The sequence below is a fragment of the Nicotiana tomentosiformis genome, unplaced genomic scaffold (assembly GCF_000390325.3).
Source record: "Nicotiana tomentosiformis unplaced genomic scaffold, ASM39032v3 Un00008, whole genome shotgun sequence".
NCBI lineage: Eukaryota > Viridiplantae > Streptophyta > Magnoliopsida > Solanales > Solanaceae > Nicotiana > Nicotiana tomentosiformis.
This window is the reverse complement of record NW_027174567.1, coordinates 666,601-731,114: the sequence shown is the minus strand read 5'-3', so window position 1 is coordinate 731,114 and position 64,514 is coordinate 666,601. Positions and strand designations below refer to the sequence as shown.

The window sequence follows — 64,514 nt, the reverse complement described above, 5'->3', positions numbered from 1 at the left end:
GCTGCACGTTCATCTCCATTAGCTATATCATTATTCCGCTGTCATTGACTTTGTAAAGGATTATCATGTGCCTAACCCAAACCAGTCATTTATTAATGAGGCCCTGCGCGCTTTCTGCCCTTTCTTCCAATTCTTGATTTATGCACGATTACACATAACTTCCTGCATTAATACCGCCTTCCTTCCTGGATTTGCCTTACTTTTTATCATGTATGTGTACATCAATATCTATGATGAGATTGCACAAATCCAGCCTCTGCAATGGATTCTTTGACCACTATTAATTACTGCTAATAAATATTTTCGCCTCCTTAACAAATATTTCAGATAGACCTGAATAGTATCAATCTACGTAATTATAAGGTTTACTAAACGTATTTTCACATTTGCAAATAAAAATCTTGTCTCAAGGAAAAAATAAATCTTTTTGAATGATTTTAATTAGTTTTATGACCACATAGCATTGTCAAAATATGTCTAGCTGACTTAAAATATTTGAGTATATTACATATACATTGCACATTAATCATTTGTCGAATCATGCCTAATAATGATTGCTCCGAATGATTTTCTTCACAAATAAACGATTATTTCAGTTAAAAAATACTAACTTTGGTAATTGGGAAAAAGTCGGTTCCCTAAAACCCATATTTCAAAATATTCTTGACCTATGGAATACTAATCTTGATGACTCCGACTTCAAACTACGTTGCTAGACTTCTCAGGAAGTTTAGAAGAATATGGAGAATCAAGTAAAAGGGAACCCATATATTATAATGAATTAGAAAAAGAAAGAGTCAGGTAATTCAATAAGAAATGAAGCCGGAAACAGTTCAAGCGAATAATAGGGGCTAATCACATGCCAAACGAAATTATGATGCCACATAGGTCATAAGCCTTTTAATTTTTCATTAAGAGTGGCCAGTCCACTAGCAAATTGTGTTTTGTTTATTTTAATTTTCACCAAGGCTTAAGAGTGTCCAGTTACTTAATTAGCAAGTGGACTTGTAATATTAATAAGAATACAGCAGCAGTATTGGTTTCGTATAGTTGAAACAATTAGAACGTGGAAAGCCAGCGTAACAAAAGCATTGGAGCTGAGATGAATTGAAGGATGTGACAGTTAAGATGCAACTCTAGAATTTACGCTATTAAATACTAATTAATATCCTTCATTCTCTATATAATAATAACTCTCCTGATCACTTGATTAATGGGGATAGGACAAAAGTGAAAAGGAGAAGAGGTGTAATGTAACTTGTACGGAAGAGAGTATCCTATATATCCGTAGCTGGGTTCTCTAACTAGTAACCAACCCTATATTTGAAAATAACTAAAAACAAGGTGGTTAGGCACCAAAGACCGATCGAGAGACTCTTTTAATTAATTAATTAATTTATACGTTAATTACTTAATGGGGGATTGGTTGCTAATAATGATGAAGGTACCGTACCTATAGGCAACAGGTCATCCGCATTATAGGGGCTAGCTAGTAGAATAATTCACCCAATAATTAATTGTAATTGATTAATACATGACTAGGCTTGCTCCTCCACCTCCTATATATAGTAGTATGTGTTTTACCTGATCATCCAGCTAGCAAATTAAGCTATGGATCCATCAAACAAAGCTGTCCCCGCAGGCAGCTCTTCTAATAAGATCAGACAAATAGTTAGGCTTCAGCAGCTCCTCAAGAAATGGAAGAAGATAGCAGCTGCCTCCCCCTCCTCCACCCACCTCCATAACAACCTCCTCAGTAGTACTAGTATAAACAACAGCAGCAGCACCAAAAGCATCAATAAGTTCCTCAAGAAAACCCTTTCATTCTCGGAAAAGGACAGATCACCTGCAGAGGGATGCGGCATTAATAGCTCCGATGCAGCAGTCCCCAAAGGGTGCCTTGCAGTATCCGTTGGCAAGGAGGACGACAAAGAAGAGGTCAAGAGATTCGTCATCCCAATGGACTACTTGGGCCACCCATCATTTCAAATCCTCTTAAGAGAAGCCGAAGAAGAGTTTGGTTTCCAACAACAGGGACTCCTCAAGATTCCTTGTGAAGTCCCCGTCTTCGAGAAGATTTTGAAAAACATGAACTCTAACAACAAGAGACAACAACAACCAGCACCAGCTCATGATCATGATGCCTTTTTCCAACTACAGCAGCGTCATCATTCTTCTGATTTATCCACCATTAATAACGTCGGCGATGATAATAATATCATTCACAACGTTGGCTGCTGCTCTCCAGACAATCACCAACACCACCAGGGAATCATGCCTCCTCAATTGTGCAGTTGACCGCCTAGCGTACGTAATTCCATGCAATATTATATTGCGCATGCAATTAACGATCGATCTATAGCTAATGATCATCATTGTACTGCTTTTTCCTATTCATTTTTTCCTTTGCCGGCCCATGCATGGCAATTCATCTATTTTACTACAGAAGAAGAGAAAGCGAAAGAGTGTTTAGTCCAATAAGTGTTATTCCTCCACCATCTTAATTCATCTCAAGTTACGTCTCATGCATGTTGTAGATTTCTTGCCAATCAAACATGTTTTCTTTAATTTGTTTAATAAAGCATCACTACATCGTGCAAGCTCGGAGCATTTCTTTTCTTCTTTGTCTGTTCTCTCAAGTTATTCATACTAATTTCATCAGTTAACAGGCCCGACCCATTCATATTAGAAGCAGGAAATTAGCACCAGGATTCATCTTACTAAGAGGGAGACAGATTGACATCCTATTCTAGTTTTGGGGCATAATAGAAACTTCCAAATTTAATTTGAGAGGGAGAGAGATTGACGTCATAGACAAACCGCTCTTTTGCTTTCTTCTTTCATTTTGTTTATTTCACTTTCCCGGCATCCAGGCTCAACTTTTGCCACCATTACATCACGAGGCCCTTCGGGTCTTTGAATAGTGGCCACATTAGCAAAATAATTCCATCATAAAGTTTCACATATAATTCACTTGCTATATAAGAAAAAATTAAATCCACCCATCAATCATGCAGTATTTGGTTCGCAATAAGCTTAATAATAATACCACCATAATTTATGTAAAAATCAATGTATTACATTGTTGGAAAGGCTATTGGGTCGGGTCTAGTCATATGGGGTACTAATTAGCCTATTAGCTTTTCCTCCTCCTACATACTACGTATAACTCATAAATACACCATTATACGTGTAGAGAAAGGAGATTTTGCTACCGTTTTTTGGGAAACAAAGGACGACTAGGGATAGTACTTCCTTGCATCACAACAGGATATCTAGGCTTTGGATAAAGGGAGTTCATCGCTTCATGGTATTTGCAAATCCGATTCCCTAAAGAGAAGCCCGTGTAAAATATGATTACATGTATTAACAATACATAAATATAAGTATGTAAAGACAATTTTTTTAAAATAAGTGTACCCTACATAATGTTCACTGTATTATTATTACCACTTGACAATCTCTACATGATGTTCAGCTGCATAACTACCAACATTATAAATTATTGCACAAACGATCCCTCATTACACTTTAGGTCTCCCACATAACTAGTAAATGAACTAAAACAACGCACTTATTTGGAGAACCCAATACTTTCGTTGACTCAGTAAAACTGCAATTTCTGACGAGAAATAATCTCTAACGAGTTAACTACGATTGCAGATGCGAATACAGCGAGCCACAATTAGGCTATAGGGAAAGGGTAAGGCATTGAGGAGGGCAAGATGCGAGGAAGAGCACAAAGTCCAACTCCTTGGTTGTTAATGAGGCACACAGCAATCACGTACTTTAATCCACATAAATGCGTGCTAAGAGAGTATATATTTCGTCAAATTATGGATATGATCCGATCACATCAACTATCCATTCCCAAAATCATCAGATAGCGCTCAATAAAAGAATTAAATTGCATTATTTTGGTTTCAAGCTACCAATGGCAGTTCCCAAATGGCTCTGCAATTGAAACAGAATAGTAGAATATGTATAATAAAGTAGTTAAAGGAAATTATGAATAGTTATCTGTCCACGCCCAGATAACGTCGAGGCTTATAGGTTAACCATACTGCACACTAGTCATTGACCAGCTTATTCTTGATCGATGATACGGGCATGCCGAGCCAAACAGGTAATGCTTTCTATTATTGCTTTCCCTTAATTCAATCTGATTGGGTAGATGGCTCTGTTTCCTTCATTGGATCCCCGCAGGATTTTGGCTGGTGGACACCAAATTAGCCCAGTTAGTACTGCGTCAATATCGTGAACGTATCATCTAAGGTGCTGCTGAGTGCTGACCTCGCGTATTTCATTTTAAAAAAAAAACCAACACAGTAATAATAAGAAGAAATGGAAAAGAGGTAGTCCCAACCTCAGTGTACACAGAATGTCAAAACAGCGCTTTTCGACCATCGTCCACATTATTCAAACAGAAATGTCCTATGTGTACACAAGTAGTACATCTTGAATATACAATTCCAGTAGCGTACCCAGCAATTAGAACTGAAGCAGATGCGAAAACTGCCATACAGTTACTACTTCTCAGTTGCCGAAGAATCTCACAATTCACAAATTCTTGGCCTACTAACCTTTCTCTGGTGTTGGACAATTCAAGCTACTGTTCGAGCCATCTCAAATAGTCCAACAGCCAGGATATCAGAGGTCAATTCAACGGTAATCACTTTGAATACTTATCAACAAGCGCCTTCGCATTCTCTGGTGCAAAGAATCTTGCCTGTCACATCATCCCCCATGTTAGAAGATAAATGATAATCTAAGTGTTAACATGAAATCCTTAAATTTTTCAAAAGCAAATTGCAGGTGCATAAATTTGGATTAAGAGATAAAATTTAACAAGTTTTCATTCTGTCATTAAAACCAATCAGGCAAGCATGCCGATATCACAGAATGATCAAATAGCTTGCAGCATTTTTGAAGGTCCCACGCAGGTGCAGACACATTTTGGAGCATTCGAGCAACATAGGTAGAAACATAGAGGACCTATCATGACACTGCTGTTCAGGAACCTAGAAATGTCTTGTCAATGACTAAATTGTGTATGGGAAAAAGAGCATAGCTAAACTAATACAAAGCAAAGACCGGTCATGGATAAGCCAAAATACGAAGCATATGGTTTTCAGAGATGGGAAGGGGAGCCTTGGCGTAACTGGTAAAGTTGTTGCCATGTGACCAGGAGGTCATGGGTTCGAGCCGTGGAAACAGCCTCTTGCAGAACAGAAATGCAGGGTAAGACTGCGTACAATAGACCCTTATGGTCCGGCCCTTCCCTGGCCCCCGCGCATAGCGGGAGCTTAGTGCACCGGGATGCCCTTTTATGGTTTTCAGAGATGGCAACAAGATCCTAACGACATGTATTTTTCCTGATTACATAGTTAGTCCCTTTGCAAGCTAACTATGCAAGTTTATCCTTACCAGAGATTCCATAATTCACCCTCCCAAGATACAAGCCAGTCATTCTGCTCAAATATAAGACTGTATATTCACCTTAGCGTCCAAACTGAGCTGCATGCTTTACTACAAGGCCTATGCCTAGCACAAAGCTAATCTTATTAATGATTGCAGGTTCTTGATCAGGTAGCTGGATAATCCATCACTCATACATTCAGGGAGCAGAATGGGATGGCAGACCGACTGGCTAAACATGGATGTAGCATGGAGTATTCAGACACAATCAACTTTTTTTTATGCTCCATCGCCTTTTGTTTCAGATATGCTACAAGCTGATCAGTCAGGAGTAACTTATCTTAGATATGTAGTAACTACTAGTAGTTGTAATAGTAGATTAGTAGAAGTAGTATCCCTTTAAACTCCCCTTTTTGTAACGACCCTTCTGGGGGTCAGATCCCATTTCCTCATAGTTTTGCTAGTTTTGACAATCAATGTATGCTGTACACCCTCCTAGTCCTAGTAATATAAACGGACTAACCAAAAAAAGAAGAAGCATATCCATGTTTTTCAGTAACCATATTCATTACCTTTTATTCTTGAGCTTGACAGGGCTGCTACTGCCAGCCAAAAATTTGTAGTTCCACATCAAGAGAGGTATTCTATGCCGGTATACTTCAAAATACTGAAAATAATTATTCTGTTCCTTTTGGCATACAAGCATCTATTCCCAGTCTGTAAACTACCTAGAGAGTAAGTGCTGAAAAGTTTCATGGGAAGTGGACTCAAGCTTGAGAAAGCTGAGGCAAAAGTTGGATAGGATTATCGGAGTGCAACAAAGCAGCAGTACTCAAACATATTAAACTACTAGTGGAGAGGAAGCCTGTGCAGACCACAGGCCCAAGCACAATTTAAAAAGATAGTTCCTCTATTCCATTTTTATGTGTCACTATTACTATTTGGAGAATCAAAGAAAAATTTTAAATCACCATTTCTCAATATTTTTTTAATATTTTGACTATTAACTATCATGACCTATATTACTACCCCAGTAGCAGTTTATGTGACTCAAAAGATTGTCTAATCAAGCTTATAAAAAATGAGCAAAATGAAGAATACTTATTTTCATGTACTCCTTGTTATTTGTTAAAAGCAAAGGTATAAAAGAAAAAGTAGTTCAAGCAGAATCTATCTGCTCAAATCTGGCAATCAGACAAATCTTGAGGAACTCCTTTCTTTTCAGTATATGATCTCCATTCTCCAGAACTCTGAATCTGGGTTCTTTCCCATCAGCTACTCTTTCACATTTTTAGACTCTAGAGAGAAGTAGGACTCCTCTCCCTACAATTCATTATTTTGCCTTCAAGTTATCTGGGGTATTTAAATATGAAAAGAAAGTTTCATCAATGTCAAGTTTTATTAGAGTAAAGAGCGCATCCTTATGTTGCCTATGAGAAGGCAAAACAAGAATGCTTCCCAATAAGAAAGGTAAACCATTTGTCATATCTGGGACAGTAATAATTGTACCATAACTAATGACCAATAATAACTTAGTATTTTGTTCATAGAAATTATAGAAAATAATTGCAAGGGAAAGGGAGAGTTAACACAAGGCCCCAGTTGGCTTTAACTACCTAATAATCTCAAGCCAAGGACCTCATGCCAAAGGAGAAGCATAGCACGTTGATCATCGTCTCTTAAAAAGACGAAGATGGAAGGAAGCGTTTATCTTGGTGTCAGCTTATGGGAAGGGTGTCTGAGACTATTCATATAGCTATTCATATACTCACTTGTATAAACATTCTCTCAGCATCACCAACATTTCCGTTCTCTTTCAAAATAATACCCTGCACAAATCGAGATGATCAATATCTTAAACCTATAAATATATCACAAAAATTTTAAAAATAATTATCACGTCATTATGAAACATTTTCATGCTGTAAGATATTATGCTATTTATCGATTACTATTCCTTTACACTAATTTGAAATTTGCTGAAAACTAGCAATTTATTCCTTAAATGCTACGCTTCACACTGTCCTTTGCATCTTATCTCTACTATCTCCACATTAAAATAAGCTTTGCAGATTAGGAACTCTAGTATTTCTTTTAATTAAACTTAACGTCAATTACACAATATTACTAAAGTGTGTCAATAACAATCATACTGTGAAAGTTTGGGAGAGGGTGGTGGAAGGAAGGTTGAGGAGGGCGATGTCTATTTCTGACCACCAATTCGGGTTCATGCCGGGTCGTTCGACTACGGAGGCTATCCACTTTATCAGGAGGTTGGTGGAACAGTACAAGGATAGGAAGGACTTGCACATGGTGTTTATTGACATTGAGAAAGCATATGACAAGGTTCCCAGGGAGGTGCTTTGGAGATGCCCGGAGGTGAAAGGTGTACCAGTAGCTTACATTAGGGGTGATAAAGAACATGTATGATGGAGCTAAGACTCGGGTTAGGACTGTGGGTGGTGACTCAGAGCATTTCCCGGTTGTTATGGGGTTGCACCAAGGATCTGCGCTCAGCCCGTTCTTATTTGCTCTAGTGATGGATGCACTCACACACCATATTCAAGGGGAGGTGCCTTGGTATATGTTGTTCGCTGATGATATAGCTCTGATTGATTGATGAGACGCGAGGCGACGTTAACGAGAGGCTGGAGGTTTGGAGACAGTCTCTTGAGTCTAAGGGTTTCAAGTTGAGTAGGACTAAGACAGAATATCTGGAGTGCAAGTTCAGTAATGGACGGGGGAAGCTGATTTGGACGTGAGGCTTGACTCACAAGTCATCTCCAAGAGAGGAAGTTTCAAGTACCTTGGGTCAATTATCCAGGGGAGCGGGGAGATTGATGAGGATGTCACGCATCGTATTGGGGTGGGGTGGATGAAATAGAGGTTAGCTTCTGGAGCCCTGTGTGACAAGAAGGTGCCACCGAAACTTAAGGGCAAGTTTTATCGAGCGGTAGTTAGACCGACCATGTTATATGGGGCTAAGTGTTGGCCACTCAAAAATTCTCATATTCAGAAGGTGAAAGTAGCAGAGATGAGCATGCTGAGATAGATGTGTGGACACACTAGGCTGTATAAGATTAGGAATGAAGATATTCGGGAGAAGGTGGACGTGGCTCCCATAGACGACAAGATGCGGGAAGCGAGACTTAGATGGTTCGGGCACGTGCGGAGGAGAAACCAAGATGCCCCGGTTAGGAGGTGTGAGCGGTTAGCTTTGACGGATATGAGAAGAGGTAGAAGGCGACCTAAGAAGTTTTGGGGTGAGGTGATCAGGCAGGACATGGCACGACTTCAGATTTTCGAGGACCCGACTCTAGATAGGAAGGTGTGGAGAACGAGCATTAGGGTGGATGGTTAGGAGGGAGTCGAGCGCTTTTCTTCCTTCGTATCGGGGGTGGAGCTAGCCTGTTAGGGTGTTGTCTTTGGGTTATTAGCAGTGTTTAGAAAAGCGATCGCTTCGTCGCTTTAAGTGCGAAGCGACGCGACGCGACCCAGTGTCGCTTCTAGCTGCCTGAGGCGACTCGACCGAGGGAAGTGCACGCTTCAATGGAGGAAGCGACGAAGCGAGGAAAGCGATGAAGCGATCGCTTCTGTTAAAAAAGCGCAGAGGGCCCTTTTTAAAAAAAAAAAACTTTGGGTCTGTTTTTTTATTATACAAAACAGACCCTAAATCGACAAAAACTGACCATTTCTTCTTCTTTCTTCTTCGATCGACGTCGACCAAAGCTAGGGTTCAACTTCATCGACATTGCTGACTAGTCCAGGTAATTTTCTTCTTCGCCTTTCTTCTTCTCTTTTTTTTCTTTCTTCTTTCTTTCTTCTTCTTGTTCCCGTCTAGATTCTGCTTTTTTTTTCTTTCTTTTTCCTTCTTTCTTCCTTCTTCTTCTCCGTTTATCTCTGACAGTCCAGTTTGCACACTGTTGAATGTTCAGACTTCAACGTCTTCTTCTTCTTCCTTTTATCTCTAACCCGTCCAGATTCTGTTTTTCCCCCCTTTTATTCTTCTTATTTATTAATTTTAATATGTATTTTAGTTTATAAAATTAATTATTATTTATATATGTTATATTTTTCAGTTTATTTAATTTTTTTAATGTATATTTCAGTATATAAAATTAATTATTATTTATATATGTTATATTTTTCAGTTTATTTGATTTTTTAATGTATATTTCAGTATATAAAATTAATTATTATATATATGTTATATTTTCAGTTTATTTGATTAATTTTATATGTATTTCATTTTAGAAAATTATATATGTTATATTTAGTTTATTTGATGTTTTTAATGTGTATTTCGGTTTATAAAATTAATTATTATATATATTATATGTATTTTCAGTTTATTTGATTATGTATTTTCTTATATCTTAATAGGGATTTCAAAATGTCTCAAAGATCGAAAGATAAAGACCCGGCTTGGCGATATGGCGATAGAGTTAATGAGAAGAATACAAATGTTGTATGCAAGTTTTGTAACAAGATTACAACGGGTGGAATTTATCGCTTTAAATTCCATCTTATTGGTGGCGATAGAAACGTCACAAGTTGTCCGAAATGCCCACCGGAGGTGAGGGATGAAATAAAGAATTTTGTTGAGAAGAAGAAGGAGCAAAAAAATCAAATGAGTCATCAACCATTGGTGACCAATCTTGATGATGATGATGATATTGAAGAATTGTCACTTCCAACAAAACGGGGAAGAGATGCAATCTCTTCAAGCCATGGATCGACGGGTACGAGTAGGACTAAAGGTCCTATAGATTGCTATTTCCCAAAGAAGACGGAAGGAAAGAGCGGTGGAAAAGATGTACAAAAAATTGCTAAGGACATTTTGAGGGATCGTGCAGTTAGAGCTTTTGCACGATGGGTCTATGATGTTGGGCTCCCCTTCAATTGTGTCAACTACACTGACACTTTTGGAGACTTTATTGAGGCCGTTGGTCAATACGGACCTGGAATGAAGCCTCCCACTTATCATGAAATCAGAGGTCCTTATCTAAATAAGGAAGTGGAGTAGACTAATAAAATTGTGGAGGAACATAAAGTTGCGTGGAACAAGTATGACTGCTCCATTATGATGGATAAGTGGACGGCAAGAATTGGGAAAATGATTATTAATGTGTTGGTGAATTCTCCCAAGGGAAGTTTGTTTCTTGAGTCCATTGATGCTAGCGACTCATCCACTGACCACATCAAAATGTTCACCTTGTTTCAGAACACCATTGAAAAGATTGGCCCAAGCAAAGTTGTTCAAGTGGTCACTGATAATGCGAGTGAAAATGTGAAAGCGGGTGGCATGGTGGAAGGAGCGTACAAGAATGTCTATTGGACTCCATGTGCGGCTCATTGTATCAACTTAATATTCGGGGACATTTTCAAGGAAAAACCCTTCTCTACAGTTTTTGGCCACGGCGTTAGGGTACATTCTTATATTTCTCAACGGCCCTTGTTATTGAATATGATGAGAAGATTCACCAGACAAAAAAATTTGGTGAAACCGGGCAAGACAAGGTTCGCCACTGCTTTCTTGACTTTGCATAGTATCCACTTGTAAAAATCCAATTTGAGAAAGTTATTCACTTCAGAGGAATGGAGCAAGAGTAGATTTGCAAAGGAAAGTGCGGGGAAAGATGTTGCACGCATTATTCTTTCTTATTCTTTTTGGAATAATGTCCTTCATGCTCTTAAAATTGGTGGCCCTTTGATTAAAGTACTCCGTTTGGTGGATGGGGAGCAAAAACCACCAATGGGCTACCTCTATGAAGCTATGGATAGGGTCAAGGAGGCTATTCAAGCATCATTCACTGATGAGCAGAAATATGCAAAGGTCTTTCAGATCATTGATGCAAGATGGAGTGAGCAACTTCATATACCTTTGCATTCAGCTGGACTTATTCTGAACCCGTCACTCTTTTATGATCAGCATGAGAATAATTCATTGGCTAGAGAAGTGTGGACAGGATTCCATGAGGTTGTTATCAAGTTGGCCCCAGATGAAGACTTGCAAGAAAAGATAGTAGATCAACTTGCTATTTACAAGGCAGCTGAGGGACTTTTTAAGCTCCGACTTGCTATTAAACAAGGAAAGACGAAGGCGCCAGGTGACCAAGTGCTTCTATATTTTATAGCTCTAACTTTAATGTATTTTTTATACTTATTAACTCTTGAATATTTTTTTTCACTTCTATAGTTGAGTGGTGGGACCAATATGGTGTAGAGACTCCGAATTTACAGACTTTCGCCATCAGAGTTCTAAGTTTAACCTGTAGCTCATCCGGATGTGAAAGGAACTGGAGCGTTTTTGAACACGTGAGAAATAAAAAGAATTATTTCGTGTTTTGAGATAAAGTAAATTATATCTCAATTGTCCCAACTCCTACTAATTAGTTGACACATCTTGTTTGTAGATTCATACAAAGAAGAGGAATCGACTAACCTTGAAGCGCCTCCATAATCTTGTGTTCATAAAATACAATAGAGCATTGAGGCGTCGCTACAACCACCGCAATTTAATTGATCCAATTCTTTTGGACAATATTGATGAGGCTAATGAGTGGCTAACCGGAGTCCCCGAAAATTGTGAAGATGAAGAAGTATTTGAAGGCGACTCTAATTTCACTTGGGGTGATGTTGCGGTTGCTAGTGGAGTTGGGGAGAATCCTTATGGTTTAAGGGGGAATACTTCAAGTGCAAGCTCGATTAGGAAGGGAAAAAGTGTGGCTACTACAAGTTGATCCCTATCCCTAATTGATGAAGATGAAAGTAATCATGAAGAGGGGGGGAGAAGAAGATGGCGAGCAATATGAAGATAATAGAGGAATTCAAGATTTTGACAATCTTGAAGAAGAACAAGAAGAGTAGAAGAATAAAATGTTGATTCTAGTAATTTAGTAGCTTTGATTTTGCTTGTCCTATGGTTTGTGGAGGATTTGGTGGTACATAGTACCTACTTTTAAGTTTTTAAATTGAACTTTTTGATTATTTATAATTTTATATTGTGTCTTTGCAAGGTTTACATTATGTTTTTTAAGAATTGCGCTTCACTTTAATAAAGCGTGCGCTTCGCTTTTGAAGCGAGGCGAGCCCTTGTCGCTTTTTTGCGCTTCTCGCTCTTAAAAACACTGGTTATTAGTGGTGTAAGTTTGTGTCCACACTATTTTTCCATTTTTTTTCATAGTACGGTGGCTCTATTACTGGTTGTTGTTATTGCTTTTCTATCCATTTTCTGTTTCATACGATGCTAATATTATCACTCTGATTTTTGTTGTCACAGATTCTATTGTCGTTTTTCGTCTTCTTGAGCTGAGAGTCTCTCGGAAACAGTCTCTCTATCCCTCAGGGGTAGGGATAAGGTCTACGTACATTCTACCCTCCCCATACCCCACTTGTGGGATTTTACTGGGTTGTTGTTGTTGTGTCAATAACAATTGCACAAAACACAATTTTCGGATCACCCAAATGTGTAATCCACTTATCGCGCAAACTTTAAGTGAAAGAATATGGAAATAACCATCGCGGTAAAATATATAAGGACCAGATGGAAAAAACCTTTGCTAAGTAACCCCTAAAGTCATCAGGATAGGTAGAAATGAGTTGATTATATACAGACACAGCATCGCTGACACGACCCCATTCTGAGTATGATTTTCCAAGAAGCAGGTCAACCTGTAAACGAGAAGAAAAAAAATTCAACATAACCACAAGCAATGAGTGCATTCGTTCAAGCACAAGAGTGCAACATTCCTTGCCTTTGAGACTGGTGCCTTAAATAGTTAAATGAGGGAAAGATACTTTGTACAATTTCCCCCTTCCCTTTCAGCTAGTCCAAGAGTTCAGTTCGCTCAAAAGTGGCTCGCCACTAAGGAAAGTGGTTGTTTACTTGTTTATTTCACTTGCATAGTAGGCCAAATTAAATATAAAGACTAGTTTTGTGAAAACAGAAAACACAATTTTGCATTAAAAGACTAGCTCATAATGCTTTGGAGGATAATGAGTTGTACAGAAGTTAGCAACAAGAGAAAAGTTCCAAATTGTCAATGACTACTTAATTGCCTCATTTTCTTGAATAGGATTTTCAAAATTACATTTGGCACTTACAAAACGAGATGACATAAGAGAGCGTGATTGGTAAGGGTTCCAGATAAGATCCTATCAACCTCTTGCCTGTGCTATGCATAGAGGAAAAGACGAAACAACTTTGTACAAAGGCGGATCAAGGATTTATAGAACATGGGTGCACCAGTATAGAAAGAAGAACAAAAAAAGTATTTAGTAGGAATTGATCCCTCTTCTTTTGGATAAATAACTCAACATTCAACCAAGTGTACTATTGAACCACTTTGGAGCATAAGGGGCAGCAAATAATATTTGATCAATTCTAGGAATTATGTACAAAAATACCTAGTTTGGCAGAAAGATCATGGGTTCACGTGCACCATAATTTGGGCCTAAATCTGCACCGGACTTTGTATATCTTGTGGCAAGAAGTTAATACTCATTAAATGTGCACTCTGCAGTATTCGCTCATATTAACCAACAGTACCTAACACGTTTGAACAGCTTTACAGTTGAACTAAGTGAAAGAACTGTAGAAATTGTTAACAGCTTTGAACATGATATTCTGGTAGTGCTAGTCATCTAACGCTAGGAACTTCTTCTCCATTGTCATTTCCTCAAATTATTAACTAGATTTTTATTTTTATTGATCTCTACTGTTGGTTTCATTCTCTAACATCTGCTCCAATGTATCGGACAGCCGTGATAGTGGTGCGCCAATGTGTATTATTTGGATTCATGTGGTAATCTTTTTATAGATGAAGAAAGTTTTACATGCTACCAGATGAGTTAGTGGAGACATGATAAAACCTAACAACTATTTCCTCCGGGGTTCAGAGTGCAGGTGGCAACTCATCTAAGTTTCAAAGAGAACTTATATTTTAGATAAATTTACATGTTTAGAAATTCAAAGTAAGAAATATTTAATAAATGTTTGAGAATTTGTTTACTCCCCAAATAATAATTGTGCCAAACAAATTAAGACTAAGGGACTAGCAGATTTGACATGCTATGATATCAAAGCTTACTTGAATTGGGTCAACGTCTGACTTTGATTTCACTGCACTCTTCTTGGTTCCATCACTGCTACCGATAGTTTTTTCTTCATTTAGACGTTTGCGAGATGCCAAAAGCATTTGAACAGCCTAAAAATGTAACAGTCATATCAAGTCCACATATTGACATGAAAATGATAGGAATTCAGATTTAATTATGTTATTATAGCAGCAAACATAATCGATGAAGGATTCAACCTCTAGATCCGCACCCATATTGGACACCCGCACTCAAGTCCAAGCAACTTAGCTCATTACATCGAAGTCTTAGACTATGTATAATAGGGTAGGTAATTGATCCCTATGCTAATAAGATAAGTAAATATTCTATAATTAAAATAGAGAATAGCGTACGGCATATTGTAGAAAGCTTTATAAGATTTCATTATTCAAGTGATGAATCAAGACGTATATGAATTTCGACACATGTTACATGCATTCATGCATAGACATGAATCCTGCACAGATACATTTATTTTGTCGTATATTTTGAAGGATCCATGTGGAGCACCGAATATATACGTCATATCCAATTTTAACAAAGGTGCATCATGACAAATGAAGGGTCCATGTAACATGGCAGGAGTTTGAGAAGAAAACATTCATAAATATCATACCCTTGGCGAAAGGCTAAAATCTTAGGCAGTTTACATATCCAGTTTCACATAGTATCTTGAACACCAATGAGCGCAACACATTTTTACAGTGTTCACTCAACCTCAGTGCATAATATTCACTTGTCCATAATTGTTCATACTTCTAGGACTCACTTTTTTACTTATGAACAGTGGTTATGATGGTAAATATGGATACTCTTTTCTCTTCAGTTCCAACAAAGAAGACACCTTCACATTTTTATCAGATCTGACAAATTCTCAAGCTGTCAAAAATGTGGTTAACTGGGACAAAGAAACTGAGAATCATTTCCTGTCTGGTAGTGCAGGCAATGAAATAATTGAAAAAGAGGAAACAGCATATTGACCAACCAACCTCATCTGGCTTCTTTGCAGCTATCAGTGCATTTGTAAGGCCACGTAGAACTCCAAAATCAATAGTTCCGGACACCTGTAAGACCATCCTAGCAGGTTATTCAAGCTTGTGAAAGTGCTGAGAAAACTTGGTCCAAAAAAGAAGAGGTGAATAATGTCTAATTAAAATTGTGTCTAGTGCGATTCTGATATGGTCAACTAACATGACAAAACTTATATATATATATATATAAATCACAGAGCTTTCAGGGTAGGTAGATGTTTAGATTCCTAGGTAAAGTACTTTCAAGTTAGCATTCATCCATGTAAAGGGAGCTACAAGAAAAGGAAGAACATGAGGTTTCAAAGGAGGTACACCGTACACACCATAAACAATGATAAACTATTTAAAGTAACTGTTAAATAGTTGTGTAAATAAGTATAATCCACATGAAATAAGAGTAGAGTATGTATTGTGTATAGTTATAAATAGGGCTCATTGTATTATAGTTAAAACATCAATCAATAATATAATTTTCTTATTACCAGGAAGGATAAGATTAAGAATGAAGTTATTAGGGACAAGGTGGGCATGGCTCCCGTGGAAGACAAGTTGCGGGAATCGAGGTTGAGATGGTTTGGGTATATGAAGAGGAGAGACATTGATGCCCCGGTTAGGAGGTGTGAGAGGTTGACCATGACAGGTTAGAGGAGCGGTAGAGGGAGGTCTAAGAAGTATTGGGGAGAGGTGATTAGGCAGTACATGGCATTACTTCAGCTTATCGAGGACATGACCCTCGATAAGAAGGTGTGGAGGTCGAAAATTAGGGTTGTGGGTTGACATGTAGTCGACAGTTTCCCCTAATCTTACCAGTAGTATTAGTACTAGTCTTATATTTTCCTATTCCTAGTTCCTTGTTATTACACGGTGTGTCATTCTTACCAGTAGTATTGGCACAATTCTTGTATTTTCGTATTCCTAGATCTTTGTTATTACATGATGTGTCATCTGCTTCCGTTGTCCTATTACCTTGTTGGTGCTATTGTTTGTTTATTGCTTCAGGGTATATCAGAAACAGCCTCTCTACTTTCATAGGATAGGGGATTTCACTGGGTTTGTTGTTGTTGTATTTCGCACAGTAACGAAGTATACTAGAATAGGCATATTATCCAGCATATAAGCTACTGACCATGCAAGACATCCTAAAAGCAGTAGCACTTCCTTCATAATCCTTCAGTTCATATTTGACTTCTCCAAGCAAGCGGTAGACATCAGGGTCACTCGGTTTCTTCTGCATTTGCAAACAGGTTATTTCGTGATATCCATATGGACTCGAAAAATCTCTTCATAAACAAAATAATACATCAGCCAAAAGAAAACCTTAATCAAATCCTCAAGAAGGGAAGAGGCTCGATTGTACTCCCCCAGTTGTGCTAAGGTCACAGCAGCTCCCTGCAAACCATTTAAAGAAACTTACACAGTTGTTCGTTCTCAAAAAAAGAATCTTACACAGTTGCAGAGTGAAATTTTAGAAAGAGGTCGTTTGGACTGATGACATCAAAAGAGAATTTGTCAAGCAAGAATTCTTACATAACATTATAAAGGAAAATCCTTATAATTGACAGGGCACAATGAGCATTTCTATCTTTCATCTCCTAAGAAACACAAAAGAGCAATTTTTTTTCTGAGGACTTTCTATCCAAAGCAATACCCACAACTTTTACAATTATCAGCCTTGTAGTCTGAAATTCACTGTTACTACCTCCATCAGCCCCCCCCCCCCCCCCCCAAGAGAATTTCCCCTTTTGACTTCCACAAGACAGCTAATAGTTAAACTTCTGGACCTTAGGAAACCAATTTGACATAACCCATATAATCCACAATTTGATACTCAAACTTATAAGGGATTCCTATATTGTGAACCTCAAGCGCTGGCACTCAATTATGAATGCACCTTTTCAGCAAACAATTGTTGAGGCCTTAATAAATCATGACCCAATCCACTTGATTGTTGTTGGAATATAGGAAAGAGGAGAGTGAGACATTAAACCCATGTTTTTCCGGAATAAGAACCTGTAGAAATTTGATACCTCCTTTCACCTAAATATCACCCAAATGTCATCATTTTTGGTAAGGGTGACTGGGACAAGACATCAGTGTGGATTGAAACTATGATGCACAGGGATGTTGAGGACAAGGGGCATCATAAGGTTTCATGCTAGGCGAGGAATTAGACGGTTAGGGCCAGTATAGTAGTTGCACACCAGCAAAAAGTCATCAAAATTATAATATGAATATCAACTAACCCTGGGACTTTAGTGTTGCCGAACTGGGAAATTGTCTGCTCGATTCAAGCTGAATGACTCATTATAAAAGAAATGGGTTGATGTCCATCAACTAACATGGCAAAAACAATTGGAGGCAAAGAACCACATAGTCTAAGGGTTCCAAAGTCTCTAGTAAAAGCTAAGAGACTTGCTTTTCATATCGTAACTCCCACAAAGTTAATAGAGCAGCGGAAACGATGGGTGAGCAATGTTTAACTTGCAAAACGGTTTCATCTCCATAAGCAATAAGTTAACGTCTCCACCCAGAGCACAAGTATATGCCACTCAAGGAGTCTAAACTAAGAAGGTATGCTATATCTTGATGAGTGAAATGAGAAATTCTGAAACTGTAAGCATAGGATTACAAACAAAAACATCTTAAATTACATCATATACGATAACTCACTTCAAGGGAGATTGAATCCTCTGGTGAGGAAGCCAGTGTTGCCTCAATTTGCTGAAGCGTCTTCTGCAAAAGCATTAAATCTGATGATATTTCAACAATATATAGGGAAATAGATAAGGAAAATATCATCTAAATAACAGAGCACACATATAGGCGTCCATGAAATTATATAAAATTGAGTGAATTTAACATATTACTAACAGTTTTTTTTCCTAAAGAGCTTCTATATGTAGAAATTGCTAGAATAGCACATTTTTATATCCTAAAAATTCATTTAACTCCATTTGGACCTGTTTCGTACTTTCATCCAATACTTAGTATTCAAGAAAAACGCACACAACAGAGAAAACAAAAAACAGTGTATTGAAGAATGTGCATATAGAGACAAGTTGGGCCTACTGACTAGCAATGAATACTACAGACGAAAGCCCATTAGATAAAGAGATGACAGGGATTGGCAATAGGTGCCTTCACCGATATTGCCTATTCTTTCTGCAGCAATTTTCAACTGAACTCAAAAGTATGTCTTTCCTTTCTTATAGTTGCACACTAGAAAAAAACTAATTTCAATGTGACAGCAAACATTTTACCAGGAGGTTAGCTCTCTCATCTTCAGCAATTCTCTTATCAGTGCTGGAAATCTCCTCAGTGGGACTAACACTGCACCAATGGCTTCATTAGGATTACGTTAAGAAAAAAACTGAAAAGAAATAAGCAACAAGCAAATCATGAAACTTTGTAACCTCTGGATTGAGTAGAAAAGAAAACCAGGATGCAAATGATGAGATCTATTTGATAACTAATAGCCAGCATAGTTGGAAGCACCACAATCTACCTTCCAGAAGGAAGAAAGTCACCAAGTGCAAATACGAGTCCAAATACAATAACAGCTGCTCCAACTCCAATCTATTAAATTCCGCATGAATCTATTAGTGGCCATATGAAGAAAGAACTCAGATTGGATCAACACGGAGATGTGTCAGCTCCATTATAGCACTACCTTGGTACCCAGTCCAATTGTAGTACTTTCGGACTCGATCGGAGCATCATAGTCAATTGCTCCGTATGCTTTCTCTTCCTCTGCTTTTTTCTGCTTTAGTGCCAACCTACCAGTTAGTGGAAATGTCAGTCAATGAAACACATTTTAATCAATGAAGAAGAAAAGAGAAAAAAGGATAATGTCATCAACAAATTAGTGACATAGTCCACAAACATGGGGGAAAAAAATCTAAATGAAGGAATTAGACATCAATATTTGACACAGCATAGATTTAGCATAGCCAACAATGTAGAAGCAGCTTACTTTATAAGAACAAAGAATATCCCAAAGTAGCCTAGAACATAAACGCAGAAGTTGAAATCGCACATCAATTAGCCCTGGAATCTGAGGTCTAAATACTTGATCGCGGCACTTGTAACAAGTGATCATTCAGTCAGTCTCTTGCTTGGAATGCAAAGCGGTGGTGATGCCTCCAGTAAGCATGGTCAAGTAGTTCGGAAATTATTTTTGTACTAGGTCATTGTACAAATGATTGCCACTACCAGTACCAGGTGATTAATTGGTCAACACTGCTAAAAGAATCTCTCCTAGTCTATGATTACTTCCTCCTTTTTGGGGGGTGGGTGGAGGGTAGGTGCACAGAGACTCTCTATTTGAATCTCATTTGTGACTATCCATACAAGATGATAAAATGAAGAATAGGTACGAGGGCTACTGGCATGTCTGTGACATCAATGAGTACACCACGTTCAGCGATGAAACATCATCTCTTTTAGCAGCTTTCGTGCATCATCAAATTTTGGACTCCAATACAATATGAGCGGAAAACTGGCTTGATAAGAAAATTTAGAATGGCAAGTTACTGCATTCATACATCTAAAATTCTTATAAGGAAGATAGCTACTGCAGATAAGCAGTGGGGTAGAAACCATTCTAAATAGTAGTAGCACCTTTTTACTGCTTGCAACCGTTCCTCAAACTGAGGATCTGATGCCACACTTTTTGCCTTTCCGACATCATTCATAGAGCTCAAACGAGGTGCTTCTGCACGAAAATGAGCCTCATATGATATATGCAACAAGATCTGTTACTCAGACCTCACTTTAAACAAGAGATAACAAAAGAAATCTTTAAGAGACCACTTAGTATGATAACAGAAAAACATGATCACACATTTTGGATTGGAAATAAGCTTCAGAAGAACATCATACATTTTGGATTGGAAATAAGCTTCCAAAAGCATAACAGTTTTAGCCAGAAGTATCAAATTTATACTCCGGAAGAATGTGCCAAGAGGCAATTAAAAGATACACTATCATTTTCAAATAATTTTGACAAGTGGAAGGATGATGAAGGAATCAAAAGATAAGTTCGAAAGGGGAAACCACAAAAAGGAATGTTAGAGTTGCTAATCCAACTGGCAAGAGAAACATCAGAATAATTGATTGCAGAGTTTATTAACTGTTCAGTATGAGAAAAAATTGGATCCAGCGCTAAACAGTAATCTATTAACATATCCCAGGTAGGGCCAAAGGGTATCGATTCAACCAAGTGTCGGAAACACATCCAGCTGTTGTGAACCCGAGCAATACATCACAATTTAAACCCAAATGATTGTTATTCTTTATATTGTCAGTATTGCAGAACAAAAAAAAAATTAGGTTTAAAAGTTTTCAATGTATAATATTCGTTTAATGCTAATAATCTGATGCATCCTATAATTTATACATCTAATTAAACAAAAGTTTTCCATTTCTCTAAATTATTAATCGGTAACCATAGGTACAAACAAAAAAGATACGCAACTACACACTGCAGAACATGCAAGGTAGGGCTGTTTACTAACGATTAAGGAGGTCATCGGACTGTGGAGTGGATGAATTCCTGCAAGAGTAAACAATAGCTTTAGATAATAATTGCAATAAGCTGACTTACAATAGTCTCTCTCTCTCTCTCTCTCTCTCTCTCTCTCTATATATATATATATATATATATATATATATATATATATATATATTATTATTATTATTATTATTTTTTTTTGTGTGTGTGTGTATGTATAATTTTTTATTTTTTTTCAAGAATGAAATAATGACAAAGAGAAAAGGTTGCTGACTTCAAAGCACTATTTAGATCAACATGTAATTCTAGAAAACACCAAGGTACAAGTTCAATAGAACAAATACAAATAATTTCTAAAGCACTAGAAGGAGATGAGAGAACTGAAAAACTATGAATCTTCTCCATTATGACATGGTATCATTCAAATTAAATTAATATCTCTGACATGAAATGACCTTTCTATATCGCCTCTTAGGTTAGGTCTTCACGTACATACTGGTGCACCATCTCTTATTTGCAGATGATACTTTGGTGTTCTGTGATGCATATCGCAGATGTTTCTCATACTTGAGGCAGATCCTCATCTGGTTCCAGGTTGTGTTATGCCTCAACATCAACCTCAGAAAATGTGAGATCATACTGGTAGGTAGGGTGGATAATTGGTGCATTACCTACAACCTCCTGGTCTACCTTTGGATGCTTCAAACAGAGATCTACTGGTGTGGAATCCAGTGATTGAGAGGGTTGAGAAGTGGTTAGAAGGCTGGCAAAAGAGATACTTTGTACTCATAAAAGGTACTCTGTCTAGCATACCCACTTATTTCATGTTGTTATGCCAGACTCCAATTATCATAACTGAACGTTGGAAAGACTTCAGTGGAACTTCCTACGGGATGCGACAGACGAAACAAGGAAGTTTCATTTCATCTAGTACTTGTAACGACTCCGAAGAAATGGGAGGACTTAGAGTGAAGAATCAAAGGGTCTTCAATAAAGCTCTATTAGGCAAGTGGATTTGGAGGTTTAGGATAGAGGAGAATGCCCTATGGAGGGGGTAATAGCAGAAAATTGTGGAATTATAGAAGGGGGTGGAGAATAGAAACATCAGTACGGTCTGGGTGCGGCTATTAAGTGCATCTTCTCTTCCCTAAAACCTTCCATCCTCCTCCATAGACATCCACACCGATACACTCACAATATCATGTCAGATTACTCAAACTTTTGCATCCATGGAAGTCTATTCCCTTTGCATTACAACACTATAGATGCCATATCCAGTGTGGTGCTTTTTTTCATATATTAGTTTCAGAATATCCGAAGGTGTGAAACCATAATGAGTAGAGGTGTTAAACAGGGACGAGCTAGACCTAAAATTACATGGAAAGAATTTGTCTCAAATGACCTATAATTTCTTGGAAGCAATGCGACTTAGTGACAGATAGGGCACAATGTGTGTGTGTGTGGGTATGTATATATAGGCAACACTAATTGGTTGCGTATATGTTTCAAACATGTTATTATGTTTATTTTAGGTCATATGCTTTCTTGGGGGGAGGGGATTCTTTTAGTCCCTGTCATAGATTTTTAGGCAAGTAGAAGATCTAGAGAACTCCTAGCACTATTATTAATTATTTTGTATAAAGTTGGCCCGAGATGAATTTAAATGGAGAAATGGTAGATACCTATAACTGACTGCAACTTGTTTAAGACAAGCGTAGTTGTTGTTCTAGTTGTTTTGATAAGTAATGATTGGGTGCATCTCAAATCCCTTTCCTTTTACATTTCTTTTCCATTATTTGACATACAAGGAAATTTTATTAAAGAGGAAGCCGTATATGGAAGAAGAGTAGACTCCTAAACCAAAGGACTTACTATATCTGAAAGAACATCGCCCTCTAACCTCGTTGCAGATCAAGTAAAGCAACATCATGAAAAGACCCAGTGCTTTACATGCAGAGAAGATTATCACACATATTGAACCGAGAAACAAATCTTTCAATGTCCTCATGTTACTCTCCATCCAAATACATCATGCAACAGTCTTTTCAGAAAATTTCACCAAACTTTTGGACAAAAGTTCCAATGTTTGACCATTAAAAACTCGCTTAGTAAGAAAGACGAGTCATCATACATCTCAACTGAATTTAGTCCTCTGGCAAAAGTGCAAAGACGAAATAATTGACTGTGGACCTCACTGTTCTTCTTGCATATGATGCATGAATCTGAAAATATAGATTTAAAAGGTCTTCTCCATTGTAACAGGTTGGTGTTGTAAGGTCTCCCAAGTTACTTGATTTTAGACGGAACTTCACTTTCAAGGAAAAAGATACCAAAGGGAAGCTCGTGAGTGGTTGCATATAAGTGAGGTAGGAGAAAAGGATTTACGAGTGAAAAACATAGAGGAATCTATCCATATCTGAGTATCTAAAAGCTGGAAAGAATGATGTTACTGATAAGAGAAGCTAATAGAGTTATGAGATTATTTGATAATCTATCATTCAAATTGCGGATAAAGTGGAAGTTCCAAGAAAGAGAATTATCTCCCAGTGTCACAATGATGATATCGTTTGTGGAGAGCAAAAGCAATAAATTCTTATCCCAAATTGAGTCAACGTCCCATTACCAACTTTTCAAGAATCAAGAACGATATACGGGTCCGGCCCTCCTCAGTATCACTTGGTAAGAGGCCGTTCATGGGAATAGAAAATTTCAGAAGAATCAGGTTTGAATAAATTTCCTGGGATCCTATTCCTTTCGAACTACAAACATGGGAATCGTTCAAATAGCTCTTTGATTGAAAGAGGATGATTCCTATAATACATTACTCCAGTCGAGTCCAATGGAATTTCAAAATAAAGGTATTTTTATATGTTCAAAACGTGTTGCAGAACGATAAGGAAAACCCTGCAAAGTGGATTTCCAAGGACACGAAACCCATCCCATTTGTCTTTTAACAAACTTAGAACCATTTCATAAATATTTTTTTAGCTTGATTTTTGTTGTCATATAAAGAATCACCAACTATTGCCATATTTCTTGATCATTCATCGTAAGAGTTGCTAAAAACGAAATAATTCAGCATGATACAACTGTTAAACCAGTTGCGGTGAATCAGCATATTTTGCATACCACATACAAGGTGCCCCGAGAAGCATTGGATAATATGAACTAAGAACACCAAAGATGAAGAATTAGAACACGTTAAAATGCTTTCCTAAAAGCAATATTTGCTCCCTCTCCTTCGCGAGGTTGCGATGGGATTAATGCAAATAGCTTTACCGGAAAAAAAAAAAAGATATGGCAATCGTTTGAATTTCTGCACTACTTAAGTGGTGGAGAAATTCCTCTTAGGAAAGCAAGAAATACCAACTTGATTCACGAGTAGAACTTTAGACAAGGAGGAGAGTTTTGGAGGAAAGTTATAAAAGAAGAAATATTTACTGCAAAAGTTAGAACACTTTCGAAAGGACCAATTGTATTTAAATAGACGATAGTCGTTATTGGTGGCTACAAAGCTATGAAAGGATTGATTTTTTTTAAAAAAATTATTAATTAAATGTAAACAATATATAACAAAAAGTTCCACGGAGGAAGAAAGAGATGAGCACCTTTGCGGACGTACTATGCCCTTGGCCTGCCTTCTGGCGGTTGCAGAATTCTTTCCCTAAATTTAAGTAGCAGCAACAGTTTAGCATTAGATCCAAATTCAGGGATAACAGTTTAGCACTAGATTCAAATTATGGTTACAAAATCAAAAGGGTGACATCAATTGGGTCTGAAAAGAGAGATGAAATGTCAATGCGTTGCAGAAGATAGAAACGAAAGATGATAAGCAAGACCTTCTTAGTGTTGCCGTCATTCGGACCACCGAAACCACGGCGTGAAGTTGAATCGGTAGAGCAGCATACACAATTCAGAATCCCATACTTGGAATTGGTAGTGTGCTGAAAATGATGATGATTGCTCCGGTTTTTACCAGAAGGGGAAGAGAATGTTTTTCGAGTACATATACTGCAAGCGTCGAGCTGAGAGCGAGACCTAGATGGAGCAAGCAACAGTTGCGGCTGCCAAAGAATAGTAAAGTGAGTCATTGCAACGGCCATGAGATAAGGTTTGCCGTTCGTTGCCTACAATTCCCGGCCGCTACAAATCTTCCTCGTGGGGCCGTCAATTGTTTGAAGCAATGCAGAAAGTCAAAAAGTCAACTGTTTGTTTTACTTCAAAAACTAGCGTAACGATCCGCGCTTCGCGCGGCCGTTAACAAAAGTCAAAATACAATAGAATCTTAGTTACATAATAATTTATGTAAATCATGACGTGTGAATTTTAATAATAGTTATGTTAAAATCTAGGGATGTAAACCATCAGCCTCTCTCTCTTAAAATTTAATATCTTTTAATGTTAAAAAGGTATGTTATTGATACTTAATTCTGGTATCTAGGTGATCTTTTTTTTGGTTATATAATGGTGATTTGAGAGCTATTTTCATCTTTGGCATTTAGTAGAAATTGAATTTGGGACATTTAGCTTCTGGAAGCTACTTTTATGTGTGTTACTGTATCAGAATTATGGGGCTCAGGTATTTAAATCAGAACATGAAGATAACAGGAATTGATTCTTGGTTAAATTGTCTTTAATGTACCAATATCCAGTTAAAATATTATCTTGCGAGACCTCTGTCATAAAATAGATGTATTGATGGTTGAAAAGGAACATATCATGGCTGCATAACATGAAACTTTATGAAGGTTTCATATTTAAGAAGCCATATATGCAATGTAAGGTTTTAGATACAAAGAAGGTATTTCAAAATTTTGTTATCTTTAAGATTCAAGGTTTTGCATATATATTGACAAAATTTTGGAATCAAAGCCAGGCCAGAGGAAAATTAATAGTACTACTAAATAGGCACAACTCAAAACTCATAATAATAAAAAAAAAACATCTATTATTGCATTTGCATACAAGTTAAATATTCATAACATGCCAGAGGGAGTAGCAAAATTCACCACCATGACAAATATATTACATAAAGTCCCCATATATTTGCATACACGTTAACCATTTCTGCTACAAAAAGCACTGACTATTTTATAAACCTTAGAGTTTCTCCAGCATCGCCTATATGGATTTATGGAATAGACCCTGACTTTCTTTCTTGTGGCTGTGAAATTTGTGACCGTTGATCTTTGTATTTTCAGCTTGAAGAGCAGAACTGCCTGATTTGAAGCAATACATTTGTAAATACAACATATTATTAATAAAGTGTCTTTAACAAAAGTGAGAGGCAACAATGTTGGCAAAGAAAGCTCAAAAGGCTACTTCAAAAAAAGGGAAAATGAAAGTCCATATAAAAACTGTCAAAGTCATTTAAGGTGTAATGATTTAGGGGATCAATGAGGCAACTTTTGGACTTCTTAACACATAAAAAAAATAGGTAAAAGGGAAAATAGGAAAAGAAAAAAAAAGAGATAAATATGTTTATTCGTCAAAGAGATTGACAATGATTATGCAAAATAAATGAAAAATATATATGGATCATACAAACTAAAGAAAGATCTCATTCAAATTATAGCTTTAACTTTAAAAATTGATACAAAAATAAAAAATTAAGGAATAATTGATTAAAGGGAAAAGATTAATGAGAATAGTACCTAGGATGTTGAGATTGTAATGCTCTCATTTTCTTTTCTTTTCTTTTCTTTTCTTTTCTTTTTCTTTAAAAAAAGGAAGAAATCAGTAAAACTTGTCAGGTATAGAAGGATCCAATAGCAAAGAATCACATAATAGTACATCGAAACTCCAGATCAAAATTAATCAAAATCTAATAATTAAATGTTATATCCCTGAATATTTAACGGAAATGATAAACTAAAGGATAAAGTATGACTCAAAAAATAACATATAGTACTATTTATCAGCAAAAATTAGACAACATTTAACATATTTCTGACACGTTCTCCTCAAAGGATATTGGTGGGAAATGGGACTCTGATGACGGAGAGTCCTCCCACTTTTTTCTATTATTACTAACAAATAGATGTTTATAATTATACAATAATTTTCTTTAGGAACACCAAGATAGTACTATAGAAAGTAAGCCTGCAATTTAATCAGTATATAAGTGTGGATGAGAGAACATACTGACATAGAATTATGCTTCACTAATATATGGTGTGATTTCTGGAGCCCAAGAGCATTAAATTTTCTAGCACTGTTTTCATTAGTCACCATGCATTTTCCAAACACAATCATCAGTGAAAGTATAGAATAAATTGCAAATCTACGACCAAATTGAGGCAACGTCAGCAAGCATCAGTTTTTTCTGCTATTTCAGATAGAGGACCTAGGCAATCCGAAAAGAAGAACAAAATAAACCTATTAGGGAAAAAAAAAACTATAGATGCTTAAATAATTAAATCCAAAGAAAAAGAATTTAAGCTTAAAACCAAGAATATACATACGTTCAAGAGCATTCTCTGAAATTTCATTGCAGGCAAAAGATGGTACGTAAAATCTAATGGTTGCTAACTTTTTGATAACTCTTCTACTCTACATCGTCATCTTACAACTATTCATTGATTTTATTTATTAGCACACTAAATAAATAAAGCTATTCCTATAAGAAAGGGAAAAAGAACCAAACAATGAGTGGAAAAAGATGAGATCTTGTCTTGGTAAATCAGGAGAAAATGCCATATTTTTATAATGTATGATACTAACCTTCCAAAGTTTAAGGAAACATTCATCAAGTCAGAAAGCTGATGGTCTTCACCACCATGATACAGAAAATCTGCTTTATCTCTTCAAAAGCTATGTGATAGATTTTGTAATACTTCAAAAATTTTCCAAGGAGAGAATAAATAAAAGAACCAGAAAGTAAAGAGAGTATTAACAGTGAAATGCAAGAAAGTACTGTACAATTACTCTTAGATTTCCGCAGTAATTTCACTCTGGCTTTATTGATTTGCTCATGTATTAAACCTTAATAGTCATACTCATGTCCATCTTGGACTCAAAATCTAGCCTTCTTCCGGTATGCACCATAATCTTAATCAGATTAATTTTTTATCAAGAAATTGCTTTCACTCTGCTTCTATTCTCATCCAAAAGTAGGCTTACACAGAAGCCACAATCTCATACCTGTGCTTGAACCTTGAAAGATCATATCTTCAAATAAGTTCTATCGGAAAATAACTTTATTAACTTTTGAGTCAGAAATCAAGACTTCGCTTATGATTAATGTAGATAGAATCCAACAAAGTAAATAAATAGAGAATGGAAATAGGGTTTAAAGATAGAAATGATTAGCCAAGTTAATAAGGCCTTACCGTTACAAGGGATTTCGATCCCACTTATTTTTATGCTCACTACTATATACCTGCAGATAATGAGCAATTAGACTAATGGATTCGGAATGGCCATGAACCCATTCTGAATTTGCTACTTTGCTTTCCGAATCCTTTTCTCTCTGTAATGGCGGTGAAAAGCACGAGCAGCCAAGCATTCCACGGTGGAGAAGCAGTCGAAGGGACCGACGAGAAGAAAAGGAGAGGAAGAAGGCGACAGAGATCAAGAAGCAACGAATGTGAGAAAGAAGATGAAGGGAATGACTGTAATTCTAAAGACGTGACTTTTCAGTGATTGCAAAATATGACTTTTGGGGTTCTTAATGTACGCATAAATGGAAAAAATGTGAAAAATATTAAGAATACGAGGAAAAAGATAAATGTAATCCTTGAAGAAAGAGATATGCCACATCAGGTTTTCTAGGCCCTCCTTTATAGAAATATATAGATAGCCACTTTTAACTTCTAGTATTAGAGTTTAACCGGTATTTCAAAGTATTTAGTCACTCTTTTAATACGAAAAATATCTGAACAAAAATACCCCCAGCTAAAACACGAAAAACCTCCCGGAACAACTGCCAGACTTTGAACATTTTCTAAATTCCGAATTAGAATTTAAAAAAAAAAATTATTTGAAATCTTAGCGCCATATACTAGAGTTCGAAACTTTTAAGAGTGAAACTCTAAGAACGATTATTTATGTTTAAATAACTATTTGTTCAAACCCCATAATTTGTTCATGGAACTCCAATATAGTGGACTGGAGCTTCAAACTTTTACAAGTAAAATTACAACATATAGTAATGGAGTTTGTGTGGCTAAAGTAAAGTTTACGATGGGGTTTTACTTGTAAAAGTTTAGAACCCCAACATTATAAGGGAATTTCAAATTTCAGGAATTGTTCTTGGAGTTCGAACCATTAGAAGTCCATCACCAATTGCTACAGTTGCTATATAATTTAGTTTGGGGCAAAAATATCAGTTTAGTAGGACAAGTTGCCTTTTTAATAGTAATACATTTGAAAAGCTAACTAACTCTAATAGGCGGCCTAAATTGTGGCTAACTCAGCTAACCTTTTCAATTATATCAGTCCAGTACTAAAATGTGGAACTAAAAGCCCATAAAAGTATTGAAACTGAATGAGACAAAAGGAGTACTTATTTGAGAAATTAATTTAAATAGTCATCCACCCAAAATAATAGCTAGCAAATGTATAATATAAGTATGTTAATGTATAATATACACATAATATACATATATTATACCTAATTAGTATATAATTTATGTATATTGGATAACAACTATAAATATTTTTGACAGAGCGGCTAAATGTGTTAAAACCCTATTTATTTTGGCTCAAATATGCTCATGACCTCACATTCTGAGGGTGATACTTTTTCACCCAATCGACGGTTGAAAGAACAAGTAAACTTTATCGATTGAAATACTTTAATTAGTTCTTTTAGTTGCCTTTTATGCAAGACTAGTAAGGGATAACACATGATGCGCATGAGCCCAATAACATCATATTTAAGTTGTATTAATTAGTATGCGTAAAAAAATTTCTTAAGTTATATGTATTGATAATATAAAATTTTACTTATAATGTCAAGTTATTAAAATATTTATGGATTATTTTTTCTCAGGCGATGCTAACCTCTCATTCAAAATAAGTGCCTCAAGGTTTTGACACATCCATTAATATAGGCGTTATTTAAGAAAGCTATCCTTTATATCTTCTTAAATTACTCTATGTATCATATTTTGTAGATCATTTATCGGATCAAGGATAGATATGGGAAAAACTAATTAATGCCTTCTTGATTTTTTAAAGTAACTAGTTTCTACGAACGTGCATTGCACGTTAACAATAGCACATAATGATTTAGTATATTATTTATATGAAGGAACATCAAAGTCAACTAATTATATATATATATATATATATATATATATATATATATATATATATATATATATATGCGGAAAAATATCATTGCATTAATATAATATGCAAATTCAAAGTGATTGGACATCATTATTTGAACCTGCAAAATGATCGATTTAATCATGTTAGTTAGATAATATGACTATCTACTTATAATTTAGAAATATGCAATGTGATGATATTTTACCTAAAATTTCTTTGTAAATGTTATTGTCTGTGTATGTTTCCTTCTAACATTTTGGTTGCTCCATCATGGCCAGAACTTTTATCGTCGACGTTGATATTCCTCTTGAAAGTGCACCATATAGTTATCCGTGCGAGAAAATATATTGCAGCAAATACAGTCCAATATTTGGATTGTTTGCCCTTGTGCTTTATTATTGTCATTACAAAACATAATCATAAAAAGGGCAGCTCGGTACACAAAGCATCCATCATTCACGCATGGTCTGGAGAAGGGACATACCCAAGGGGTGTGATGTAGATAAACCTCATGCAAGTATTAGTGGCTCCTTCCACGGTCCAAATCTATGACCTATAGGTCATACAGAGACAACTTTAGTATTGCTCCAAGCCTCCCCTTCTACAAAATACAAGCATACTAAAAATTATTTTTGGTTAAATTTAAAAGGATATTGTAATGACTCGACCGGTCGTTTTGAGTATTACAATTCTGTTTCCCCATTTACTGCTTATTCTGTATTAAATTATAATTATGTGACTTGTCGGGGAGGTTTCAGAATGAATTGGAATACTTAGTTCTAAGATTTAAAGCTTAAGTGGAAATAATTGATCGGATGTTGAATTATATGTAACCGACCCCAGAATAAAGTTTTGATGATTCCAATAGCTCCGTATAGTAATTTTAAACTTAAAAGTGTGTTCGGAAAATTATTTGGAAGTCCGTAATTAAATTAGGCTTGAAATAGCGAAAATAGGAAATTTAAAGTTTGGAAGTTTGACCGGGAGTTGACTTTTTGATATCGGGGTCGGAATCCAATTCTAAAAATTTTCATAGGTAGTTATGTAATGTATGACTTGTGTGCAAAATTTGAGGTCAATCGGACTTCATTTGATAGGTTTCGACATCGAATGTAGAAGTTGGAATTTCTTAGTTTCGTTAAGCTTGAATTGGGGTATGATTCGTGCTTTAGCGTTGTTTGATGTGATTTGAGGTTTCGAATAAGTTCTTATAATATTTTGGGACTTATTGGTATAATTGATTGAGGTCCCGAGGGCCTCGGGTGAGTTTCGGATGGTTAACGGATCAAATTTGAACTTAGAACAAAGCTCGAAATTTTTGCCTACTAATGCAATAACACCTGCGGAAATTATCACGCAGGTGCAAGCATGCAGAAGCGAGCCTGGCATCGCAGAAGCGGACGAAACCTCGCAGAAGCGAAAAAATGGTCGCAGATGTGACCTGGGCTAAGGAGGGACTAGACCGCAGAAGCGAGTCCGCAGAAGCGAAGGAGGCACAGAAGCAGTTAAAAAATTCCGCATGGGCGGAACCTCTGGACAGTGTACAAAAATAGAGGGGTCCGAGATTTTCTCATTTTTGGACATTTCAAACACGGGTTGAGGCAATTTTTCAGAGAGAATTCACGGGAAAACTTGAGGTAAGTCACTAGATTACGTGTTTTTAGGGTGAATTTCGAGGATTTGGACCTAGGGATTTGGAAATAAGATTTAAGGATTTGGAGGTCGAGTTGTTGTTGGAATTTGATAAATTTGGTATGGTAGAATTCGTGGTTGAATGAGCGTTCATATTTTGTAACTTCTGTCGGGTTCCGAGATGTGGGCCCTACTGACGATTTTTGAGTTGAATTTCGTATTTTGTTGGAAAATTAGTATTTTCATATGGAATTAATTCCTATAATTTGTATTGACTTAATCGAATTAATTGTGACTAGATTCGAGGCGTTCGTGTTACATCTCGCGTTTTCATACGTTAAAGTTTCGTCTTCAGTTAATCGACGTAGACGCGGGGATGAGATTATTTTGAGGTTAACGTATTTATGCTATTTATAACAAACGATAAGTAAGTGCCATGAAGGATAAATGGTACACGAATTAAAGAAAATGAGTTTCGTTGAAGGTTGTCGATTTGGGATAAAATACGGTTCGAGCTATAATACCCGATATTTATGGACTAGTACTATACAAGGTACCATATGACCATGATAGTATGATGTATAAGGTGTATTAAAAATGAGTAGAATTTTAAGTAATTTGAGATAATTCTTAATTATGCGAGTAATTGGTTAATTACCGGGTAACGGAACATTGCCTAATTAATAAGTTTGGATAAAGATTAAAATTCCCCCCCCCCCCCCTATGTGGCACCAAGCCACTCTTTAAAGATATGACTCTTAGTCATTTTTTATTAGGTGGCAACATAACATAATAATTTCAAGACACTTCATTATTATATTTTGTATACAATCACTACAATAAAAAACGTTAGCCATTCTTACAATCAGAACATTAGCCATCCCTCCAAATTTTTCAAACAAAATTTCTTAGTTACAAAACACTGCCAAATACCTTACAATCAGGCGTTAGAAATTCCTCCAAGATTTTCAACAAAATTTCTTGTAACCAAACAATCCCAACGGGAATTATTAGCACCTTAGCAACGTAAAATTTTGTAGTTCTAAGGGAGTACGGTGCAACCTTTTCCAAGAATATTATACGGATATTTCCCTACTCCAGGTATGTTAAGGCTATCCCTTCTTTCTTTTTGGCGTGATCCAAATAATACAAATGAAACGAGCAAAATACGCAACTTTCATAAATGACTCTATTAATAGAAATACTAGGGGTGTCTATATTCTTGATTCTCCATGTGAATTATTATTATATCTTATGTTCATGGGTCTCAGAAAAATACGTATTTGATAAAGTATTCGAAAGGCATATTGATTTTTATGACATTCTGAGAAATCTTATTAACGTAATTCTTATGCATTTCATGCATTTATACATGTACATTGACCCATGACCATATGATGTTATATACACGTATATTATATGTATATGGGATATGGAAAAAGGTTATGGCGTTATATACGCACCACCACCTGATCAGTTGGTATATGTTGATGATGTTGCCCACAGTGGCCGAGACGATATGATGGGATGCCCTCAGAGGCTTGATGATGATATATATACAACTATACCTATGCATGGCACGACATTTATATGCACGTGCATGACACTATAAATGTTTCAAAATTTACAAAGTTATCCAGACTTACAGGTGAATTTCTTTATTCCATGTTTCATCTATGTCTTTTATGTACTGATTTTCATGCCTTACATACTCAGTACATTATTAGTACTGACGCCTTATTTCCCGGGGCCTGCGTTTCATGCCCGCAGGTGCAGGTAGGCAAGTTGACAGTCCCCCTTCTTAGGATCCTTGATCAGCGAGGGTTGGCGTGCTCCACTTGATCCGGAGCTGTTTTTGATTTTGATACGATATGCTTGTATACATATATGGGTATGATGTGGCTCAGTCCCGTCATTGTACAGTTGTATTTCTATTAGAGGTTTGTAGATAGTTATGTATAGTTGGATAGTATGCGGCCTTGTCAGCTTCCAGTTTTGGGTATATAGTTTGTCTATAGGAGCCTTGCCGATTCGTCCCACTGTATTCCATATGTATATGTATATATATCTTTTGGACAGGTTTCCCTCACATATGTTATTCATGTTTATATCTTAAACGCATGCTTAAGGATGTTCGACATGTAGGATTCGAGCACCCGTCGCGGCCCATCGGCTTGGGTCGTGAAGAAAGTGGTATCATAGCAGTTCTGTCCTAGGGTTATCTACATACCGTGTCTAGTAGAGTCTTGTTTATAGGTGTGTTGTGCACCACACTTATAAACAGGAGGCTGCATGACATATATGATGTTATCCTCTCTTTTTATCTTAGATCGTGCGATATAAGAATTCATGTTCCTAACGATATGTTATATTTTCAGCAATGCCTCCAAAGACTAGAGTCCCTTAGCAGTAGCTTCCAACACTTAAGATTGACCTCCTCAAGTGCCAGATATGAATGTTTTATGAATTTCATACGGGACTACTTACTTACCTAAAGTTCACTTTTGGCTTACCAAAAAAGTTGACTGAAGGAACTGACCTAAGCATAGCTCTCTCTCTCAAATACAAATGCCAAGAAAGGGATTCCTTGGATAAAGTGGAAAAATGCTAAAAAAATCCTTTCATTTCTCTTTGAAGGCCTTTGTCCTACTTATAGTATCAGTCCTCCAGCCTATACTTGTGTTTTTATTAACCAAGAACACATGCACTTTGTTGGCACTAAAAAAAAAGGTTATTCAATCCACTAGTGCAACTGAAGGTGCGCAGCCTCTTCTGAACCGGAACAAGAAAGAGCTCATAACCACTGCTTGTGAACAGCTCTCCTCAACTTAAGGCGCACCTACTCTTACTAGAAGTCTAGTCTCTCTCAGGTCCAGTTTCGATCTCTAACTAACTAACTTACAACATAGGCCGGAAGAGAGATATTCAGAAAACCCGATTTCCTGTCTTAAGAACCTGCTGATCACTGATCAGGATCATATAAAGCCCGGTATTCCCAGAAAGGATAGTCGTGATGTCCCTTCATGGCCGGCCTTTTCAGTATGGAGCCGAAGGCGAGGGTTTCCAGCAGGCCCCCTTCTCTGGCTTTTCCTTTAAGTGACAAGGGGGGTGAGGTAAGGAGTAGTATAAGAGTGGTTCGGTCATCGATAAGCCTCTCCTTATTCATTCTATAGGGCGGGGCTGCGGACCAACAATCCAGCAAAAGGGCTGAAAAGCTCCTTTATTAAACCTTCCCCTTTTAATAATAAGAAGGTAAGCATCAAAGCCCAGAAGGCCACTACGACTGAGTCAGTTGAGCTAGCTTCCTATAGACTCCAAGATATTGCAGTTAATTGGTACGAGTCTTGGGAATTGTCCAGAGGTGAGGATGCCCCTCCAGTAGTATGGCAGGAGTTTACAGAAGCTTTTCTTCGTCATTATCTGCCACCAAAGCTTAGACGGGCTAGAGTTGATAGGTTCTTGACCCTTCGGCAGGGTAACATGAGTGTTCGAGAATACAGTCTTCAGTTTGATTCGTTGGCTAGGTAAGAGATTTGATCATTCCACATATTTAGGGCCTGGTCAGAATTTTAGGGCCTCCGAGTCTCAGTATAGGGGTGAGTCAAGTTAGATGAGGCCGTCCTTGCCACGATGTGCTCAGTGTGGTAAGCAACATGCCGGGCAGTGCCGTATGGGGTTGGGTGTTTGTTATACTTGTGTTTATCCGGGTCACGTTATGAGGGATTGTCCGACGAGAGGTGATGCAAGCAAAGCTCAGCCAACGAGATCTGTAGCTGGTTCGTCATCATTAGTACGCCCCCTGGGCAAGGATCACAAGAACCAATGAGTCGTGGTAGAGGTAGAGGTGGAACATCTAGCTCGAGCGGTCCTCAAAACCGCATTTATACGTTGGCAGGATAACAGGATCAGGAGTCATCACCCGATGTTGTTACAGGTATATTATCAGTCTTCTCATATGATGTATATGCACTGATTGACCCAGGTTCTACCTTATCATATGTTACTCCATTGGTTGCTAGTAAGTTTGGAATATAACCTGAATTGGTTAAACCTTTTGAGGTGTCTACACCTGTTGGGGACTCAGTGGTAGCTAAGCGAGTATATAGGGGTTGTATAATATTGGTTCATAGTCGATCTACCGTAGTGGACCTAATCGAGTTAGATATGGTAGAATTTGATGTTATAATGGGTATGGATTGGTTGGCTTCTTGTCATGCCAACGTTGATTGTAGATCAAAGATAGTCCGATTTCAATTTCCAGGGGAGCCCGTTTTGGAGTGGAAAGGTAATATGGCATCGCCGAGAGGTAGATTTATTTCCTATCTCAAGGCAAGGAAGATGATCAGAAAAGGCTATATTTATCACTTAGTTTGGGTTCAGGATGTGGAAGTAGAGTCACCAACCATTCAGTCCATCCCTGTGGTTAATGAGTTTCCCGATGTTTTTCCTTATGAGCTTCCGGGTCTTCCGCCAGAGCGAGAAATTGAGTTTGCTATTGACCTACTACCAGATACTCATCCAATATCTATTCCTCCCTATAGAATGGCCCCCGCAGAGCTGAAAGAGTTAAAGGAACAACTTAAGGACTTGCTTGAAAAAGGCTTTATCAGACCTAGTACATCATCGTAGGGAGCACCTGTGTTATTTGTGAGGAAGAAAGATGGTTGCTTACGGATATGTATTGATTATAGACAGTTCAATAAGGTGACAATCAAGAATAAATACCCGTTCCCGAGGATTGATGATTTATTTGATCAGTTGCAAGGTGCCAAGTGTTTTTCAAAGATAGACTTGAGGTCCGGGTACCATCAGGTAACGGTTAAGGAGGAAGATATTCCGAAGACAGTATTCAGGACCAGATACGGGCACTTTGAGTTTCGTGTTATGTCATTCGGTTTGACCAATGCCCCAGCAGTATTCATGGATTTGATGAACCATGTGTTCAGTCCCTTTTTAGATCTGTTCGTAATTGTATTTATCGACGATATATTGGTGTATTCTAGTTCAGAGGCTGAGCATGCAGATCATTTGCGTACTGTGCTCAGAGTTCTACAAAAAGGGAAGTTGTACGCAAAATTCTCTAAATGTGAATTTTGGTTGAACTCTGTAGCTTTCCTTGGGCATATCATTTCGAGTGAAGGTATCCGGGTTGATACACAAAAGGTTGAGGCAGTAAAGACTTGGCCTAGACCCACGACACCGACAAAGGTTCGTAGCTTTCTCGGTTTGGCAGGTTATTATAGGAGATTTGTAGAGGTATTTTCTTCCCTTTCAGCACCTTTGACAAAGTTGACTCAGAAGGGAGCAAAGTTTCAATGGACTGATGCTTGCGAACGGAGTTTCTAGGCATTGAAGGATAAATTGACTTCTGCACCGGTTCTAACGCTCCTAGAAGGGACCGATGGTTATGTTATCTATTGTGATGCTTCAGGCATTGGATTGGGTTGCGTGCTGATGCAACATGGTAAGGTTGTAGCTTATGCTTCTAGACAACTAAGAAAGCACGAGAAGAATTACCTGACCCACGATTTAGAGTTAGCCGCAGTAATTCATGCACTAAAGATGTGGAGGCACTACTTGTATGGCATTCATGTTGATATCTATACGAATCATAAGAGCCTCTAGTATATCTTCAAGCAAAAGGAATTGAATTTACGTCAAAGAAGATGGTTGGAGCTGCTTAAAGACTATGACGTTGATATTTTATACCATCCGGGGAAGGCGAACGTAATAGTAGATGCCCTCAGCAGTAGATCTATGGGTAGCCTGTCATATTTACAGCCAGAAAAGAGGGGAATAACCCATGAGATTCATCAGCTAGCTAGTCTTGGAGTTCGGTTACTGGACTCAGGTGATATTGGAATTACTATTCAGGATACGACAACATCCTCTTTAGTAACTGAAGTAAAAGAACTACAGTACGAGGATCTTGTGTTAGTTCATTATAGGGATACCACCCCTCAGAAGGAGAAGACACCATTTGAAATTATAGAAGATGAGGTCCTCAGATATCGAGGACTATTATGTGTCCCTAATGTCGCAGGGCTGCATCGGCAGGTTATGGGAGAAACTCACTATTCTCGTTATTCTATCCATCCATGAGCAACAAAGATGTATCATGATATCAGGGAAGTATATTGGTGGGATGGAATGAAAAAGGATATAGCGGAGTTTGTTGCTCAGTGCCCTAACTATCAGCAGGTCAAGATTGACCATCAAAAACCCGGTGGATTATTGCAGGCTATAGAGATTCCGACTTGGAAGTTGGAAGTAATCAATATGGATTTCATCGTAGGCTTACCTCGTACCCAGCGTAAGTTCGATTCTATATGGGTGATTGTTGATAGGCTTACAAAATCAGCCCATTTTCTGCCCGTTAGGACTATATATTCCGCAGAGGATTATGCAAGGCTTTATATTAAGGAGATAGTACGACTGCATGGTGTCCCTATATCTATTATCTCGGATAGAGGAGCTCAATTTATAGCTAACTTCTGCAGGTCCTTCCAAAAAGGATTGGGAACTCAAGTAAGTCTTAGTACAATATTTCATCCCCAGACAGATGGACAGGCTGAGCGTACTATTCAGACACTTGAAGACATGTTACGGGCTTGTGTGATAGACTTCAAGGGTAGCTGGGATGATCATCTGCCGCTTATTGAATTCGCATATAATAATAGCTACCATTCCAGTATTCAGATGGCTCCATACAAGGCTTTTTACGGACGGAAGTGTAGGTCGCCTATATGGTGGTTCGGTGTTGGGGAAACTACGTTAGTAGGACCAGAATTGGTACAACGGGAAATCGAAAAAATTAATCTTATACAGGAAAAGCTAGTAGTAGCTCAAAGCCGTCAGAAGTCTTATGCGGATAATCGACGGAGAGACTTGGAGTTTCAGGTTGACGACTGGGTATTCCTAAAGGTATCACCGATGAAAGATGTTATGAGGTTCGGTAAGAAAGGAAAACTTAGCCCTCAGTACATTGGACCATATAGGATCATACGCAAGGTAGGCCAAGTAGCATATGAGTTAGACTTGCCTTCGGACTTGGAGTCTGTACATCCGGTCTTTCATGTGTCTATGCTCCGTAAATATATCGGGGATCCTTCCAGAATTGTGTCAGTTGGTGACGTTCAAGTCACAGAGCAACTATCAAATAAATAAACTCCCATTGCTATATTAGACAGACAGGTTCGGAGATTGAGAACTAAAGACGTAGCTTCGGTAAAAGTACTCTGGAGAAACAACAATGTGGAAGAAATGACTTGGGAGGCCGAGGAAGACATGAAGTCTAGATATCCCTACTTATTTCCTCCTCCAGAGAAGGGACTGACTGAGACATCACAACCTTAAGGTACGTGTATGGATTCTTGTGTTAGTTATTGTCATTGGTCGTGTGAGGCCATTGTCGTTATTGATGATTGTGGTCCTATATGGCGTTAAATTATTGAGTTTCTACAGGAAGAGTTGGTAGTAGTATTGTTACAAAGGCGACTCTACCAGAGTTATATAGATCCCGGGGAGTTAAACATTCGAGGACGAATGTTTCTAGAGGGGAAGGATGTTACATCTCGCGTTTTCATACGTTAAAGTTTTGTCTTCAGTTGATCGACGTAAACGCGGGGATGATATTATTTTGAGGTTAACGTATTTATGCTATTTATAACAAATGATAAGTAAGTGCCATGAAGGATAAATGGTACACTAATTAAAGAAAATGAGTTTCGTTGAAGGTTGTCGATTTGGGATAAAATACGGTCCGAGCTTTAATACCCGATATTTATGGACTAGTAACATACAAGGTACCATATGACCATGATAGTATGATGTATAAGGTGTATTAAAAATGAGTAGAATTTTAAGTAATTTGAGACAATTTTTAATTATGCGGGTAATTGGTTAATTACCGGGTAACGAGACATTACCTGATTAACTAATAAGTTTTGATAAAGATTAAAAATTCCCCCACCCCCACCCCCACCCCCACCCCACCCCATGTGGCAGCAAGCCACTCCTTAAAGATATGACTCTTAGTCATTCTTTATTAGGTGGCATAACATAATAATTTCAAGACACTTCATTATTATATTTTGTATACAATCACTACAATCAAAAACGTTAGCCATTCTTACAATCAGAGCATTAGCCATTCCTCCAAGTTTTTCAAACAAAATTTCTTAGTTACAAAACACTACCAAATACCTTACAATTAGGCGTTAGAAATTCCTCCAAGATTTTCAACAAAATTTCTTGCAACCAAACAATCCCAATGAGAATTATTAGCACCTTAGCAACGTAAAATTTTGTAGTTCTAAGGGAGTACGGTGCAACATTTTTCAAGAATATTATACGGATTTTTCCCTACTCCAGGTATGTTAAGGCTATCCCTTCTTTCCTTTTGGCGTGATCCAAATAATACAAATGAAACGAGTAAAATACGCAACTTTCATAAATGACTCTATTCATAGAAATACTAAGGTTATCTATATTCTTGATTCCCCATGTGAATTATTATTATATCTTCTGTTCATGCGTCTCAGAAAAATACGTATTTGATAAAGGATCCGAAAGGCATATTAATTTTTATGATATTCCGAGAAATCTTATTAACGTAATTCTTATGCATTTCATGCATTTATACATGTACATTTACCCATGACCAGATGGAGTTATATACGCGTATATTATATGTATATGGGATATAAAAAAAGGTTATGGCGTTATATACGCACCATCACCTGATCATTTGGTATATGTTGATGATGTTGCCCTTAGTGGCCGAGACAATATGATGGGATGCCCTCAGAGGCTTGATGATGATATATATATATACACACACCTATACCTATGCATGACACGGCATTTATATGCACGTGCATGACACTATAAATGTTTCAAAATTTACAAAGTTATCCCGACTTACAGGTGGATTTCTTTATTCCATGTTTCATCTATGTCTTTTATGTACTGATTTTCATGCCTTACATACTCAATACATTATTCGTACTGATGCCCTATTTTCCGGGGCATGCGTTTCATGCCTGCAGGTGCAGGTAGGCAAGTTGACAGTTCCCCTTCTTAGGATCCTTGATCTGCGAGAGTTGGCGTGCTCCACTTGATCCGGAGTTGCTTTTGATTTTGGTACGATATGCTTGTATACATATATGGGTATGACATGGCTCAGCCCCGTCTTTGTATAATTGTATTTCTATCAGAGGTCTGTAGACAATTAGGTATAGTCGGATAGTATGTGGCTTTGTTGGCTTCCAGTTTTGGGTATATAGTTGTCTATAGCAGCCTTGCCGGTTCGTCCCACTGTATTCCGTATGTATATTTATATATATTTTTTGGACAGGTTTTTCTCACGTATGTTATTCATATTTTTATCTTAAACGCATGCTTAAGGATGTTCGACATGTAGGATTTGGGCACCCGTCGCGGCCCATCGGTTTGGGTAGTGACAGTTCGGATGCCGATTCGCGAGGCAAGGGCATATTGGAATAAATAATTACATGATTTGAGGTAAGTAACACTTTTAAACGAGGGTATGAATCCCTGAATTACGTATTATGTGAATTGTTTGGAGGTGACGCACATGTTAGGTGACGGGCGTGTGGGCGTGCACCATAGAAATAGTGACTTAATTGATTCCGTGGAGTTGCATAGTCAAATAATTATGTCGTTGTTCACATATCCTCTATGTGTTAGAGGAAATTGTGCTGAGACTCATGTTAAAGATCATTTTTGGCTATGTACCGATATTTTTGGGACCCACATAAGTCTTATTGTTATTGAATTACTTGTTTAAATTTATAATTTTGTACTCAGTCAAAACTATCATTTGCATAGCATATCGCAATCTCTGTTGTCATTCTTTGATGCATCATATCATCATGTCGGTTGATTTTCATGTCATTGAGAGCCCGAGAGACTGGAGATTTTGAGTGATATTAATGGGATCGGGTTGCACGCCGCAATATATTTTATTATTTATGCCTGAATCTGGCTATTATAGCGCTTGGGCTGAAGGAGCTCCTCCGGAGTCTATACCCCCACAGTGAGCGCGGTTGATTTTATATTGAGGGATGGATCTTCCTTGGGCATGGATCTTGCCCGAAGCATTTATATTGAGGGATGGATCTTCCCTAGACATGGATCTTGTCGGAACCATTTATATGTGGGGATGGATCTTCCCCTAGGCTGGATTGGCCTTATACAATACTGATTGACTGATTGTCAGTTGATGTGTATATATACGGATGGATCTTCCCTGGGCTGGAATGGCCATATACAGTACTGAGTGATTGAGTATTTTGAGATTATGAGGGCACGAGGTTTTCCACAGAGGTGCATCACATACAGCATGTACATTGGCATGTAGATATAGAGATGTCACATTCCTCATATCATTCAGAATTTATCTATTTTATTTGTACTGAGTTAACTGTTGAACTTGAAAGCATGACTACATTTCTGTACTGTTATTTCTATATTGGACTGTACCTGTGGAGCTCGTCACTACTTTCAGCCCAAAAGTTAGTCTTGTTACCTATTGAGTACATGGGGTCAGTTGTACTCATACTACACTCTGCACTTCGTATGCAGATTCAGGTACTTCCGGACACGGTGGTTGCTAGATATTTTGGGAGATTATCTGTTGGAGACTATCGAGGTAGCTTCTTGACGTCCGCAGATCTTGACTCTCTTTCCTATCAGTTATTTGTATTGTTCTACATTTTCAGACGGTGTTTATATTAGTCAGACTATGTTATCATTTAGATGCTCATGTACTCAGTGACACCGGATTTTTGGAGTGTGTTTATATCGGTATGTGTAGGATTTATCTATTAAATTTAAATATTATATTTTCAAACTTAAACAAAATTGTGGTTTATTGCGGTTGTCGGCTTGCCTAGTATTGAGATAGGCTCCATCACGATATGCGGATTTTGGGTCGTGACAAATATCCTTCATTTGTGGGGGCAAAAGTTAAATTCAAGGGACATATATATATATATATATATATATATATATATATATATATATATATATATATATATATATATTCTGCATATATGATGTTATTATTAAAATCTCTACATACTATTCTTGTACCATTACATATTTCATTTGACGATCTAAGTTTCTCAGTAGTATTATGGGCGCATTTTTCTTCAAAATTAACTTGTATGCGATGGAAGATCAATCCCATTTTAAACTAAGAATATCAACTGTCCAATTAAAGCAACAACCAATTTGAAAAAAAACTAATGCATCACGAAGACACAAAGACAACCAAAACCACATAAAAGAAAATTAAAGGACTTTGGCTGTAAAAAAGAATTAAAAACTTCCCAAAGTATGTGTTTTGAGGGTTAACTCTCAAAGATTTACGAACTATGGCTGTGTGGAAGAGGAAGAAGAAATGTGGTGAAATCTATACAAATTAAATTTGCATTGATTACTAATTGAATGTGAACTCTTTAAGCATTTAGAGAGTTAGAATCTAACCCATTACAAATTTGATTATTGCGGGGAAATATTTATGGTGTCTGTTTCAGACATACATGATACTACTATACATGAGAGATAATAAACTTGATAATGAATCTGTGTAGTGGAAGACCATTTGGTATTTATACAAATGTTCTTTCTAGTAGTAGTTGTTGATATCATCTTTTGCTGACTCACAACAAAAAAAAGATATTTTGCTTTCACCAAGGAACTTGAAAATCAATATCTTATTTAGTTCATCAAAATATTCATTTCTTCTAGCAAAGATAGCTCTTTTTGCCATGTACTTTGCACAACTTCTTTTTTTATTTAACAATAAAAATATTGTTCTTATTAGGTGTTCTTCATCACTAATATCATAATTGGTCTTGATAACCTAGTGTTCTGGAAGAAGGATCGAATCATCTTTTATTCTATAATCTTCTCCGTTTTCAACACAAAAGAAATCACTAATGCTGGATCTGTCCTAGCTCGCATATTTCTTGTTAGCTGAATCTTTTCTATTTTAGGCCATAAATATGATTTTTCCAAGTTCACATTTACTATCTTAGCTCTCGTCGATTTTACAAATACCGGTAGTACTTGACGGAAATCACCTCAAACAATTATTACTTTTCCACCAAATGATTCATCAACATCCATTATATCTCTGAAGCTCAGGTCAAATGTTTTGATTGTCTGACGTCTTGCCATAAGCGCTCATCCCATATTATTAACTTTGATTTTTTATCAATTTAGCACCACCACCACTTTGTTTCAACATATTTGTGATGGTCACTTCACTTGTTGAAGAGATATATCGAATCTAGAGCGAGTTGTATGATTCCGTGGTTAAATTATTATTGCTAAAATAATATCATATCCATTGATCTGATATTTGCAAGTAATGCACAATATAGGAATATTTTTTCGGTTTCTTCGTTGTTATCTACAAAGAAGAAGCATGCTCTACTAGAATCGACTCTTTGCAATATAGTCTTGAAAGGTTGCTCTTGTTGTGGATTTAGCTTTGTTGTACATTTAAATCTTGTTCAGACACTTGTGTAGCCTTTTCTTCAATAATCTTTCTCCATTCTGAGGCAACAATATCATCTGGACCATGATTAAATTTAGGTAAATCATATTTTTCAACATTCTTGCCTATGCTCAATAGGATGAACTGTTATGCTAGCACACGTTGCATATTTATAAAATTAAAGTAAAATCTATTTAGGAAAAAATTATAAATGCTAAAATACGGGGGACAATCGAAAATATCTTCAAATGACATAATAACAATAAATCTCTAATTCTTTTCTAGTTTGATTCCTTTATTTCGAATGAGGGTATACTTTGTTTTCGTCATCTCTTCTCGTCATATTGGTTATGTTCTCCATTTTTATCACATCTTTGTCAATTTCGATAGCAAGAATAGCTCCAATTTCATGCATCTCTTCAGCATTCCAATAGCAGGACAAACAATCTGCATATAAAAGCATAACTATTATTCATATATACATCCAATAACTATTTATATGAATCACCTTAAATAAATTTTTGCAAAATAATTTGGTCGATAAGTAATTTACACGTATAGTTGATCTTTAATCGTAGGAATAAGATGTGAAAACATAAGCTAAAGCAAAATAACTTGGTTGATAAGCTCAATTTAAAAAGTATAATAATCGAAAGAAATAGTACTTGATGTTCGGCCAAAATGTTATTGTCACGACCCAATTCTCCTATAGGTCATAATGGCGCCCAACATTACCGCTAGGCAAGCCAACAGTGAATTAAACCATGTTATGTCTCTTTTATAAGTTTTTAAGTAATTAAATTCTATTTAATAATAAATTAAGGAGTGAAAAATTTAATAACTGAAATGAAGACAACTGAATGACAATCATGATGATACAAGTACTCCAAAACCATAAAGTCCACTAATGTGTGTGCCAAGACCTGGTGTCACAAGTGTATGAGCAACTAGTAGAATATACAAAATTCTAATTACTGTCTGAAATAAAGTAGATAGAATATAAATACAAAAGAGAGACTCTAGGGGTTGCAGAACGGCTCAGGAAGCAGGTCACGACTAGGCCTCGGGATATCTGGGATGCGCGCCGGTAGGACCGCCAGATGCACATGCCTCAGATCCTGCACGGTTAGTGCAGAAGTGTAGCATGAGTACATAAACAACATGTACCCAGTAAGTATCAAGTCTATTCTCGAAGAAGTAGTGATGAGGGGTCGACATCGATACTTACTATGGGCTAATAGTAAAGAAATACTGAATTCTAAATGAGCACGAGTTATGTAAATAATAATAATAACTCAATAACAAGCAGAAAGTAAATAATCCTTTCACACATGGTAAGTTCCAAATAAATTTTCATCTTATATAATTTTGCCTCTCAAGCCAGGGAAGGATACCAAATATATGATTACACTTTGAGTGTTATCACGCATGATTATGCCGAGGTCGTACGACCCGATTCAGAATAATGTGTACACTACCGAGGGTCGATCGTCATGAACCATAGATGCATCTATCTACTGCCGAGGCGTTCGGCCCTCTCCACAAGAAGAGAGGATACTTTATAAGCATTTGACTTAAACGTTATTAAAGGCTAATACACAATGTAATACAAATTCCATTAACGGTCTTTCACAATTTCTCTAACAAGTTCTAATATAATTTAGGCACTTTAATTAACAAGTAGGGTGCAAACCTTTCAAGTAATTCATGATTTGGGTCCTAAAACTACCCGGACATAAGCATAATTAGTAGCATCGCACGAACTCTCGTCACCTCGTGTGATGACCCAAAATATCATCTTTAAATTTAATAAGTAATTCTGTGTTCTAAGATCTCGAAAGGCACCATTTATCATTCCTCGACTTGCGTGCGCAGTTCGTAAAATTTTCTGAAAAGTTTTCATGTAAAAAATAAATTAAAATGTGAAATAGAGCTTTAAAACTCAACTAAGTTGACTTTAGTCAACATTTTGAGCAAATGGACCCGGATCACTATTTTAACAATTTCGATAGGTCCGTATCGTGATTGGAACTTTGGCGTATGCCCTGAATCGAATTCCGAGGTCCCTAGCTCGAGATATGGAATTTTGATAAAAAATTAAAAGCTTGAAAGTTTATAATGTGTTTTAAGAAATTACTGATGTTGGATTATTGACCTCGGGTCCGTATTTTGGTGTCGGAGCCCGGTATAGGTCCAATATAATATTTATGACTTTTCTGCCAAATTTGATGAGAATCGAAGTTGATTTGACGTGATTCGGACGTCCGGTTGTAAAAATATAAGTTTTAAAGTTTTCTTGAAAACTTTATTTGATTTGGTGTCCGATTCGTAGTTCTAGGTGTTATTTTGGAGATCTGATCGCGCGAGCAAGATTGTATGATATTTTAGGACTTGGATGTATGTTTGGTTTGGAGCCCCAAGGGCTCGGGTTGATTTCGGGTGGTTAACAGACCATTTTTGGACTAGGGAAAAACTGTAGAAATCTGCTTTAGGTATCCTTCTTCGCGTTCGCGAGAGGTGGATCGCGTTCGCGAAGAAGAAACTGGAGGCAGGTGAAATTTACTCTTCGCATTCGCGAAGAGGGGGACGCATTCGCGAAGGGAAGAGGGCAGTGTTCATCGCGAATGCGTGAAGGTTTTTGCGTTCGCGTAGAAGGCGAGGCCTGGCCGGGCACCAAGCGTTAAAGCTTCGCGTTCGCGTAGGGTGTATCGCATTCGCGAAGGCCAAATTTGGCAAGGCTTTGCGTTCGCGACATTGCCTTCGCGTTCGCGAAGAGCAAAGTTTTGGCAGCACAAAAATGTGCTTCGCGAACACGAGGCACTGACCGCGTTCGCGAAGGGTAAAAATCTCATAAGCAGAACTTAAGTTCTGGAAATGGGGTTTCGACCCATTTTCAATTCTTTCCCTTTTTTGAGCTCGGGTAAGGCGATTTTTGGGAGATTTTTACGGGAAAATATTGGGGTAAGTGTTCCTTATCCTATATTGATTATATTTCATGATTTCATACTCATTTATATCATGAATCCGTGAATTTATGGAAGAAAAATTAGATTTTTATAAAATCTTACAAAAACGAAAATTTAAGATTTGAAGGTCAATTTGATATCGGAATTGGACAAATTTTGTTTGGTTGAACTCGTATCGGAACGGGTGTTCGGATTTCGCAAGTGTTTTCATGATTTGAGATGTGGGTCCCACAGTATAATATTTTAATGAATTTCGGATTTTTATCCTGAAAATGTGTAAATTCATATGGAATTAATTCCTATGATTAGTATTGAATATATTGAATTGTTTGTAAATAGATTTGAAACTTTCAGAGGCAAATTTAAAAGGAAAAGTTGTGGTTGACTAATTGATTGAAATTTGCAAAGCAAGGTAAGTGTCGTGGTTAACCTTGACTTGAGGGAATATAACCCTTAAATTATTTGTTATGTGAATTGCATGTGAACGACATATAGGCGAGGTGACGAGTGTGTATACGTCGTCAAATTAATTGTTTGTCTGCTTACTTGAAAAATCATAAATTATTTTTTAATCATAAATTAATTATTATAATAATTGTTTCTCTCTTAATTGTTATTTGACATTTAGTATATTAAATATTAAACTGCCTATTTGCTCCCTGATTTCTATAATAATTTGTTATTTGTCATTGTTTGCTTTATAATTAAACCATAATTATTGTATGCTTGTTGTCTTATAATTTTATATTAATTATTACATTTATTGGGAAAATTTCTTCTATAAGAATTAGTAAATCAATATGTTGGAGGAGCGGGTTGCACGCCGCAACAAGATTGATTATAATGAATATATTGGAGGATCGGGTTGCATGCGGTAACAAACTTATTAAAAGTCTATATTGGAGGATCGGGTTCCACGCCGCAACAGACTTATTTAAAAGTCGACATATATATATATATTATTGGGGGATCGGGTTGCATATTGGGGGATCGGGTTGCACGCCGCAACAGACTTATTTAAAAGTCGACATATATATATTGGGGGATTGGGTTGCACGCCGCAACAGACTTGATTAAAAATGAATATATTGTGAGAGCGGGTTGCACGCTGCAACAAAATCGAATGTGAATATATTGTGAGAGCGGGTTGCACGCTGCAACAGAATTGATGGAAGTGATAATTGGTTATGACTGCTGTGTTGGTTTTAATTATTATAAATGAGTTACCTGATTTATTTCTATTATTGTTGCTATTACTAATATTGCATACAGGTAATGTAACTGACCCGCCTTAGCCTCGTCACTACTTCGTTGAGGTTAGGCTCAGCACTTACCAGTACATGGGGTCGGTTGTACTGATACTACACTCTGCACTTCTTGTGCAGATTTTGGAGTTGGTCCCAGCGGCGTACCGTAGACTTGCTCGGATTTCAGCTACCAGAGGAGACTTGAGGTATAACTGCATGGCGTCCGCAGTTCTGGAGTCCCCATCTATTTTACTTTAGCTGTGTGTTTATTTCCAGACAGCTTTATTTTATTCAGACCTTATATGTATTTATTCTAGAAGCTCGTGCACTTGTGACACCAATTCTGGGATGGTATTTAGACACCGTTGTTTTTATGCATTATTCACTATATTTCAAACTTACTTCCGCATTTGTTCTTGGATTATTAATAATTTTAAAAAAATATTTAAAAATTGGTTAATATTATTCTAACGCTGGCTTGCCTAGCAAGTGAAATGTTAGGCGCCATCACAGTTTGAAGGTGGGAATTTCGGGTCGTGACAGTTGCTATCAGAGCACTAGGTTACATAGGTCTCACGGGTCACGAGCAAGCTTAGTAGAGTCTGAGGGATTGGTACAGAGACGTCTGTACTTATCTCTCAGAGGCTATGAAGTTTAGGAATAATATCACTTCTTTCTTATTCTGTCGTGCGATTTTATTCTATCATCAATGATTGAATCATTCTACTCTTATTCTCTCGCAGATGGTGAGAACAAGTAATACCTCTACCGATGGACAGGGACCAGAACCCCCGGTAGCAACTATGGCCAGGGGTAGAGGTCGAGGTCGAGGTCGAGGTCGAGGTCGTGCTAGAGGCCGAGGTAGAGCTCAGTCCAGAGCTCGATCAACTGCACCTGTTGAAGAACCTTAGGTGGACCTTCAGGAGGAGGTTCCAGTTTAGAATGTACCAGTTGGACCAGTTCAGGCCCCGAAAGGATTTATAGCCACTCCAGTACTTCAGGACGCTCTAGTCCGTTTGGTAAGTCTTATGGAGGGCGTGGCCCAGAATGGTACATTTCCAGTGGCACCAGCCACCTCACAAGCTGGGGGAGGAGCACAAACTCCCACTACTCCCGCTCTGGAGCAGATGGCTCCCCAGAGTCAGGCTCCAGCAGCCCCGCCAGTTGGGGTAGTTCAGCCAGTTATTGCGGCACAGATCGGTGATAGGCCCGCCATGTCTTTTGAGGCCTTATTGAGACTGGATTATTTTACCAAGCTCTTTCCAGTTCACTTCAGTGGTACACCTTCTGAGGACCCACAGGATTATCTTGAACGCTGCCATGAGGTGCTGCGGAATATGGTTATAGTTGAGACCAATAGGGTTGATTTTGCTGTATTTAAGATAACGGGTTCCGCCAAGAGGTGGTAGAGATATTACACATTGTCCCGACCAGTCAGATCACCTGCACTTACCTGGGAGCAGTTCTCTCAACTATTTCTAGAGAAGTTCCTCCCTATCACACTGAGAGAGGAATTCCGCAAGCAATTTGAGCGTCTACAACAGGGCAATATGATTGTTACTCAGTATGAGTCCCGTTTTGTGGATTTGGCCCATCATGCTCTCCTTTTACTACCTACAGAGGGAGAGAGAGTGAGGAGGTTTATTGAGGGACTCACTCATTCTTTCAGACTTTAGATGGCCAAGGAGACCGGAAGTGAGATTTCTTTTCAGGCGGATGCTAATGTCACAAGGAGGATCAAGATGGTTCTTGCACAGGAGAGAGGGCAGAGGTCTGATAAGAGGCCTCGTCAGTTTGGTGGTTACAGTGGTGCCTCGTCTGGAGGAAGAGGTAATTTTGGTAGGGGTCATCCTCCCAGACCGTTTCATTCAGCACTTCATGCATCTCCCGGTGCTTCAGGGAGTCACGGTCCTATTATGCTTTACTCTGGGCAGCCAGTATTCAGTGCACATTAAGATCCTATCAGTACAACACCACTCCAGAGTTACTACAGTGGTTATCCAGCCCATTTGGGTTAGCTTCAGCTTGAGCAGCCACAGCACCAGGATGACTGTTATGAGTGTGGGAACATTGGTTGCATCAGGAGATATTTCCCTAGATTGGCGAGTAACAGATCTCGGCAGGATTCTCGTGCCATCATACCGGCACTAGTTGCTTCACCGCTTGCTCAGCCAGCTAGAGGTAGGGGTTAGGCAGCTAGAGGTGGAGGTCAGTCCATTAGAGGTGGAGGTCAGACCGTTAGAGGTGGAGGCCAGCCAGTTAGAGGCTGTCCTAGAGATATAGTTCAGAGTGGTGGGGCCCAACCCTGATTTTATGTTTTTCCAGCTAGGCCTGAGGCCGAGTCATCTGATGCTATGATCATAGGTATTATTCCAGTTTGCCATAGAGATGCTTCAGTTCTATTTGATCCAGGATCTACTTATTCCTATGTGTCCTCCTATTTTGCTTCATATTTGGTTGTGCCTTGTGATTCTCTGAGTGCTTCTATGTGTGTATCTACACCGGTGGGAGACTCTGTTGTAGTAGATCATGTCTATCGTTCGTGTGTGGTTACTATTGGTAATCTTGAGACTAGTGTGGATCTTCTAATTCTTGATATGGTAGATTTTGATGTCATCTTGGGTATGGATTGGCTGTCTCCTTATTATGCTATATTGGACTGTCATGCCAAGACAATGACCCTAGCTATGCCGGGGTTACCTTGGTTAGAGTGGAAAGGAATTCTTGGCTATTCTGCCAGCAGGGTTATTTCTTATATGAAAGCTCGGCGTATGGTAGAGAAAGGGTGTCTAGCCTATTTGGCTTATATTCGCGATCCCAGTGCGGATGTCCCTTCTATGGACTCAGTACCAGTTGTTCGTGAATTTTCAGAAGTATTTCCTGCAGATTTGCCGGGGATGCCACCGGACAGAGATATTGACTTTTGTATTGATTTGGCTCCGGGCACCCAACCTATTTCTATTCCACCATAACGTATGGCCCCGCCAGAGTTGAAAGAATTGAAAGAGCAGTTACAAGACTTGCTTGATCAGGGATTCATTAGACCCAGTGTCTCACCCTGGGGTGCACCAGTATAATTTGTAAAGAAGAAAGATGGCTCGATGCAGATGTGTATAGACTATCGACAGTTGAACAAGGCCACTATCAAAAACAAATATCCGCTGCCAAGAATTGATGACTTATTTGATCAGCTTTAGGGTGCCAAGGTAGTTTTGAAGATTGATTTGAGATCTGGTTACCATCAGTTGAAGATTAGGGCATCTGATGTCCCTAAGACAGCTTTTCGGACTCGGTATGGGTATTACGAGCTCCTAGTGATGTCATTTGGGTTGACAAATGCTCCAGCAACATTTATGGATTTGATGAATTGGGTGTTTAAGCCTTATTTGGATTCTTTTGTGGTTGTATTCATTGATGATATCTTGATTTACTCCAGCAATTGAGAGGAACATGAGCAGCATCTTCGAAGTGTGCTTTACACCTTGAAGAATAATCAGTTATATGCCAAGTTTTCAAAATGTGAGTTTTGGTTAGACTCAGTTGCCTTTTTGGGGCATGTTGTATCAGCAGAAGGCATAAAGGTGGATCCTAAGAAGATTGAGGCCATTCAGAATTGGCCTAGACCTACTTCGGTTATAGAGATCAGGAGTTTCCTAGGTTTGGCAGGTTATTATCGTCGGTTCATGGAAGGATTTTCATCTATAGCAAGCACATTGACCAGACTAACCCAGAAGGGTATCCCATCCAGATGGTCAGACGAGTATGAGCTGAGCTTTTAGAAGCTCAAGACCGCTTTGACTACGGCGCCAGTGTTGGTATTACCCACAGGTTCAGGATCGTATATGGTATATTGTGATGCATCTCACATTGGGCTTGGTGCAGTATTAATGCAAGATGGCAAGGTAATTGCATATGCGTCGCAGCAGTTGAAAGTTCATGAGAAGAATTATCCTGTTCATGACTTAGAATTGGCAGCCATTGTTCATGCGCTGAAGATTTGGAGGCATTACCTCTACGGTGTCTCGTGTGAGGTATTTACTGATCATCGTAGCCTCCAGTATCTGTTCAAACAAAAGGATCTTAATTTGAGGCAAAGAAGATGGATGGAGTTGTTGAAAGACTATGATATCACCATTTTGTATCACCCCGGAAAGGCCAATGTGGTGGCCGATGCCTTGAGTAGAAAGGCTGTGAGTATGGGCAGTCTTGCATATATTCCGGTTGGTGAGAGGCCATTAGCTGCAGATGTTCATACTTTGGCTAATCAGTTCGTGAGGTTAGATGTTTCAGAACCCAATCGGGTTCTAGCTCGCACAGTCGCTCGATCTTCTTTATATGTGCGCATCAGAGAGAGGCAGTATGCTTATCCTCACTTACTTGTCCTTAAGGACACAGTATGGCACGGTGATGCCAAATAGGTTGCTGTGGGGGAAGATGGGGTTCTACGAATGCAGGGTCGTATTTGTGTGCCTAATGTGGATGGGCTTCGTGAATTAATTCTTGAAGAAGCACACAGTTCCAGGTATTCTATTCATCCATGTACCGCCAAAATGTATCAAGATTTGCGGCAACATTATTGGCAGAGGAGAATGAAAAAGGATATAGTTGCACATGTAGCTCGGTGTCTGAATTGTCAGCAAGTTAAGTACGAGCATCAGAGACCTAGTGGTTTGCTTCAGAAGTTAGAAATTCCTGAGTGGAAGTGGGAGCGTATTACTATGGATTTTGTTGTTGGGCTCCCACGAACTCAGAGAAAATTTGATGCAGTTTGGGTCATTGTGGACAGGTTGACCAAGTCATCCCATTTCATTCTAGTGGCAGTTACCTATTCTTCAGAGAGGTTACCTAAAATTTACATTCGTGAGATTGTCCGCCTTCACGGTGTGCCCGTGTCTATTATTTCAGATCGAGGTACGCAGTTTACCTCACATTTATGGAGAGCTATACAGCGTGAGTTAGGCACGCGGGTGGAGTTGAGTATAACATTTCATCCACAGACAGACGGACAGTTAGAGCGCACTATTCAGATATTGGAAGATATGCTTCATGCTTGTGTTATAGACTTTGGAGGTTCTTGGGATCATTTCTTACCACTTGCGGAGTTTGCTTATAATAATAGCTACCATTCGAGCCTTTAGATGGCTCCATATGAGGCATTATACGGAAGGCGATGCCGATCGCCAGTTGGTTGGTTTGAACCGGGAGAGGCTCGGTTGTTGGGTACCAATTTGGTACAGGATGCCTTGGATTAGGTCAAGATTATTCAGGATCGACTTCGCACAGCTCAGTCTAGGCAAAAGGGTTATGCCAACCGTAAAGTTTATGATATTGTATTCATTGTTGGAGAAAGAATATTGCTCCGGGTTTCACCTATGAAAGGTGTAATGAGGTTCGGGAAGAAGGGCAAGTTGAGCCCTAGGTATATCGGACCCTTTGAAATTTTTGAAAGGGTGGGTGAAGTAGCCTACAAGCTTGCATTACCACCTAGTTTATCAACGGTTCATCCGGTGTTCCATGTGTCTATGCTTTAGAAATATCATGGTGATCTGTCCCATGTGTTAGATTTCAGCTCAGTCCAATTGGACAAAGATTAGACTTACGAGGAGGAGCCGGTGGCTATTCTAGCCCGGCAGGTCCGACAGTTTAGGTCAAAGAGTTATCCTTCAGTTCGGGTGCAATGGAGAGGTCCGCCGGTAGAGGCATCTACCTGGGAGTCCGAGTCGGACATGCAGAGTAAATATCCACACCTTTTCTCCAGCTCAGGTTCTTTTTCTAACTTCGTTTGAGGACGAACGTTTGTTTTAGAGGTGGAGAATGTGATGACCCAAAATGTCATCTTTAAATTTAATAAGTAATTCTGTGTTCTAAGACCTCGAAAGGCACCATTTATCATTCCTCGACTTGCGTGCACAGTCCGTAAAATTTTTCGGAAAGTTTTCATGTGAAAAATGAATTAAAATATGAAATAGAACTTTAAAACTCAACCAAGTTGACTTTAGTCAACATTTTGAGCAAGCGGACCCGAATCAGTATTTTGACAATTCTGGTACGTTCGTATCGTGATTTGGGACTTGGGCGTATGCCCGGAATCGAATTCTGAGGTCCCTAGCTCGAGATATGGAATTTTGATGAAACATTAAAAGCTTGAAAGCTTAATGAGTTTTAAGAAATTACTGATGTTGGATTTATTGACCTCAGGTCTGTATTTTGGTTCTGGAGCCCGATATAGGTCCAATATAATATTTATGACTTGTCTGCCAAATTTGATGAGAATCAGAGTTGATTTGACGTGATTCAGACGTCCGGTTGTAAAAATATAAGTTTTAAAGTTTTCTTGAAAACTTCCTTTGATTTGGTGTCCGATTCGTAGTTCTAGGTGTTATTTTGGAGATTTGATCGCGCGAGCAAGTTCGTATGATATTTTAGGACTTGGGTGCATGTTTGGTTTGGAGCCCTGAAGGCTCAGGTTGATTTCAGGTGGTTAACATACCATTTTTGGACTTGGGAAAAACTGCAGAAATCTGATTCTGGTATCCTTCTTCACGTTCGCGAGAGGTGGCTCGCGTTCGCGAAGAAGAAACTGGAGGCAGGTGAAATTTATTCTTCGCGTTCGCGAAGAGGGGGACGCATTCGCGAAGGGAAGAGGGCAGTGTTCATCGCGAACGCGTGGAAGCGTTCGCGTTCGCGTAGAAGGCGAGGTCTGGCTGGGCACCAAGCGTTAAAGCTTCGCGTTCACGTAGAGTGTATCGCATTCCCGAAGGCCAAATTTGGCAAGGCTTCGCGTTCGCGAAGAGCAAAGTTTTGGCAGCACAAAAATGTGCTTCGCGAACACGAGGCACTGACCGCGTTCGCGAAGTGTAAAAATCCCAGAAGGAGAACTTAAGTTCTGGAAATGGGGTTTCGACCCATTTTCAATTCTTTCCCATTTTTGAGCTCGGGTAAGGCGATATTTGGGTGATTTTTACGGGAAAATATTGGGGTAAGTGTTCCTTATCCTATATTGATTATATTTCATGATTTTATACTCATTTATATCATGAATCCGTGAATTTATGGAAGAAAAATCAAATTTTTATAAAATCTTCCAAAAGCGAAAATTTAAGATTTGAAGGACCATTTGATATCGAAATTGGACAAATTTTATATGGTTGAACTCGTATCAGAACGGGTGTTCGGATTTTGTGAGTTTTTCCGGGATTTGAGATGTGGGTCCCACTTTCAAATATTTTAATGAATTTTAGATTTTTATCCGAAAAATGTGTAAATTCATATGGAATTAATTCCTATGATTAGTATTGAATATATTGAATTATTTGTGAATAGATTTGAAACTTTCGGAGCTAAATTTAAAAGGAAAAGCTGTGGTTGAATAATTGATTGGAATTTACAAAGTGAGGTAAGTGTCGTGGTTAACCTTGACTTGAGAGAATAGAACCCTTAAATTATTTGTTATGTGAATTGCATGTGAACGACGTATAGGCGAGGTGACGAGTGTCTATACGTCGTCAAATTAATTATTTGCCTGTTTACTTGAAAACTCATAAATTATTTTTAATCATAAATTAATTATTATAATAATTGTTTCTCTCTTATTCTTTGTCAAATATTAATTCTTGAATTCCTGCATTAATTGTTACATGCTATTTGAATTATGTGCCTTAATTGTTATTTGACATTTAGCATATTAAATATTAAACTGCCTATTTGCTCCCTGATTTCTATAATAATTTGCTATTTATCATTGTTTGCTTCATAATTAAACCATAATTATTGTATGCTTGTTGTCTTATAATTTTATATTAATTGTTACATTTATTGGGAAAATTTCTTCTATAAGAATTGGTAAATGAATATGTTGGAGGAGCGGGTTGCACGCCGCAACAGGATTGATTATAATGAATATATTGGAGGATCGGGTTGCATGCGGCAACAGACTTATTAAAAGTATAATTTGGAGGATCGAGTTGCACGCCGCAACAGACTTATTAAAAGTCTATATTGGAGGATCGGGTTGCACGCCGCAATAGACTTATTTAAAAGTCGACATACATACATATATATATATATATATATATATATATATTGGGGGATCGGGTTACACGCCGCAACAGACTTGATTAAAAATGAATATATTGTGAGAGCAGGTTGCACGCTGCAAGAGAATCGAATGTGAATATATTGTGAGAGCGGGTTGCACGGTGCAACAGAATTGATGGAAGTGATAATTGATTATGACTGCTGTGTTGGTTTCAATTATTATAAATGAGTTACCTGATTTATTTCTATTATTGTCGCGATTACTAATAATGCGTACAGGTAATGTAAGTGACCCGCCTTAGCCTCGTCACTACTTCGTTGAGGTTAGGCTCAGCACTTACCAGTACATGGGGTCGGTTGTACTGATACTACACTCTGCACTTCTTGTGCAGATTTTGGAGTTGGTCCCAGCGGCGTACCGTAGACTTGCTCGGATTTTAGCTACCAGAGGAGACTTGAGGTATAACTGCATGACGTCCGCAGTTCTGGAGTCCCCGTCTATTTTACTTTAGCTGTGTGTTTATTTCCAGACAGCTTTATTTTATTCAGACCTTATATGTATTTATTCTAGAAGCTCGTGCACTTGTGACACCAATTCTGGGATATTATTTAGACACCGTTGTTTTTATGGATTATTCACTATATTTCAAACTTGCTTCTGCATTTGTTCTTGGATTAGTAATAATTTAAAAAAAATTATTTAAAAATTGGTTAATATTATTCTAACGTTGGCTTGCCTAGCAAGTGAAATGTTAGGCGCCATCACGGTCCAAAGGTAGAAATTTCGGGTCATGACACCTCATATGTGCGTAGCCCCCACAATTAGAAGCAAACATTGATTTAAATCACCTATGCGGTAAATTCCCTCTTACAAGGTTAGACAAGAGACTTACCTCGTCTCAAGGCTCACTTTCTGGTCACAATTTTGGTCTAAATCCCCAACTCGGTGCCGAACAATCCAAAACTAGTCAAATATTATATAAATTAATCAATACATGTTTACAAGTTCATATTCTAACTATTCGAGCGATTACCCAACCCCAATTAAAGGATTCCTAAAATTCATCCCCTGGCCCACGTGCCCGGATTCCTGAAATTTTCGAAGAAAGTTGTTACCCATAACCTCACAAGTTCAAATATATAATTTTCACTCAATTCCCTAACTATTTTTGTGGTTAAATCCCATTTTTATTAAAACTTAGGTTTTTCATCTAAACCCATGATTCTCACAATTTTACATGTTAAAATCTACTCATAATCTATGTATTTAACTCACATTGTATAGAAATTACTTACCTCAAAGTGCTAGGTGAAAACCCTCTCCAAGAGCTCCAAAATCGCCCACGAGGTGAAAGATAATGAGTCAAAATCGTCTAGTTCCTCATTAAATGGACCATTCTGCCTCCAAAACTTGCGCATCTGCGGTCCCTAGGCCGCATTTGCGGAAGTTTCATCGCAGATGCGGTCCTCTCTTGGCTAGCCTAAGTTCGCATCTGTAGATTGAGGGCTCGCTTCTGTGATGCCGCTCCTACGGCAGATGAGCCACACCCGCGCAAGTCCCGCTTCTGCGGTCGCGTATCTGCGGCCGCCTTGTACGCATCTGCGGTTTCTGGCTTCCCATGCTGGGCCGCTTCTGCGAGCTCGCACCTGCGGCTGGCCCTCCGCAGGTGTGATTACACTAGTAGTTGGGTGCTTCAGCTGTTCACCCATGGCTAAACGACTTCGGTGCATCGTCCGAATGGCATCCGGGGCCCCCGAGTCCCCATCCAAGCATGCCAACAAGTTTGAAATCATAAAACAGACCCGCTCGCACCCTTGGAACGCGGAAAACAACATAAAAACTAAGAATCACACCCCAAACCCAATTGAATCAACTTATGAACTTCAAGTTCTTCCAACTTACTCTGAACGCACCGAAACATACTTAAACTACTCGAAATGACACCAAATTTTGCGTGCAAGTCTTAAATCACCATGCGGAACTAATCCCTGGCTCGGAATCTCAAACAAACCTCGATAACACCAAAACTTACTCCAAACCAAATTTAAAGAACTTTTAAACCTTCAATAAGCAAACTTTCAACCTTAAGTGCCGAAACGCTCCCGGGTCTTCTAAAACCCGATTCAAACATACGCCCAAGTCCAAAATCATCTTACGAACCTATTGGAACCATAAAATCCCGGTTTTGAGGTCGTTTACTCAAAAATGTTGACCAAAGTCAAACTTCGCCTTTTAAAAGCCAACTAAGGAACTAAAAGTTCTGATTTCAACCCGAACCCTTCCAAATCCCGAACTAACCATCCCCGCAAGTCATAAAACAGTCAAAGCATATACGGGGAGTCTTATGTAGGGGAACGGGGACCTAGGAAGCAAAACGACCAGTCAGGTTGTTACATTCTCCACTTCTTAAACAAACGTTTGTCCTCGAACGGGTCTAGAATCATACCTGGAGTGCTGAACAAGTGTGGATATCTACTCTGCATGTCCTCCTCTATCTCCCAAGTCGCCGCCTCGACTGGTTGACCCCTCCAATGAACCTTTACTGCAAAAATCTTCTTAGACCTCAATTGGTGAACCTATCTGTCAATAATGGCAACTGGCTTCTCCTCATAACCCAAGCTCTTATCTAACTGAATCGTGATGTAGTCCAACACATGCGTCCTGTCCGCATGATACCTCCAGAGCATAGACACGTGGAAAAGTGGATGAACTCTCGATAGACTGGGAAGAAAAGCAAGCTCATAAGCAACCTCTTCAACTCATTCCAACACGTAAAATGGACCTGTGAACCTTGGGCTCAACCTGCCCTTCTTTCAGAACCTCATGATCCCCTTCATAGGCGAGACCTTCAAGATAACTTTCTCGCCCACCATAAAAGATAAATCACGCGCCTTCTGATCTGCGTAACTCTTATGTCTGGACTATGCTGTGCGAAGTTGCTCCTGAATCAACTTTACCTTTTCCAAGGCATCCTTCACCAAATCAGTGCCATATAAATTAGCCTCGCTAGGCTCAAACCATCCGATGGGAGAACGACATCGCCGACCATATAAAGCCTCAAATGGAGCCATCTCAATGCTGGATTGATAACTGTTGTTGTAAGAAAACTTGGCCAAAGGCAAGAATCGATCCCACTGCCCTCTGAAGTCAATCACACGTGCTCTGAGCACATCCTCCAAAATCTGAACTGTCTGCTCCGACTATCCATCGGTCTGCGGGTGAAAGGCTGTGCTGAGATCTACCCGAGACTCACTCTATACTGCCCTCTAAAAATGTGAAGTAAACTAAAGGCCTCTATCCGATATGATGGATACAGGCATCCCATGCAATCGAACAATCTCCTGAATATAAATCTGGGCCAACTTCTCTGAAGAATACGTGGTCATAATCGGAATGAAGTGCTCCGAGTTGGTCAACTTGTCGACAATGACCCAAACTGCATCAAACTTCCCCAAGGTCCGTGAAAACCCAACTACGAAGTCCATAGTAATGTGCTCCCATTTCCACTCAGGTATAGTCATCTGCTGGAGTAGGCCACCTGGCCTTTGATGCTCATACTTAACTTGCTGGCAATTAAGGCACCTCGCTACATACTAAACTATGTGCTTCTTCATCCGCCACCACCAATAATGTTGCCTCAGGTCGCAATACATCTTTGTAGCAACTGGATGAATAGAATACCGAGAACTGTGTGCCTCTTTTAGGATCTTCTCCCTCAAGCCACCAACATTAGGAACACATAGGTGACCCTGGAGTCATAGAAAACTATCCTCACCGATAGCAACCTCTTTGGCACCACCCTGTAGTACCGTCTCTTTGAGAACCAACAAGTGCGGATCATCAAACTTGCGAGCCTTGATCTGCTTGAATAGTGAGGACTGAGCAACGACTCATGCAACAACTCGACTGGGCTCTGAAATATCCAACCTCACATATCTTTAAGCCAAGGACTGAATGTCCGAAGCTAATGGCCTCTCCTCTGCTGAAATGAAGGCCAAACTACCCATACTCTTTGCCTTTCTGCTCAAGGCATCCACAACTATATTCGCCTTGCCCGGATGATAAATGATGGTGATATCATAGCGTTTTAGTAACGCAAGCCACCTGTGCTGCCTCAAATTGAGATCCCTCTGCTTGAACAAGTGCTGCAAGCTGCGATGATCGGTGTAAACCTCACAGGACACCCCATAAAGATAATGCCTCCATATCTTAAGAGCATGAACAATTGCGGCCAACTCCAAATCATGTACAGAGTAATTCTTCTCATGGGGCTTCAACTGACGTGAAGCATATGCAATAACTTGCCCCTCTTGCATCAATACACAACCCAAACCAACACGTGAAGCATCACAATACAAAATATACATCCATGAACCGGAAGGCAACACTAACACTGGTGTTGAAGTCAATGCAGTCTTGAGCTTATGAAAGCTCACCTCGCAATCATCGGACCATCGGAACGGAGCACTCTTCTGGATCAATCTTGTCAAAGGTGATACAATAGATGAGAAGCCCTCCACAAATCAACGATAATAACCTGCTAACCCCAGGAAGCTCCTGATCGCAGTCAGTATGGTAGGACGAGGCCAACTCTGAACTGCCTCGATCTTCTTGGGGTCTACCTTAATACCCTCTCCTGATACAACATGCCCCAAGAATGCCACAGAATTAAACCAGAACTCACACTTGGAGAACTTCTGTTGGGGCGTTCGTCAAACCGAAGGACATCACTAGAAACTCATAATGTCCATATCTAGTCCGGAAAGCAGTCTTCGGAACATCTGAATCCCGAATCTTCAACTGATGGTACCCCTATCTCAAGTCAATTTTAGAGAACACCATGACACCCTGCAACTGGTCAAACAAGTCATCAATACGCGACAACGGGTAATTGTTCTTGATGGTAACTTTGTTCAACTGGCAGTAATCAATGCACATCCGCATAGTCCCATCTTTTTTCTTCACAAATAACACTGGTGCACCCCAAGGCGATACACTCAGTCTAACGAACCCTTTTGCTAGCAACTCCTCAAGCTGCTCCTTCAACTCCTTCAACTCTTTCGGAGCCATGCGATATGGTGGGATAGATATAGGCTGGGTACCTAGAGCCAAATCAATACAAAAATCGATATCACGATCTAGTGGCATGCCTGAAAGATCAGAAGGAAACACATCGGAGAACTCCCAGACCACCGTCACTGAATCAATCGCCGGAGTCTCTGTGGTAGTATCCCAAACATAGGCTAGATAAGCCAAACAACCCTTCTCAACCATGTGTCTAGCCTTCAGAAAAGAAATAACCCGACTAGATGCACTAACAGACGAACCCTTCCACTCCAATCTAGGCAAGTCTGGCATCGCCAAGGTAACAGTCTTGGCTTGGAAATCAAGGATGGCGTGATATGGAGATAACCAGTCCATGCCCAGGATGACCTCAAAGTCAGTCATATCGAGCAATAAAAGATCTGCTATAGTCTCATAACCACAGAATGTAAAAATACAGGACCGGTAGATCCGATTCACAACAATAGAATCACCCACACGAGTGGACACATAAACAGGAGTACCCAAGGACTCACGAGGAACACCATGAAATGAGAAAACAGAGATGAAACATATGAATATGTAGATCCTGGGTCAAATAGTACTGAAGCATCCCTACCGTAGACAGAAATAATACCTGTGATCACGGCATCTGAGGCCACTGCATCTGATCTGGCTAGAAAAGCATAGAACCTAGCTGGAGCGCCACCTGGCTGGCCTCCACCTCTAGGACGGCCCCTACCCACCTGCCCTCTACCTCTGGACGGCCAGACGATGGGTGGAGCAGCTTGTGCTATAATCATAGGCTGCTGACCCTGCTGCACTGCCTTGCCCCGAAGCCTGGGGCAGAACCTCTGCACATGACTGAGATACCCGCACTCGAAACAACCTCTCGGCACGGTGGACTGCTGGCCTGAAGTCTGACCCTGATGGCCTGAATGCCCACTGGAGGAACCTTGAATAGCTGGTGGGCGATAGGAACTCTCTGGCATGGCGCTGAAATAGGGTCGCACTGGAGCACCCCGAGGAGGCGGCGATGCTGGATATGTGGGCCTGCTAGGCTAACCCCTCACGAACTGACCCTTGCCCCCTGCCGGGGCACCACTAAACTCTCCAGAATACCAAAACCACTTATCCCTCGTAGCCTACTCCCGACCACCATGCACCCTCGATCCTTCGAGCTATCTCTATAACTAGCTCGTAAGAAGTCCCCATCTCAACTTCTCGGGCTATAGTGGCGTGACTAGTAGAGTACAAACCTACAACAAACCTCCGTACTCTCTCTACATCGGTCGAAAGTATCATAAGTGCATGGTGAGATAACTCAGAGAATCTCTCCTCATTGTCGGTCACCGACATATGGCCCTGTTGGAGCTGCTTAAACTGAAATTGCAACTCTTCCCTCTGAGAGTGTGGGATATATCTGTCCAAGAAGAGGCATGTGAACTGATCCCAGATCATTGGAGGAGAACCTTCTGGTCTGCTGAAATGATAATACTTCCACCATCTACGAGCCCTGCCCTCCAGCTGGAAGGTGGTAAAGTCTACCCCGTAGGACTCCAATATCCTCATATTATGCAGTCTGTCCCTACAGCGATCAATAAAGTCCTGGGGGTTCTCGTGTCGCTCACCTCCAAAGACAGGAGGATGTAGCCTAGTCCATCTGTCCAATGGCTTCTACGGATCGCCGGTCGCAACTGGTCTGGGCTCAGGTATAGCTGCTGCAACCGGCTGAGCTCTACCCACAGGTAGTGCGCCCGGGGTCTGATACACGACAGTTGCATGCCCTGGAGACTAAGCGGTAGGGGTCAGTGCTCCCTCTCCCACCTGAGATGTGGCCGGGTCTACTGTAAATAGGCCAGCATGAGTCATAGAATCTATGAACCGCAACATATGGCCCATGACCTCCTGGAATCCCGGTGCAGACATGAAGTCCACCGGGGTGGCTCTGCTGTAGGAACCTCGCCATGCTCCTCAATAATAAGATCCTCTACTGGATCCACTGATGGTATAACTGGAGCAACTCTGGGACATCCTCGTCCCCTACCACGGGCTGGAGCCCTCCCTCGGCCTCTAGCAACTGGGGTAGCATCTCCCCCATGGTCTGGAACATCCGCTGCACGCATTCTCACCATCTGTGAGAGAATAAGAGAAAGATACTTAGTATCACATCAACTACACGATAGGAGATGAAGAAAAAGTAGCTTCTTAACACCTTATAGCCTCTCGAAGATAAGTACGGACGTATCCGCAAGACTCTATTAGGCCTGCTCATAACTTGTGAGACCTACGTGAACCTAGTGCTCTGATACCATGTTGTCACGACCCAATTCTCCTATAGGTTGTGATGGCGCCCAATGTTACCGCTAGGCAAGCCAACAGTGAATTAAACCATGTTATGTCTCTTTTATTAAGTTTTCAAGTAGTTAAAATTCTATTTAATAATAAATTAAGGAGTGGGAAATTTAATAACTGAAACGAAGACAATTGAATGGTAATCATGATGATACAAGTACTCCAAAACCATAAAGTCCACTAGTGTGTGTGCCAAGACTCGGTGTCACAAATGTATGGGCAACTAGTAGAATATACAAAACTCTAACTACTGTCCAAAATAAAGTAGACAGAATATAAATACAAAAGAGAGACTCTAGGGGCTGTAGAACGGCTCAGGAAGCAGCTCACCACTAGGCCTC

General features: G+C 38.8%; 2 protein-coding genes and 2 long non-coding RNA genes across 14 annotated transcripts; 2 read left to right on the top strand and 2 right to left on the bottom strand.

Annotated features, from left to right (window-relative positions):
• Nucleotides 1-1,611: 1,611 nt before the first annotated feature.
• On the top strand, nt 1,612-2,298 carry LOC104109910 (auxin-responsive protein SAUR36-like). Its single transcript, XM_009619298.4, has one exon. It carries the CDS (start codon nt 1,612-1,614, stop codon nt 2,296-2,298), a length of 687 nt encoding a protein of 228 aa, XP_009617593.1.
• Nucleotides 2,299-3,884: 1,586 nt separating this feature from the next.
• On the bottom strand, nt 3,885-25,301 carry LOC104109908 (protein SLOW GREEN 1, chloroplastic). 10 transcript variants are annotated; one of them, XR_001971945.3, is made up of 17 exons: nt 24,921-25,299; nt 24,690-24,745; nt 21,086-21,123; nt 20,190-20,283; nt 19,240-19,345; nt 19,075-19,145; nt 18,830-18,899; nt 18,240-18,302; nt 16,887-16,958; nt 16,696-16,797; nt 15,528-15,602; nt 14,511-14,627; nt 12,976-13,092; nt 7,191-7,247; nt 4,624-4,729; nt 4,367-4,585; nt 3,885-4,214 (listed from the first exon to the last, which is right to left on the bottom strand). XR_001971945.3 is itself a non-coding variant. In XM_009619292.4 (15 exons), exons 1-15 carry the CDS (start codon nt 25,182-25,184, stop codon nt 4,673-4,675), a joined length of 1,359 nt encoding a protein of 452 aa, XP_009617587.1. In that variant the 5' UTR covers nt 25,185-25,299; the 3' UTR covers nt 4,336-4,672. The 10 variants fall into 10 exon arrangements, 2 of the variants coding, with proteins under 2 accessions (XP_009617587.1, XP_070048506.1); XR_689346.4 differs by having other exon boundaries at nt 4,367-4,729; XR_001971946.3 differs by having other exon boundaries at nt 4,485-4,729.
• On the top strand, nt 11,317-12,531 carry LOC138903828 (uncharacterized). The gene is made up of 2 exons (XR_011413178.1): nt 11,317-11,736; nt 11,835-12,531. It is a non-coding gene; the product is annotated as an uncharacterized lncRNA (long non-coding RNA).
• Nucleotides 25,302-26,009: 708 nt separating the features above from the next.
• On the bottom strand, nt 26,010-28,808 carry LOC104109906 (uncharacterized). Of its 2 annotated transcripts, none has more exons than XR_689344.4 (2): nt 27,230-28,808; nt 26,010-26,300 (listed from the first exon to the last, which is right to left on the bottom strand). It is a non-coding gene; the product is annotated as an uncharacterized lncRNA (long non-coding RNA). The 2 variants fall into 2 exon arrangements; XR_689345.4 differs by having other exon boundaries at nt 28,413-28,808.
• Nucleotides 28,809-64,514: the final 35,706 nt, after the last annotated feature.

Excerpts from the sequence above, each read along its gene's own strand:
- LOC104109908 (XM_009619292.4), bottom strand. The coding sequence starts at position 25,184 with ATGGCCGTTGCAATGACTCACTTTACTATTCTTTGGCAGCCGCAACTG. Across the intron at positions 19,346-20,189 it reads CGGTTGCAAGCAGTAAAAAG|GTTGGCACTAAAGCAGAAAA; the intron begins GTGCTACTACTA and ends ACTAACTGGTAG. Across the intron at positions 16,798-16,886 it reads TTCTTGAGGATTTGATTAAG|AAGAAACCGAGTGACCCTGA; the intron begins GTTTTCTTTTGG and ends TTGCAAATGCAG.
- LOC104109910 (XM_009619298.4), top strand. The coding sequence starts at position 1,612 with ATGGATCCATCAAACAAAGCTGTCCCCGCAGGCAGCTCTTCTAATAAG.